This window comes from Struthio camelus, chromosome 2 (genome assembly GCF_040807025.1).
Source record: "Struthio camelus isolate bStrCam1 chromosome 2, bStrCam1.hap1, whole genome shotgun sequence".
NCBI lineage: Eukaryota > Metazoa > Chordata > Aves > Struthioniformes > Struthionidae > Struthio > Struthio camelus.
The window spans coordinates 125,309,499-125,381,587 of NC_090943.1; positions in this window are offsets into that span (position 1 = coordinate 125,309,499).

A 72,089-nucleotide genomic window follows, 5' to 3' on the forward strand; every position below is an offset into this window, starting at 1 on the left:
CATGCTTCCATCAGTACTCCCAATGTTACTATGGCTTATGTGCTACTTAAAGTGCTTCCGGCCTCTCTGTTGCTTGACCACGCTAACTTCATATACAATAACTTCATCAGTGTCTAGATGCTACACACATCATCAGCTTTAACTAATGTAGCTTAACATGTCCCGAGACACTCACTTTTCTTTCACTTCAGATAGAAACATGATTTCCTGATAAAGCTGGAAAACACAAAAACAATATGATTACATTTTCTTTTTCTCCCTTTTCTCTCTTTCAAGCAAAATTTAACCATATTTACAATTTGAGAACTGTATCAGATGTGAGTCTGTGACACAAGCAAAACATGATGTTAAATTTCAGGTCCTAAATATTTTGGAAATACTGTAAGAGGATCTGTGCCAGATGCTTGCCTTCATGAGTTTTGGCATCCTTTCCGAGTGCTGGGTAACTGATAACATCATGCCAACAAACTACTGCACATTCAGAAAGCCAGGAAAGTATCCAGTACCACAAAAGCAGTCAGTTAAAACAACAGTGAGGCCTGTATGGAATACTGATTCATTATCTCAGACAGAGAGTCTTAGCAAGGAGATCACTAGAGATTCAAATTCTAGCACAAATGTCCCTCACATTCTTCCAAATAAGCTGTTAAAGATCTGTGAAAATAGGTCCAGCCACTAGGCTCCAAGTAATGGCAAATTTAAAAAAATAAAAAAGTTAGTAAAGCAAAAAAATAAAACCACAGAGGGCTGCAGATCTTTCCAGCTCCATCTTTAATGCCCAGTGTTTAAGAGACGAGAGGGATGGTAAAGGAATGATATTAGTTACCTACCAAGATGTGTAACATCCCTGTAATTCTCAAATCCTTCAGACATTTTTAGTTAGATATCTTCTACGGTATGCAGTGCCTTAAAAGCAGGACTATACATACAGCTGATGACTACACAATAATTATCATGTTTGTTGCTAGTATACACCACGATGGGCTGGGACTAACATGGTATTGATAGTAAGTCGGAATATTCTCACAACCCCTACTGCAGCCTCCTAATGGGTCTTTACTGGTCAGGTAATCCGCACTAAGGCTGGGAAGTGCTGGACTCCATTGATCCTTAAAATGGGGTATTTGCATAAGCCCTGCTGAGCTGTCATCTTCTTCCTTTTCCTTTAGATTTTTTTACATCCTATCATGTCAGTCTGTTTTTTTCCTGATTCTTTGGTGATTTACATCTTTATTTTGAGTTATTGACAACTGGAATCAACTCAGCAATCTCACCTCTATATTGTTTCTTTGTTTGTCCTTTCTTACCTTTCGCTCCTTTGTAGCCTGGGCTCTTCCTCTCATACAGACAATGGTATAAATAGTAGGTATTGCTCATCATTAACTTTATCAAGCAAAACTTGGCCCTCAGTCCTATCAAAGTGTTCAGATTCTAATCTGCACTGAAAGTAGTGCTATTTCTCTGTTTTTTCTTGCAAGAAATGAGATGGCCTTATGAGCAAGGTGAAAAAGTGAGAACGGCTGTAGAAAGGTTAGAGGTACCAAAGATAACCTAATACTCAAAAAGGGTGGAAAAGATTTTCCTTAAGAGAAAAAAGAATACAGAGTGAATGAATCAATGTGACTGTAGGTAATACATAGAGACTGGATAATACTGAGGGAGTAAAACAAAAAACATATATATATATATATATATATATATATATATATATATGAAAAATAATAGCAGAAAAGGTGAAGTGCTAATTGCCTTGGAAATTGCTTGCATTAAGCTGCCTTCCCTCATTTAAAACTTATTATTTAAATTGAATAATTAAAAAAACCCTACCATTCTATGCAGCACAGAGCTTTTAAAATTGGTTCATATAGCTTCAGTGTTCAAGAGATTCAGTATTCAACATCCGGGACAGAAATCAACAATGTCTGTTACTAAAGTGTTTGTTGCTTTGTTTAAACTGTCACCCCACTTGTCTCTCCTTTCAGCCGTTGCCTCCAACCTAGCCTTTTTCTCTAAAGATTAAGAGCACATATAACTACACAAACAATCATCTATTCCTTGAAAAAGTTAGGCATGGAAATCCAGGAGGGATATTTCCTTCTCCCAATACCTTTCCTAGCCTCTGGTCACAGCATTGACATTTACCTAGTTAAGTTCTTCCTTTTTTTGCTTATTGGATTTGCATGGAGCAAAGCACCAGTTTGCAACTGTTTCCATTACATGGACTTTCCTGTAGTTCTATTGAGCAAAGGCGCAAAACACTAGGGAGACACGGAGTCTACAGCTGCAGAAAAAGGAGGCGACAGGCTGGTAAGCTGATCAGCTACATCACTTGGAAATGTTGCATGAATTGGTAGACACTATGATGGCTGATACAATCAATATATCTACAGTCACTACATTACCTCTTAAGATATATCGTCACTTTAGCATACCCTGATTATTAAAACAGAAGCTTTGATATTAGCTACAGACTTCTTCATCTCCTCTTTTCCCTAGGTCAATCACTACACTGTTATTACGACACCTACAGTCTTTGGAATTGGAGAGCTGTTGATTTTATTTATTTGTTAATTTATTTATTTTAAGGGATTAGGAAAAAGCATTTCTTTTAAGATAAGCATATAATAAAATAAAGTGGCAAATGAGAACATTGCTTTTGCTCAACACAGAGAGCGTCAGTGCAGAACAAATTTAAAATCACTCACTGAGAAATTTTTAATCGAATACTATGTATTTATAGATTTCTGCCCCAGTTTTGCATCTGTTAATTCACTTACTTGAAATATAGTTTATTTTTCTGCTCTTACACCAACAAAATAAATGCTATTTTCATTTCAAATAATTTATCTGTCCTTCAGCAACAATAACACTATTATGATCAAATGGCATATAGCAAAACACTGTACCTGTTAGCAGGGATCTCACTTCTGTGCTTTTTGTCTACAGCAGTGATCTGAAGTTATACAGTCCTAAAATTAACCTCCTTGAAAAGTGCTGGACATGGGATGCTCTGCTGAGATTACCCTTATGGCAAGTATCAGAATATATGGAAAAACTAACAGCAAGCTTATTTCAATCTAAAACATGTACGATGATGTGAAAATGAATCTGGAGACAAATAACTCAATTCCAGGACACTGTCACGCTATTTCAAATGTATTCTGTTGCCTAAATGTGTTTCAGTGTGTTTTCATCTTTGAAAAAACTAGCTGAAAGTTTCCAGCTGCAATCTTACATGACTACATGCGTAGATGCTTTTTCCACATCCTACCCAAAGTCCAAGTCTTCTGTAATTGGGGTATCTTACAGTGATCTAGCTTTGACATTAACAAGGGACCGTCCTGCTTTCAGGATATTTTACAGTTTAGCAAATATATGAAAGGAATATTAGCTAGAACAACTTTTTATAATGGCTTATTATAACCTCATGGAGTTTTATTTTAAAATTAATTCACTATTATCATACAAACTTTATTATTTTCATCATGATAAGAATGTTGCTGCTTATTAAATGCTGATTGAATGTGATCCTCTGCCTCTCCCCCTCCCAAAAAAAGCAAAAAAATCCACATAATTTACAGGGCATTTTTGAACTGCTTTGTTGCGTACTGTTTACAATGAACATATTCCCCTTTTTTCATAAATACTCCCAGGGCATTTAATTTTAAGATATTTTTCCCATTTTTTTTACAAAATATTCATTTACTAAAGCATTTGTGGTTTTGAATAATGATCTTTATGATTATTTCTTAATTGATATGTCAAGAAAAGGTACAGACAAAGGCAAGAATAGCAGAATTTTGGGAAAGGTTCTATACAAGAAGAGATAAAATCAATAAAGAACCTTCAGCTCAGAAATATATACCCAGGAAGGGATATTGTTGATGTCTACCGGCCATATACACCACAGGTGTAGTGCAATTCTTATGCACCATCTCCGAAAAAACTGACAGCAACCCCTATGAACAAAAATATTATAAAACAGAAAGTCCTTTCTTGAAGAAGCTTAATTCAAATATAGGACTCATTTCTATAAGGTATTATGAATACAAAAATAAGAACGAGTTAAAAAAATCTGAAAAAAATAGGAGAAATAGGTCTGTTGATATCAGTAAATCAGAAGCCCTAACCACTGATTGCCAAAATGGAGTGCTAGGGAAGATTGTTCTTTCTAGGTAGGCTATATCAAATTTCTTATATAGCACCCTAGACACTCACTTCTGGTCACTACTAGCATTATAACACTAGATTTTTGGTCTGACTCAGTAAAGCAATTCTCACATTCTTATGCAAAAAAATTTCCAGTGAAAGCAAAACTAAAAAGTGTTGCTATATTTTAGTGAAATAGAGAGATACCTTGAAATTATCAGCTATCCCAGTAGATTTTATTTTCCAAAGACTGTGTTGGGAAAAGAAGAAAAAAACAAAACAAAACAAAAACCTCATCCAGAAGTGTTCTCATAAAACAGGGATTACAGCTGCCATACTTTTGCTGGTAATATTTTAGTCTATTGAGTGGGATGAAGTTATGCCGTATTCACTTCAACTTACAATATATTATGTCACCACATAATTAATTGCAATAATGTGGAATATTGTTATCAGTCTAGCATGTTCCTGGATCTAAGACACTCAGAAGTACAAATGCATACCTTGACCAATAGTTCATCCATAGTTTATGTCTTTGAACAAAAAGAGGAAGGGAAAAAAAAGCTCTTTAAACTGAACAACACAGCATTTATGGTAAATTATAGCTCGCAATGAATTTTCATGTCTAGGCTCTAAACCAGTAACAATAGAAGGGATATTATGAAAATTCAGATGGATTCTTAGCACTAACAGTATGCCCAATGCCCTGCAATACAGTTTTTGTTTACACTTAATAAGATACACAGAAACCCTCCTCTGTTATCGCAGATAAAGTGCGATGACAGATGTTACTGATTTGCACTTCCATGCTTTGGTACACCCTGCTTTGTAGGCAGCGGGGCAATCCTCTGCATCGGTGATTTTCACCTTTCCCGTGCTCAGGGCAAAACAGAGAGTTAGAATGTCACTTTGTTCAGTTAATCTTCACCATATGCCTTGTTCTGCTTCTCCTATTAGAGTTTTCATTAACTTTTTCAAGTAACCTAAATAAGCTATCAAAGACAACAGCTGAACTGAAGTTACTGCTTAGTTCAGTTTTTTAATTAAAACCAGAAAAAAAGCAAGAGTTTAGTTTAATTCCAGAGAACTCCATAGAGAATGCAGGGAAGCTGAAGCAATTTCAAGGAAGCCAGAGCATTATTTACCAGGAAGGCAATAGAGTCAACTCAGACAGAAACAGCTTCCAAATGTGACCAGGGAGGCAAGTTAGATCTTAAAAAACAATTGTGCCTTGCTGCAGGAAGAGTTTCCAATTCCAAGTGTGACCAGTGAGACAAGTGAGACCTTAAACAACAGTTACGTCTCTCTGCTGAGATGATAAATTAATGTTTAAAGGAAACCTGTTTACAAAGCTCTGTGTGACAGAATTAATTGTGATATCATTAGCCTATAATTCTAGTGGCATTTTACAGGGAAATACTACAATGCAGTTGTAAACAGGCCTGAAGGTTTCCAAAGTTTGAAAATGGAACACCTTTTCCATCTGTTCTTGACCATAGAAAGCAAGCAATATTAGACTTCTCATCACTTTAATATTTTATTAGGAACAAGTAAATGGCAACAGGATAACTTCTTTGAAAGGGATGATTCAGAAATGATAGTCAGGACAGAAGTAAACGAGAGGTTTGGAAAGAAATCTGCCATCTGACCCCTGATCAAATTTAATGTAGGTCCTTTCCTTATTTCCTTCCTCTAGGTCCACTCAAATTTCTCAGGTTCCATATAGTTCCCATTTCATCATCTTGCTTTACCTAATGAGGAAAATCTTTTTCTTTCCATCACCTCTCGAGGGGAGGTTGGGGTTTGGAGCTGCTCACCTCACCTCAGAAATCATCAGCGCTTCTCAGAAGGTTGCCACTAGGGCTTTGTGCTACATGAACCATATGTTTGGTTTTTATTACACATTGGTTCCTAAATTTTAGAGAAATCTCCAAAGACGTGCCCAGTTTTTCATAAGTGCTTGTCTCCTCCCTTCTTTCTAGAGAATTCACTCCAGAGAATTTGAGGACTCACATTCAGCAGCCAGGACAGAGGAAACAATCTTCTCTCTCTGCCACCCACTCACTCAGCTGCCTTCTTTAATAACAAACTTGGGAACAAGCAAATTAGATTTTTCTATCACCTGTCAGAATGATACAAGTGTATTTGCACCCAAGGCAAGACAATTTAAATTACTGAAAAAATCTCACTAACATTACATTAATGTTACAAGACGCAGACGAGTACATACAAGTTGTATACAAGATGTTTAGGAAGTGAAAGTATTTCTGTGAATTCACAGAGTAATAAAAACTATGCCTGCAAAACTGCAGATTTAGCTTTTTATTCTCGTGTTAAAAAATACCATAATATGTTCTTGTCACCCAAGCTTTCAGTCAGCGTCCCAGGCTATTGTAGTAAGTACAGCACACTATACACGGTCACTGGTTTTTTTTTTTTTTATTGCAATACATTTCTGAAACAATGTTCTGCTAAGCTGAGACTTTTCTGTAAATTACTATAAGGTAATATCAAGATGGAGAAAATAGTTGGTAGAAGCAAGAATAGTTGGTAGAAGCCAAACATCAGACATTTAAAGGGGGACCTCCTCCTTCTCCTGTTCCCTCTAATTCCATATATTAAATAGCAGTGAACTCACCAAAATAATGGAAATAAACATGTTTGTACTGCATTTTTAAAAAGAAATAGCACTTTTAGAAGTTATGTCACAGTGTTGATAATAATAATTGTAATGATAACAATAAATGATGACGACGATGAAAAAATACTGTGATGTGCAGAATTCCAATAATGATACAGTGCCTGTAAGAAATCCAGTTGCAATGCACTTCAGGGTTTAAATAGTCAAGTAAAAAATTTCAGCAGACACTCTGCTAAAATTTCTAGTTATTTAGTTGTGCACATTGTAGGGATACATGCTGAAAGCCTTTTGTGTGTGTGTTTGTGTGTGTGTGTTTTCAGTAAATTGTAAAAAGTATTTAATTCCTGGACAACTACTTTTTCTTTGAAATATTTTTTAAGTATCTTTTCTGATTCACTTCCTCTGTAGAAACTCCTCTGAACTGCAAAATCTTGGAAAGAGTTTGAAGATGTTTTATTAAAATCCAAAGTTGTGGTCACATGACAAACAAACAGAAAATCTCCACAGGAAACCACGTTACTTGCACTAATTATATATAAATATTCCTCACTACACCTGCCACAGTGGCACTGCTGTAAGGAAGGTTATAAGGGCACTGCAGGTGTGTAGTCTGCCAGGAAGCATCAAGATTATCAGTAATAAAACAGAAATAAATGAAGATATCACTAACACATAAAACATTAACAAGTATAAAAATCACATTTTTGCTATGGACATAGCTCTCCAAAAAAATAGGAAACTTTTAGGAATATCATTTCAGGAATGATGCACATTTCTTCCGATGCAGAAAGCTAATAATGTTTGGAAGAAAGAAGGTTGTTTTCTGGAACTCAGAATAGCTTGAGGTTTAGCTGCTGAAAATAACACATTGCCATGCACTCATTAGGTCCAGTCACTTATTAAAATTACTTCTATATTGTCTGCTTAGTTTCTTCTCAAAAAAAAAAGGAATTAAATATGTTATTTTCAATTGACAGTAAAAACAACAAAGTGGTCTTTGATATAGCTAATCTAGGCTAATAAAAATAAATTATTTGGTGATAGTATTGTTTTTTATAGATGTTTTGTTTCACTTCGTTTTCCTACCTTCTTTTTCGTATTGCTAATAAGGTCAACTCTCTTGAGTATTACTCCGCCATACAAGAATCCTTAAAGCCAAATGTGACAAAATAGTCATATACTTTTTTTCTTTTGTTTACTCAGAAGAACAAGCCTGATAGTATAATACACCATAGTAGAGAATGAAATTCTTACTTTTTACTGCTTTTATACTCAACTGGAAATAAAAAGAACTTGTCAAAGCAAAAGAGAGTAGCCACTCTTGCTTTCCCTTCTCTAAATACTAATGATATTGGTTTATCCATGTATATTTTAAAAGACCCCTTATGAATGCAACATCTAATTTGCACTTTCAATGTATTCCTTCTTACTGAAACAGTCAAACAAGAAAATAACACGACAGGACCGCAGGCAAAGCACAGATGAGGTATACCTTTGCTTGCTTTTCCACCCCTGAGTACATTTTTGCTACTTTGCCAGAGAACAGAGAGAGCGGAATATCTTTTACCTTTCTTTCGCTTATCTCTCTTTTCAGTTTGAACCTTTACCTAGTTCAGAAAAGCTGATTGTACAGAGAAGATCTAACACGACTTCCTCCCCTCTTTCCCCCTTCCCTCCCTCTCTGCAAAATCTTGCTGCTGGGCACGGCTAGCTCCAGCTGGAACTGGTGGGAGAGTCGTGGTGGGGAAGATCAGCCCTTACCGGGAAGTTGCCTCTGAGGAGAAGCGAGTGGTGGGATAAAGCTAGCTCATTCGGAGAGCGCCGTAGGAAATGGGTTAGGAAGTCATTGCTCTGAAAGAGACTGGCAAGTAAATGTGTTGTTTGGCCTTTAGGGAAACTGAACGCTTCTCCGAGGGAATTTGTGTCTTGTAGTTTGGGTTGTGTTTCCCCCCTCCCACCTCCGACTTTGAATTACTGTTTTCTCTGCATGCTTCTGCTGCTTATTTCCTGACTTGAACAGCTTTATGATACCAGGCACTGAGAACAAAGTGAAATAAGATTTATATTTTATAACTTAATGATAATCTTACATCAACTCTGCGTTTCTCACTTGTATCTAAGAAAACATTTTTCCTCTGTCTTTGAAAATGAGGGCTAATGGCCTGGTTATTTTATCCCACACGAGCTGAGGATGTTAGGATTATTGATTACCTAACAAATTCAGCTGTGGCTAAATTCTAGTGCTAATACCGCAAAATCTGTTTATACTTAACATGATAATAGTGCACACTGCCTTACAAACAGTGGCTAAGTAATGATTGGCTAAGTAATGATTATCTCCAGCTAAAGCAGTGACAGTTCTTTTTCCTTAGGAAGATGAAAAGCCATACAGACTAGCTACAGTTATGCTGTTTTCTTATTTCTGTTCCATGGTGAGGTCCCTCATGTTTTCCTGCAGTGAGCTACAGTACCAATGGTTGGTTTATCTGCATTCTGCATTATCATATGTAATGATCTTTCTGTAAAAAACATCTATTTTTTTCACTGTAGTTGTCTATATATCTATGTATATCAGTGAGAGAACTAGAAATTACTATGAGGGAATATTTTGAAGACTGCTAAATCGGGACAGTGTTATACTTTAAAACAAAAACTTTACTTGATTGATATACATTAATAACACATTTCATGCTAATGGTCAGATATTTCACATTATCAGTCATTATGACTGCATATTCATTGCAGTTAGTCCTTAACAATCATATCCTAATTAACTAGAATTTCACGTCTTTGACTGAAAGAATTAACTTCCATGATGGGACTGAGTTTGTTCAAATAGGACTTCTATTCCAACTGTTCTCATCCTGCACAATCTCGCTGATCTACTGACTGACCTTTCCGGCAACAAAACTGAACGTTTGGTCTGGCATGATTAGCTGACCAGAATAAGCCTAAGCTTTCCACTGTAGTCAATGAACTGAAGTGCTTGACAGCTAGGCACTGCGTACCATAGCAAGCAAGGCACTTCGTGAGGGTGCGCGGACTACCTCAGAAAAGCAACTTGTCCACAAAATGGGTTGGATCTTGGATATCCCTCCATTTTAGGAGATGCTGTCAGGAAATAGATCACATACATTGATATAGAAACAAAGGAGCATGTAGCATTCTTTGTAGCAAAGAACAGTTAGTGAACAATGCAGACGGCAACTCTAAAGAAAGCATTAGCTCTCTGTGATGAAATCTTTCAAGAAAGATGAGAAAGGTTCCGATATTGTAATTTGTTAAGCCAAATAAATTCATTTTCATAACTAACACTCTTGAATTACCATTTTACAATATGTAGTTGTATAACTTCTCTCTTAAACAAGTTATTCTTGTCAGGATAAATACATATAATTGACCACTTTCAAAACAGATGTTTGAGCAATAGACATCTCATGCAAAGTTTTCTTGAAGAATGTAATAAAATTATAGCAATAATAACAATTTGCCTTGCATGTTAAAATATGTCTTTAATTGGCAGTTTAGTGCAGATGGCTTGTCATGTATTTACACACTACATCATCTTACTGAGTTGGCATATGGTGAATAAATTCTAACTGGTGTATGCCCAAGGAATATACACAGCTGTTGCAAAGATCATCAGCTATGAGAAAGGCACACAGAAATGAAGATATGGCTAAAATAAATGTCCAAACAGATTTTAAAACTGGATAGTGAGCATTTTTTTCTCTTTTTGTATACTACACTTCTCACATACCTTAAGGCTGGCTCTGAAGTATCTACACCTTTTTCAATAGAAAGAAAAGAAACTTGTTATACATGGAATAGCTCTAAATGATCAAAAGCATACAGAAGATTCTTCTTGAGTAAAATTAAAACTCAATTGTTTTTCCATTAAAAATGAAATTTTACTATTGTATATTTGCTTTAAAAATTAAAATTAAAACTTTTTCAATAACTTCAGTTTTTGAGGGAGTTTTAGTTTCTAAGACAAAAATAGTTGCCTTAAAACCACAGAAGCTTTGGACAGCACGAAGTATCTGCTGTTCAGAGTCTTCATGTCTAGCTGGGGCACGGTGTGATAAACTTGAAATTGACAACTTGACATCTTGTCTTGAACTTTTCTCTGCACAGTGAAACTAGTTAAAAATCAGGTCAAAAAATACTTTACAGCAGTTAAAGAAGTAATGTTATTGGTGTCACTATGGTTTCATAACATCATTGTGCTAGTTCAGATGGCAGCTTATGTTGTTCAGTGTACAATGATACTCTATTATAAACCTATTTCTCATTCATGTGAGTAAGACGCTTGTATAGATGGCATTGGTTCTCACAGTTACTCTGACAAATATTTGAATGGTAAATCTGCTATTCCTCATTTTCATCATTTGCCTTAAAATATTGTTCTGCTGAGGCAAGAGGGCTTTAAACAACACCTAGCACCAAGCACAGTGAAAGCAGGTCAGCAGCAAACCAGAGGTCTTGAAATCTTTCTTTTCTCCTAGCTCCATTAGGAAAACTCCCTATATTCTTCCTTGAAAAATTCTTTCTTGAATTTTTGCAAAGAAACCAAGACTTCACGGAGAAGACTGTGGATCCTCTTAAGGCTAGCCAATAACCTGTAGTTATTCTGCTCTATGAGGTGTGGAATATCAAGGGCCAAATGCTTGATATAAAGAAGGGAGCTAAACTCAGGTGCTCCACAACCCAAATGAGTGTAATTAGCTTGTTAAACATCTCTTATGAGGAAGGAGACTGGTTTTGTGACTGGGGGTATTCACCAAAGGGTGTTAAAATAAGGCGCCAAGGTGAAAAGAAGAACAGCAGAGACTTGAACCTACTCATTCTAAAATCATTATGAATGTCCTTACCAGAAAGAAATGAGAATAGAGTATTTCTCCGCCATTTCTCAAAGTTTCTGTAAGAAATTAGATTCAACTTGTAAGGATTTACCAGAAAAAAAAATAGAAAATTTTCTTGGGATAGGAAAGCTGTTTCACATACTATTCTATGTCTAATATGCCACAATTCTTTACTCATGGACATCATGTTATGTCATTTCTTCAGTGTAGTGAGTCATATCAAACATTATGTAATGATTAATTCATAATGAACAGTAGGACCATCCTTCATGTCCAGCAAAACAAAAGATATATCTGGCCTGAAAGACTGAACTGGGACTGTTGTATTGTCTTTTTTCAATGCCCTAGAAAACCATGGAGACTCAGAAATCATTCTTCTCTCTTCTACCATCATACATCATCCATGCCTTAAGGTTTAATTTTTGAGTTTAATGTACTTGTATTTCATATATTGCTTAGCCTGATTATTATGCAAAAATGTACCCTCTAGTTCTTTGCCAAAATATTTTTTCTATGCATGGATCTTCTCCACAGAAAAGTAATTACCCTAATAATTAAATAATATCTTTCTAAATGTAGCTGATGATAGTTTACAGTGAGGGAAACTCACTAAAAGCTGCTAAGATTATTTTTATACAATGTTCAACTTTGTGTGATTTGCCTGGGAATATTTCTACCATTATCCTCACCTCTTTCTGCATTTCTTCAGTATAAAAATCAAGAGATAAGAAAGAGTGGCCCAAACACAAACTCCAGAGGGCATTGTTTCATCTTTTGTAAACCACAGTTTCTGTATTCATCTCTTGAAAAAAAGAAAGGAGAGAACACAGGTGATCTTCTGAACTTCTGAACTTGAACTTCATTATGTTGTTCAGCTTTTGCAATGAAAGGTACTGCATTACATAATTTTTGAAAATAAAGCTGTGGTCATACTGTGAATAGAAATAAATTCTGATTTATTTCCTTTCTTTCAAATGTATTAATGTTTCTAAAACCCCAACAAAATTTCCCTTCTTCTGTAGCTATCTTATATACCTGTCATAGGAATCTCTCCACACTCCTCAAGAGCTAACACTGAATCAATAAATAACAGTAAAAAAATCCATTTTCCTTTATCTTCATTTTTTTAACTTACTGTTTCACGTCATATAGTACAAATGAAATTCAGGTTCTTTGTCACAAAAACCCTACTGGTAGGAGGAAGTAAGGATTTTTGGACTGTTTTTTTCATAACACTTTTCAGTTATGTTTTACTTAATATTAAAATCTTCAGGAATTTTCATCTACATTTTGAAAACTGCTAAAATTGCTGGCTCTTCACAGTATCTAAGTCTCTCCAAAAGCTATACTGTTATTTTATAGATTATCATAGAGATGGAAATTCTTAATAAAACCTTCTGGTATATCTTGACATGAAGGTCCTGTGCAAGAAAACTGAACCCAACATTTGAATTTGTATGATTTTTGATGGTCACCACATCTTTCAGGTCATGAACATATGGGATAAGTTAGAAAAATGCATATATTTTAACCTTTTAAAACAATCCATTTGACCAAATGAGAGTGCCATTAGCTTTTCTTTTTAACTAATGCAGTGAATTTCCTGTCTCCTTGTCCTACTTTCCATTCCCTTACATTCTAGTAATGGCTTGATTTGGAGTTAATGTCAATATTAGAGTCATATCTCTATTATGACATAAAATATTTGAGAAACTGGAAACATTAAATCCACTGCACTGAAACTGGACCTGGAATCCTGAACAAAAATAACTGACATTATTTTAAATTTAAGTTAAAGTAGATTGGTTTTAGGAATGCAAATACTGAGAAATTAAATAATCCAATTCAGCGTTTACTCACCACAGTGCAAACCCTTCATTTGGGATTTGAAATTGGAAACATTAAGCATTTATGCAATAGCAACCTGTATATTCCCTTTGAGCTAGACCAAATGCTTTGTGGATGTCATTGTCTGTGGGGTTTGGGTTTGGTTTTTTTTTTCTCCTAGTGAATTCAGAGTTTTGCAAAAGTCCCCTACTCATAGCAAAGTCTTCTTTTCCCATGTGTTCTCTGACTAATTCTCTCTCTTCATTGTAACTCAGGACAGAACAGCATTGTTGTTCTGTTGGTGTTTTCTTCTTTGTCTGTTCATTTCCTCCTTCTTCTAAGGACAAAATGCCTATTTACTGTAACTCCATCTCAAATAGATTTGTGCCAAAAGCAATTCAGGAACAATGCTGACCAGAATGTGGACATTTTCTTAGACTTTTATCTACTTTCCTGTATGAATCATGTTCTCTTTGAGCATATGGCTTTTACGGTACATGTTAACTGCGTGCTGTGTTCCCTAAATTAGTCAAATATAAATCTAGAGAAAGGTTCTTAATTGCATTTAACTTCTGTACAGTTCCCCAAAGTTACAATAAAATGATTTTTGGTATTAAACTCAAACTATATACATATATATATAGAGAGAGAGAGAAATATTCATTATGTTATGCAATCACAGAAGTGATAAGTTATAAAATAAGTTACAAGTTTCAAAATATGTATTTTACTATTTCGTTAAGAACTGGGGTCCTTTATATTAGATTTCTATCCTGAAAAAATAAATACAATAAAAATACTAAACAATGACAAAAATGAGTCCTTTAAGACTAAGGTGAAAACTGTGGTAAAATAGAGCAAAGATAACAACCACCTTTATGGGAATCTAAATAATAAAATGATATTTTATATGTTAATATGGAGTTACTTTTATTGCTATAGAAACTAGAGACCTTAGACAAATAATTAGAGCTAATATGTCAACAAAAATTAATTTCCAATATCAAATGACTTGAGGAATCAATGCACAAAAATGTGACTCTCAATTATGTATCAGAGAATGCCAGTTCTTCTTTTGAGACATGTTAAGAAAATTAAGTCTTCTGAGAGAAGTGAAAGTCTTCAAGGTGCTCTATGAATATTTCTCTTTAACCTCTAAGAGGTTCTATTCCATTATTGACATCTGGTTGAGGAATTTGATCTTTCTCTGAGTAGGTTTCTCCTGGGCAGGAAGAGAGCAGGGTTATATTTAGAGAAAAAACTTCAAGGTATACAAACTTGAGCAGAATACTTGACATTCGTAATTCAGCCGAGTAACACTCTGATCACTTTGATGCTAGCAAAGGCGTAATGACAGGAGAGTACTGTTACTTGTTTCACCATGTACTTATAGTAACTTCTATTTGCTTTTCTTATTCTCTCCCAGTCATAAACTATTCATATTGAAAAGTAGTGTGCTACATTTGTAAGAATTATCCAGTCCTACGTTATTCTATTATTTGTCTATCCATCAGAAATAATTAGAGTGGACATTTAAATTACTCTGCAGTTATCTTACTATATAAAAATTTCCCAAGTTGACACAAACTGATCACTAAAGTTTATGCAAAAGCAGAAGCTAAAATTTGTACAGAGTTTAAAACTGAAAATCTAGCTTCATTTGAGGTTCAAAATTATCATCAGGACACATTCTGAAAAGTATCATTTCAGGCTGAAATTTCATTTTGAAAAAAATAGTTTTCTGAATTCTTATTTTTTTCCTCATGGATTATGTCATGCAATACAGTAAATTTAAAAATCTTGAAATGAAGTCATTTTAAAATTAGATTTTTTTATACTGGGAACACTAAAATAAAATTTACCAGAATGTTGCAGTTTTGCTATTTTTATGACAAAATAAGTAATGTTCTTAAATGAAAATCCAATGAAAAACTATATTTTAACAATTGTTTCATTTTCCAAGTAATTGTTCCTTTTACTGGCATATGTCTCAGCTGAAGTTTATTCAACAAGCTCTGCTGAAAATAGACCTGTTATATTACTATTTTACTGCTGTCCATACCGGTGCAGCATTAAGTCACCAGAGAAGAAAGGCCTAATTTACAGAGAATAAGCCATTTCTTCATTGTGCTAAATGGAGTGAATCATTAGTAGCAGTGAACCCTGAGGAGATTCAAAGCTGGATCAAGATTGACTAATGAGAAAATGAGGGGAATATGGCTCCCATCCTGAGTAATTAATCAATGAAAACCCCATGCCAGAGTTTTGAACAACAGGGGAAGGCTACTGCATGTGCAAAGTCTTGTTTTCTAGTTCTTGTTTTTTATGCATTGCTCTTTATTTAATCACTCATGTGTTGCCAATTCATTCATGCTATTGCCTTCCTCTCTACAGTATGCTAAAAATTCCCTTGTAAAAACTTTTTTTTTAAATTTATACTGTATTATTTATAATATTTCATAATTTCAGACCCACTGGTCATAACGAGTCCCTGTACATCATTATTCCATATGCAGGCTTCAACCTTCAGCATTGTTACCTCAAATACTTTTGCCACATATGCACCAAATTCAGATTTACATGGTTTCTTTAGCTTGTTATGCTGCTATGTTACTACTTTTCTGAACACTCGATAAGTCTTGACAAACAGTGCACAAAGATCGAACGTCCCTACACTGTACTCACAGTCAATCTGCTGCATCCAAAATGTACTGGAATTATTGAAAGTGTAATGTACAGTCAACCTGCAGACTGTGAGAATTTGCAGCCTATAGAGTACATCAGATTTTCTGGGTATGCACAGATCACTGCAAATATGCACACACTGTAGGTCTGAGATGAGTTATCCTGATGGCGCTTGCTTATGTTAGCTGCTCTTATAATACCCTTCTTTCTGATTTTCCATTTAAAGCATCGTTCAGACTAGAAGATAGCCATCGAACTGTGAGAAAACAGGATGATGGATGTTGTGTCCAAGAAGTAGCATCAGAACTATCAGAACTATATAAGAATCCAGTCCCACCTCAAGTTTTGAACTGACGTACCATATAGTGAGTACAGGTTTATGAGTTAAACAAGTAAGAATTTTACTTTCTATATGATATTACATTGTCTCCATTTCATTTTCAAAACAACTGGAGAGGATGGGAGTAGATAAAGAATCCATTGTATTTTCTTTCAATGACTGCATTCTTGAAATAAACCAAAGGGCTCTCCAGACATTTCTTTCAAGCGGATAGTTACTAAACAGCAGTGTTCAGCACCAGGAAGCATCAACATACACGAAGAGAAAAGCAAGTAACCCAGGTTGAGTTGTTGAAAAGTAGTACTTGCCATTTTATTCACTCTGCACTTGGGGTAACTTTCACACTGTATTCATCTTCAACAGTATGCAATACATTCTTACTTTGCTTGAAGTTATCTTGTGGGCAAACTTTGATTTACCAAATAATAAATCTCAAAATCTCAACTGCAAGCTCTACTAGCTCCATATGCAGAATACTTATGCAGGAAGTAGTATAAATTTCCTGTAGTGTGATCATCTCAGTAGAGATATTCACTTATTGTAACATGATTTCATAGCATTAATGAGGTTTGCATTCATTTTCTACACAGAAGCAACTAATAGAATGCTTAAGCACGAGTCATCTACTTCCCATGCAATTATCTCTGGATAAGAATTCTGCAGTGTATTTATGATTCATTTTCCTGTTACCTTACCACCTTGCATAATTCACAGCATATCAGTTATTTATAATCCGAAATAAGTTATCAAGATAAAAGAAAAAACAAACGGAAACATGAATTTCTGGAAAAGTCTATAGGCAAGCAAAACGTCATTCTTATTTATTTTTTTAACTAGATTTTAACTATATTCAAATATACAAACTGCTGACAAGTTCCTATCATGAAAGAACTATTTAAAGTGTTAGCATTGTTTTGAATCTAAACTGGGAGTAAATTCTCTTCATTTCGTTTTATAAACTTCTGTTTCTTATTCTAATAGCTATCGTAAATGCAGTAGATGCTTCATACAGCACATGAATTCAATCACCCTGGTTATCTTAATGTCCACTCTGTTGACACCAGTAATAATAAACTGGAAATAAGTGTTAGTTCAGTACATATTGACTGAGTGCATCTAACTGGAACAAAGGGCTTTCTAGCAGATTACTAAGGGTTATAAAGGTGAATGCTGCAGCAAACCATGTTGTAATGTGTTATTTCACCTGACATTCCACAACAATGTGCAGAAAACTGTCAGAGGATTTCTGCAGGTAATTATCATCCATTACACCCCAGAGAAAGAGATAATTTGTATTAAGTGCAAATACTTTAGAATAAACAGCTGAAGGACATTCACATGCCACGTATTTGTAATAATCGTAGGCATCCTGTCTATGAGAAGTAATAAACACTTTAACAATAAACACAGGGTAGTCCTCTATTACATTTCAAACCTGTCTACTTCACAGAAAGTTTATCCACTGGTTTAACATTTTTCTCTTTCACCAGTTTTGTAAAAGTTAATATGAGAGGCAAGTACAGTAAAAAGTTGCAGAGATTGCTGTATCTTGTCATGAGCAAGCTTATCACGTTGTGTAATAATATAGTGTAATGCCTACATGTCAGCCTGAGCTTTTTCTCCTCCATCAAACAAAAGTGCATTCTGGGCTCCTTGGGGAATTCTTCTGTTTGCTGTTATGCTTCCAGATCAACACATCATTGTAGGTCAGGTTTGCTGTCAGCTGGAAGTACAATACAGAAATACCCTGAGGACTTTCTCCCTTATGCAATGAACTTGAATGATCAAACGCTTTGCAATAAGCATAGTATAAGCGCCCTGATGTGTCTGCCAAGAAAGTATCTTAAGGGTAAATTCAAAGCTTTTCCGCCCCTAAACCTCATGCTTGCACTAAAGGTATCATTAGAGCAAATGCAGTATCAGAGTATTTTTTGCTCGAGGTCAGAGGCAATTCTGTATGTTTATTTAGTGCTGGGTTTTTTAATGTATGTATTTTGTTCTATTATCAAAGGAATTGCATTTTTAAGTATACATACAACCCCAAGGGATTATAATGTTATAATCTTATATATAAGATAAGATTTATATCTTATTGTAGCTATAAGAGAAATTACAATTTAATTGTTGTATCAGAGAATGAGTGGCATTATTTACATGTTGAGAGGGTAGCCAAAACATTGGCATCTATAGAGAAAAAGCATATTAACCAAGATATAATTCACATTTTTTGCCTTGAACATAGATATTTGCATATCAAAATACTGTAACTGATGACAGGGTATAAGCATTTTGTAAGTTTGTTGCACCAGTAACTGGTTATAGTACGACCAACAACAAGCATAGCTTGTTTACAACAGGACTAAATATAAATTTACAAACAGTATATAACAAGAAAGGGCCAATGGAGACTTTTGGGACAGTTGCACAAATGGGTTACAGAAAAATATGTGCAAGCAGTAAAATTTGGAAAATAAGAATTGAGAACAGGCAGGAGAGATGTCCAAGTTTATTTCAGCATTGCATTTTTTTTCAGTTTTTGTATTGAAGAAATGCACTGTACAAAAGGTAAAGATAATCCTTCAGAATAAGCAAGAAAGATGCCTTGCAAAGCCAGAACAAGTCCTGGTCCCAAAAATAAGATGAACTGTGTTGGTAGCAGATGAGTTTGCCCTCTTTTCTTTTGGGGAGGGGTATGCAAAATGTCAAAAAACAGCAGTGAGAAGGGAAAGAAGAGGAAGACAGAAGACACTCATGTTGTTTCCAGCTCTGAATCTGATCACCTGAACGCTGGGCTAAGAATGTCAAAAGCTGTAGCCATCAGCATTAATCACAGAGTATCAGATCCCTGGTGTTGAATGCTCTCAACTAATCTAGACTATTATAGATTGTGTGAACTGATAATGTACTGATAATACCTGATAATGAGTAAGAATATACTGATAATGAGTAAGAACTTAGCATTGGTAAGGTGTGTTCTGAATGACTGTCAATCTAATAAAGTGGTTTTTGAAGCTTGAAACTGGCATGATTAATCAATCTTTAATGCTCTGCCCTAACAACAGTCTCTAATTCCCTAGCTGATATAGATATATAAAAATAATATATGTATATTTTTTTTTCCATTGCAATGTGGTCGTTAATTTAAAAGCTTTACAAAGGAGACTCATCATTTTACTGTATAGGTGTTCACAGTGAAGATTTCTCAATGTTAGCATTTCACAGTAGGTTCCCCTTAAGGTCAGTGGAGATTAGCCAGGAGGGCCAGTGAAGTCTAAGGAAAGTATGTGTTTCACCCTCATCTTCAAGGATACATTGACAATATGATTCGATGAGTTACATTACAAACTGTGTAACTGGATAGCCACTGCGTAGATGGGAGTTTCACAATTAGGTAGGTGTAGATAAAATAAACACCTAACTCTAAATCCCACTTCTGCTGGAAAATAAATTCGTAAGAAAGAATAATCCAGTAAGATCTTGAAACGCTTTTTGATACAGGTAGAGAAAGCCATATGAAGGAAGACTTCTAGATTTGCTTTTAAACACAAGGGAGCAACTGGCTGAGAATGTAAAGTCTGAAGGAGGTCTTGTTGAGGGTCAACATGAACGACCACATCCAGAGAAGACTGCTAATCATTAGAAATGGAAGGAAGGAGAGTGACAAACTAAAAATGATGGACTTCAAAAAAGGCAGACTTAATGAACCCGGAGAACTGTTAGGTTTGTCCTCCTGGGAAAAATTAAGAATGACAGATAAAAGGGTAACATGGAATTCTATAACTATCTTCATACATTCAGCAGAATTAAAAGCTACTAAAAATGATACAATGAAGACCAAAGTTTTTAATACTTTTTGACTTTAATCTTTACTAAAAAAAGTAAACTTGTCTAATTACCAGGGTAACACTATTATAAAAAAAAAAAGAAAAAAGATCTCAGACTACATTAAAGGAATCAATTAAAAATATTGGAAAATGCAGATATTTTCCAGATCATCGAAGGCTGATGAAATACATGTTTCGGTTTCAAGGATACCGGCTGAAAGAGCATCAGCGTTACCAGCTCCTTATGAGAAGTCACAGAGGCAGGTTGCAGGAGAGCAGTCTATTTTTAAAAAGCAAGACATTAGAAGCCAGGACATTATAGAACAGTCTAATTAACTTCAATTTCTGTAATTCTATAAGAATAAATAACTTTGTAATGCACCAGTACAGGTTGGGGGTTGACCTGCTGGAAAGCAGCTCTGCCGAGAAGGACCTGGGAGTCCTGGTGGAAAATAAGTTAAGCATGAGCCAGCAGTGTGCCCTGGTGGCCAAGAAGGCCAATGGTCTCCTGGGGTGCATTAGGCAGAGTGCTGCCAGCAGGCCGAGGGAGGTGATCCTGCCCCTCTCCTCAGCCCTGGGGAGGCCACATCTGGAGTGCTTTGTCCAATCCTGGGCTCCCCAGGACAAGAGAGACATGGCACTGCTGGAGAGAGTCCAGCGGAGGGCTACAAAGATGATGAGGGGACGGGAGCATCTCTCCTCTGAAGAAAAGCTGAGAGAGCTGGGCCTCTTCAGCCTGGAGAAGAGAAGACTGTGGGGGGAATGTGATCAATGTGTGTCTGAAGGGAGGCTGTCAAGAGGATGGAGTCAGACTCTTCTCCGTGGTGCCCAGTGACAGGACAAGAGGCAACGGGCACAGACTGAAACACGGGAAGTTCCGTCTGAATCTAAGGAAAAACTTATTTCCTGTGCAGGTGAGTGAGCCCAGAGAGGCTGTGGAGCCTCCTTCGCTGGAGATGTTCGAAACCCGCCTGGACGTGATCCCGGGCAATGTGTTCTAGAGGACCCTACTTGAGCAGGGGGGTTGGACTAGATGATCTCCAGAGGTCCCTTCCAACCTTGGCCATTCTGTTATTTTGTGAGTCTCTAAATAATTGTAAAAATATACCAAAAAATGATTAATTCTAGTAACATAAGATGGAATGCTGCTTAATAAGGAGAAGCTCAAGCTTCTATGCTTAGGCAAGAATACTCAGCTTTACAAATCCAGCTTAGGAAGTGAAGAGCTAAACAGTATTTCTGAATTAAAAATGGAGGCTTATGTAGCATCACTTTTACAGAGGAAAATAAATGATGTCTAACTAGCAGCATACTCTTAAGATATGCTACTTAATAGGCAAGATCTCACCCGCAGTCCTGGGTTTTAGTTTGAGACACTGACCTTCACGAAATTTTAGATGAAAAAAAGGAAAACGCTTACAGGTCTGTTCAAGGATATGGAGGAAATGAAAAGAATAGGGGTTACTCAGTGGTGAGAAGGGTGAGGTGTTATATTATAATAATCTTCAGAAATCTTCAGATAAACCCTACTGCAAAAATAATTTCTTCTATAATTGATAGCCCAAAAAGTAATGGATGCAAATTTAAGCAAGAGAGCTTAAAAACACATATAAAATACTGTAATACTATCCTGGGGTATGAAGCTGAACTACGTGACCATTTAAGGTCCCTCCAGCTCTATTTTTCTCTGATTATTTCTAGAAATAAACAAAATTTTCATTGTGTTACTTAAAGTATGAAAATAGTTGGAATTGAAATTTAAATGCTTAATATGTGGATTAATTCTCACAGACAATTGTTACAGTGAATGGAGGAAATGCAGAGTACTTAGGATGATCATGTAAATAATTTTGCACATGCTTATGTACGTACAAAATAAGTTACTCGTCTGTATGAGATCCGAACTTTTGTTATGCACTAGAAACTGTTTATTGGAAAATGGTCTCAGATGACTAACTCATATCTAGGATAAATGCCACAAATATGATTGGTAACAAATTTTCAAAGCAAACTGCTAAATATGAAAAGACACAACTACTGTAAGACTTGCAAGTATATGTGTAAAAAATGCAGAAATACAAACTACTTCCCTGTCAGACTGAGATATTAATGTGGGATGACAAGAATGGATTACAGTTGGGTCTCATACTGGGTTTTTGAAAGAAGTGTCAGAGGTCAGAAAGTAAGTCAAAAATAACTGCCTTTTTATTGTACAGTCATCCCTCAGGTAATTATTTATCATTTTTTCCACTTTGAATATATTTTATTAGAAAAAATGGTTTTCCACCTGAAAAAGATTTATTATACTATTAATCTTTTTTTCTGAAATGACAAAAGTATAGTAGATGCTTCATGAACAATTAGAAAAAGTGATTCATCCAGTGAGAAAGGCTTCACTTCAGAGCCAGAAGGAGTTGGAAGAAGTTACATGTCTCATTCATTACTGTACAAATTCTGGAAGGAGGTTTACAAGCCCTGAAAGAACAGTGTATGAAGAAATGAGAGGCCACAACTGCACAGGGTTACCAAAAGTAATGTTACTGCTTTTCAGTGATTTTAGTGTTCATTGTTGATTTATTTATGGCACGTATGTGATTGAGCTTTCATTAAAAAATGCTCTTGGAATTCATTAGAATATTTTTTTAGGTATATTTTCATGCAAACATTTTAATATCGCTGGAGTGTAGAGGCAAATGTTCTATTCCTTCTTCAAATCTGCCTACAAAATCCGGGGAGGTTTATATACATATGAAAGAAAAGTAAGTACTCTTTGCTGAAAGATGTATGCTCTGTGATGTTATATGTACCTTACAATGAATGTGCCTCAAATCAATATGTTCTTTTGATGAAAAAGGTAATTTTTTATAAAGTCCTGTCACCCTCCCATGTAATGGATACCACTTTAGACAGTACCTCAGCGAAGGAAGTATGGGCCTTTGAGGTAAGTGCTGGAGCACCTGTTACATGAGATGAAGAACCAATGACCTTTTACTGAACCGAAAACACTAAAGCATTTCTGGAATAAATATTTTATATGTGGTATTTTCAGACATTTATGCAACCTTTTTTCCATTTAATATTTGTAGGCATGTATTAATACTGTACATGCTTGTACATATGGACGTGAGTTCGAAAGAACTGAATGCTACTTCTAACAAGGCCATACTCCAGTAAAACAGAAAAACAAACAAAAAAAGTCTGTAAAACAGTTTAAGCATTGCTTAATACAAAAGGACATTGCCAAAATATTTTTGCAGAATGATAAGTGACTCCTAACACAGAGATTAGGAAATGATGAGACTACATTCAAATGTAATCACATCAAAATATTAGGGCAGAAGACTCAAAAACAGGAATCCAAGATTAATAGAACCTCGTGAGGTAGAGCATACCTGACAGTTGCTGACCTTTTAACTAGATTCAAGTAGCAGTGCTCAGGGATTAAGCGTGTATCTAACAAATCACCTTGCACAAAAAGAATTCCTTTTTAAATTGAAAGATCACATAGTTGCCAGCCAAAGACCTACTCCTCTGTGCTTTCAAATCTTTTCAAATGCATTACAGGATAGAAAAAAATAATCTTTACTATTTTTTCAATTAAAAATAGTTAAAATAAATGTGATCTATTAAAAAGCAACCCATGCACAGATCATTTTATTGCATACATACTTGGGAGTCTCTGTGTGGATTCCAGGATGTTAAAAACCTCAAAGATACAACCCGATCTCAGAGGAAGCATTGTGTTATTCTCTCTGTTGCTCAGTCTGTTTCCAGCACTGCAATATTTGTTGTTGTTGTACTCGTTTACTAAAGATGAGCAAGCAATAAAATGCTGTCCTTTTATTACTGTAATACATAAGCTGCGGGATGCAGGTTCAAGTTGAATGAGGATAAGAAGAACATGAAATACAAAATTTAAGTAAGAGCTCTTGGTGTCTTTTTTTCCACAGTTATAACTAAATTGGTAAAACCTAGTTCTCTTCGGTGAGAAAACTAAAGCAAGGAAAATTGCAAAGGAAAAATTGTGAAAAATGGCAATTTATTAAACTATCTTGGCTATTAATACCACTGCCACACTAACAGTCTTAATCCATTCAAACAAAGAAACTATTCAAGCTAAAAAATAAGCATATACTTGATAAGTCCTTGAAAAGCAGTTGTTAAATCTAAAAATTTTTTTTCGTTATTTTCCCAAGTTTGCATATTTGGCAGTTTCTCTAGGTCATTATTTATCTTTTTGAAGATGTATGATTAACTTGCATTTTTTAGGTATTTCTGAAATATTTTGCAAATAAATAATGTACAGAAACATCACTTAAACATGGATAAGGAAGGAAAAAGATTACGTTAATACATGCTAGAGAAAACTGTGCATAAATACAGAGTGCACTATCACGTCAATCTCAAGATATTCTTAAAGTTACGATGCTTAGGGAGAAGCAGTCCTACCTAGTGTTCCTCTGAGACACTTCAGTGGAGGTGCAATTTTCAACTCTCTTGGGGATTTCACTATTCTTCTGTTGTGGTAGAAGCCATTTCCTTGCCTAACACACAAGTTCCTAGTCAGCTTATCCTAAGGGAGAAACATCTCTGTTGCACATGTTTCATTCCCAGAAGCTTGGATTTTTACTCAGAAAGCTTTAAAATGGGCTATTCAGGTCTGAGATGTGTATTACCTGCTATGTGCCAGTGGAACCACACAGATCTAAAGCATAATTTAACTCTTACATTTTAAGTTGCCCTATTTTCTGTGCTTTTGGGAACAGTCATATTACTCTGAAAGAATATAACTCTAGTTTATTTGGTTTTTCTGTTTGTTTGCTTGTTTTGCTATTTAACTCCAAGGAAGGGGAAAGGGTGATTTCTTTTTATATATATAATGACCTTAACAAAGGAAAAAATATTTTTAAAAAGGTTGGTTACTATATATAAATGACATCAGAGAAGCACGGTCTCTGGAATTTTGTTGTAATCTCTAAAGAATATATGTTATTTGTTATTTATCATCATATTTTGCTTCGCACAGTATTTGGGGATATCAGCCAGATTAGGCCCCATACCAAGCATTGTACAAAGAACGTACTTTAAAAAAATCTTGCAAGCTAACTGAGAAGATGCAGTAGATAGATAAGACAAATATGGAAAATGAGAGGCACAACAGAAATAAATTTCCTGTAATTTTATATGCACATTACTGTAGAATTTCGCATTGTTTTCAATAGGTTCTTTTGTTTGTTTTCCTTTCAGATTTCTATTTTGAAGCCCTTCTGTTACAGTTAGGTGCCAAATGAGTTGTAAGAGTATCTTACAGCTATGTACAGAATATCAATATCTTTTGAGAATCAGGAACAGCAGTCATAATGAGTGATGCACTTAAGGGTGGGCTGGCTCTAAGTGAGATAGCACAGATTCCTCAGAGCTTATCCTTCTTTGTTTCTTCATCTCTTGCTAGTCTATATATTTCTGGAACATCAACCACCAGAGCATCTTCTACCAACAGTCTCTGAGAATCACAATTTTCGTGGACATTAGCAGGGTTTTTGTGTAGCTGGTCCCTCCTAGAAGTGTTCATATTGTCTAATTTAATCTGCTGTTTTCATCACAATTCCCTAGTGAATGTGGTATTTTTCAACATTCACCAGGGGAGAGAAACAACTCATGGACTGAGTTGGTACACTCTGTCAGGAACTACAGCAGGGCCCATTAGAAAGATACTTGTGTATTATATAGATGCTCTGATCATGCCAAAGCCTCGTTCCCAGTAATGATCCATTCAGATTAAAAGTCTAGTGACAATCTGCCCAGAGTAAAGAGTGTTCTGCCAGACTACAACATTTGTCATAGAATGAACTGTATTTCAAGATCATTCCTGAACAATTTTGTCTCCTTTACCTTCTCTCGTTTGAAGTGTCAATCCAAAATCATACTGCCTTTATCACAAAAAGCAGGCAAGGTTCTTGCTTTCCTCCTGTTAGGGTCTGTGAAACTTCTACCAGACATCTTTTAAGTTAAAAAATGAAAACAAAATCATAGAAAGTGGCATCACAGAGTTGATTCAAAACTAAACTTTTGTGCTGTTTTTATGCTCATTATTGTTTGCATTAACATTGAGAACAGAAAAACTGAGAACAAGCCTCACCATTTTCAGCTTGCATTGGGAAAAACTTCTGCATGGTGTCAGCTGCCAGGGCTGGAAGCTTCTCTCCCTCTCCCCCCCCCCCCCTTTTTTTTTTTTTTTTTAGCTTTGTGAAGAGGCACTTGTCTTTTTAAAGTAACACAATATGGAAGATCATTATAAAATGAAGCATTCAAGTTTTGATGATCTGTTTCCTCTTAATTGACAACTGTGAAAAGCTATGGTAATGCAGCTGTCATATTCTTACTCTGCAGTTACCTTCCAGAAAAAGAAGTCATTTCATGATTTTCTCCATGCTTGCTAAGTAGTTTTCTGGGGATACAACTGGGGAAAAGGCTGCAGTCACAGCTTCTTTCAACTTTCTCTAAATAACTTTTTGAATCAAGGGGAAAAATGGATAATAGATGATTCATGAAGTTGAGAATTTCAGCTGATGATTGGCAGCTTCCATACTGCAGATGGAGCAGTTTTGTTGGAAAGTAGCATTTCTTATTGCAATATTAATAGATAACTGATTATTTTAATTAAATAATGTCTATCCATCTATTAGAAAAATTAATAGCTGAGTGACTCCTGAAAAGTATGTTCAAACTATGTTCGTGTTGGTTTGCATCAGTGTTCTGTTTAATTTGTACATACGACTTTCCAGCATTTAATTAGATTTTAGAGACCATGTGTGATGTACTTATTTGAGCCAACTCATTTATTTTTTAATTTTTTAAAAGGAAGTAATTCCTACATCCTTATCTTGCAAATCAGGTGGCAAATTGGTTCTGTTGCTGTTTGGTGAAGAATAATGAAAACTAAATGCAGCTCTTGAATGAATAAGTATACTCAAGCAATCTGACAGAGCAGAATTTATCAGCTAGAGTCTGAATAAAGGTTCATATTTTGAGTTCATGAAAAAAAATCATGGGAAACCCCATAAGCTAGGTGTTCCAAACACAAAGCTTTATCCAGCGCACATAATGTATTATGTCCTTTTTGCCCTCTCAGGTTCTGCAACTTTTTTTTTTTTTAATTTCTAAAAGGGCCTATCCATAGAAGCAAATTTTCCAGACGTGAACTGAGTACAAACAGATGTTAGTATGACTGTGGAAGTCTGTAGAAAGTCTCATAGAAGAGTGTAATCCCCCTTCTACACCCTGCTACTTTGAACCAGTGTCAAATTTACAGGCCACAGGAGGCACATCTATAAAATCATAAACTATTCAATAGCTGATTATTTTAGGAGGTAAAGTAGAAAAAAAGGAAGGAAAAATTTCCTTGAGAAGTGAAACCTGAGAGTAGCAGAATGAAAAATGTGGAAAAGAAGAGGGTCACAATAGCTGAGAGAAGAAAGGTGTACTGAATGTAAGAAAAAAAAAGGAAAGAAAACCAAAAATGTGGCACTGTAGGGATTAGGATTTCCTTACTGGAAGTCTCCGTGTAAGCAAACGAGCAAATAATAAATACAGACATACATTTTCTGGCAGAAAGATATCTGTATTTTGTTCTGTTATTACTGTGCAAACCTATCAGCTACTTTACTAGAAGTCCTGTTGTGGAATAGGGAGAGTTTTATTTTGTTTTGTTTTAAGATATGTTCTGGCTCATGGAACTCAATTAAAAGTGAATTCTGTATGATGGATGAATGCTTCACAATATGAGAAGAGCTAAACTTCCTCAAGCCATTGCGTGATAAAATAAATCAGAAAAGATTTGTCAACCACAGCAACAGCATGGTTTGGAATCAGCCATCTCTTCATTCAACAGAATGGGTCTCTGTTTGAAAATGAGGCTTGATACTAAGTAGGGGAGACAGAGGGAAACTAGTTTCTTCCCCTCTTTGTGAGGGGAAGCCCATCTATTAGGTCGTAAATTTCTGAATATAAGAATCTAAATGGAGCTAATGCACTGTGTCAAAATACTTTCCAATTAAATAGAATGAATAGGTAAGGTAATAATGATAATATAAAATGGAAAAATCAAATAAAGACAATATGTAATATACATATAATGGCCACGATTTTTTACATTTTCATGAGCTGCACTATTCTAAGCACCCATCATTTTAAGAGGTGTAAGGAGAAGTAATTTAGGCTTTCAGTTCCCACTGACAACTTTTCAGTCCTCGAGACACATTGAACCACATTTAAATAAGGAGTAAAAGTTGAAAAGATAATTAAGCATCTACAATTTACGTGAAAGCTAGCAGACAGCAGGAGAGTGACTGCAGAAAAGGAAACACAATTCATTAATAATATAGTCTGAAATGAGGTGGCCAGCCAGTCAAGCCAGCCCTAGGAAGCTCTTTTTCTTGTTGCACTGGGGCATCAGAAAGACCCAAGGCAGCTGTGTTTAATTAGGTGGGAGGTAAGGGACAGAGAATTTGAATCTGTTGGTAACCTGACTTAATTAACTTCCACTATTTACCAAACAATGTGCCCTTCTATGACAGAAGAATCTTGTGGTGTCTCAGAACAGACTGTTTTTGCATCTCTGAGTTTATGCTGAAAATCAGCTTTATCTTCTATGCTATGAGCTGAGAGGAGATCAGAGGGGCCTAACCATAAGTTTGACCTTCACATCCCATCTGGAGACACTATGACTGCTAACTTCTGCAGCACAGAAGAACAATCCTGACCCCTCTGTGCCTGGTTGATGAGTATTTGATGTGTATTCATTCTTCCTTCCTCTGTAGGTGGTAAATTCAGCCATTACGTAGGTCAGACAACAATGGAGAGGTCTAGAAATATTCTTTTATACTGCAAAAGAATGGAGAGATGCCCAAAAAATGGAGAAAGTGCCATACATATTAATGAAAGTAGCTTTCTGGTGTCCCCTTAGTTTAGGATCTACAGTTTGATTTGAAGTTTGCTGAAAACAGGTGCAAAACTTATTTGAACTTCAGTGTGCTTTAGAGCAACCCTGTGCTCTTTTTCATCCCACATAATGTGTTTCTGGTTCCTGGATCTTTAGCAAAGAACAGCTTCCTGTTTCCCTTGCAAAGGTACCCATCACATTGGGAAACGTTTATTTACTGATCAATGCCTTTTTCATCTAAGAGTATTCTATTTATTTTCTGCAGTTACAACAAAAGGTTTATTGAAAATGTATGATTTGTATCTGGTAGCACATTTCTTTGAATAGTTTGAAAATACAAGTACTTATTTATAGTTTGAAAGTCCGCTTGTATAATATAAAATTATGTATGTATGTATTGTATTATGACGTGACATAGACAGAGATTCACCTTGACACACGTTAAAGGGAAGAAATGCAAACCCCTTAGCACTAAATTGTTATAGATTTATGTCTTATTTTTGGTTCCTCTGAGACCACCATCTTAAATCTTAATCCACCATAATATCTATCTTTCCATGTTATTCTTCTAGATTTTAACTGTCCTTTTGATAATGGTGTCCTTTAGAGAAGAACCTTGTTAGATGCTCCTTTTATAAAAAAAGTTTAAATGGATTTTTACCTTTTAACTAGGTTAATTTTACTGACAGATTCACTCTGAAAGGCTCTGGTGCAGTATGCAAAATCACAGTAGAGCAATATAACCGCAATACTAATTTAACCATACTCTTAAATAGTAGCAATAATGAATAATTCTTTGTACTGATAACCAGACCTATATGTTGGCACACTCACATTCCTGCAGAGCAGTATTAGCAATCCCATTTCTGACATTTTTTTTCTGCTTAATAGCTTCTGCCATTCATTCCTTCTGGGAGCAGATACCATATGGCTTAGCTACTCACTGATTCAACACTTAACTAGACAATTTAACAAAACCTCCCAGGTACAAACTGATGAGAAGAAACTATGTGGAAATAAAATCTGAATGTAAGCCCCTCAAAGCAAATTAAAAAAAAAATGGAGAGGCTAGAAAATAACAACTAACAACAAAATGATTGAGCTCTTGAATTTTTATTGTGGCTAATCTGGGAAAAAAACTCTCAAAAATTTTAATCAAAAAGTAAAAAAAAAAGAGGCTCATACTCTTCATAAAAGTGAAAAGATTGGAGGGTAGACGGCCAAAGATGCAGTTTCATATAGGTGTCATCATTTCCATTTTTCATTGCCTATCTGATGTTTCTGTCTTTTGAAAATCCCTGATAAACCTGAAAATAATATTTTCATGGAAACATAGCTATTTATTTGTTTAAAGGAAATATCATCTTTGGTAGAAAAATAGTTTATGTATGTGCAAAAGAGAAGAATGCAAACACAACAAGAGTCTGCAATAACTGATGTACAATAACTAATCTAAACAAACAGCACAGACTACATGTCCTTTGGTATAATGCTAATTTTCCATTCCAATTCCTGCTTAAAATGATTTTAAAATGTTTATGGAGGTCTTAATTGTGGTCCGCATGGATTCACAATGAGACAATCATGCTTAACAAATCTGATAGTCTTCTAGGATGGAACGACTGGGTGGGTAGATGAGGGAAGAGCAGTGGTTGTTGTCTTCCTGGACTTCAGCAAGGCTTTTCATGCTGCCTCCCATCACATCCTCCTAGGCAAGCTCAGGAAGTGTGAGTTAGATGAGTGGACAGTGAGGTGGATTGAGAACTGGCTGGATGGAAGAGCTCAGAGGGTTATGATCAGCAACACAAAGTCTAGTTGGAGGCCTGCAGCTAGCAGTGTCCCCCTGGGGTCAGTACTGGGTCCAATCTTGTTCAATATATTCGTCAATGACCTGGAGGAAGGCACAGAGTGCACCCTCAGCAAGTTTGCTGATGATACTAAACTGGGGGGAGTGGCTGATGCATCAGAGGGCTGTGCTGCCATTCAGAAGGATCTCGACAGGCTGGAGAGCTGGGCGGAGAGGAACCTCCTGAAGTTCAACAGAGGCAAGTGCAGGGTCCTGCACCTTGGGAGGAATAACCCCCTGCACCAGTACAGGTTGGGGGTTGACCTGCTGGAAAGCAGCTCTGCCGAGAAGGACCTGGGAGTCCTGGTGGAAAATAAGTTAAGCATGAGCCAGCAGTGTGCCCTGGTGGCCAAGAAGGCCAATGGTCTCCTGGGGTGCATTAGGCAGAGTGTTGCCAGCAGGCCGAGGGAGGTGATCCTGCCCCTCTCCTCAGCCCTGGGGAGGCCTCACCTGGAATACTGTGTCCAATCCTGGGCTCCCCAGGACAAGAGAGACATGGCACTGCTGGAGAGAGTCCAGCGGAGGGCTACAAAGATGATGAGGGGACGGGAGCATCTCTCCTCTGAAGAAAAGCTGAGAGAGCTGGGCCTCTTCAGCCTGGAGAAGAGAAGACTGTGGGGGGAATGTGATCAATGTGTGTCTGAAGGGAGGCTGTCAAGAGGATGGAGTCAGACTCTTCTCCGTGGTGCCCAGTGACAGGACAAGAGGCAACGGGCACAGACTGAAACACGGGAAGTTCCGTCTGAATCTAAGGAAAAACTTATTTCCTGTGCAGGTGAGTGAGCCCAGAGAGGCTGTGGAGCCTCCTTCGCTGGAGATGTTCGAAACCCGCCTGGACGTGATCCCGGGCAATGTGTTCTAGAGGACCCTGCTTGAGCAGGGGGGTTGGACTAGATGATCTCCAGAGGTCCCTTCCAACCTTGGCCATTCTGTTATTTTGTGATTCTGTGATTACAGATGGACAAAGATTGGTAATGATTATTAATTCATTATTATTATTAGAGTGTGTTACATTTACCCATATTTATAATGGAATGCTCTAGAAAGCATTTACATTTATTCTGTACATTGTCTTCAGTTCATTCATTTGTAATCTTAAAATAATATTTTGAATTATCCAGAAAATATATCTGCCATGTTTTTATTTTTTACGTGAATAAATTATTTTTTTACCTACAAGAATGCAGTCCTTCCTGATTAGGGGTAATTTTAATAAACAAGTCTTTTGTCAAGGAAAATCAACAAACAACAATTAAATGTGGTCAACTGCTCTCTTCTCTTGCTGTTATAATTTTCCTAGTAATAATATTTATAGTAATTCACTCATTACTCTAATCTGACAAGATGTCAAGGCATCTCTTGAACGTTTTAAAAGTTCTCGTGTCAAACATTCACTGTCAGAAAATAGGATAATTAAATTTTCCTGAGTAACCTAGACTGAACCTTCTCTATGTGTTTGCAAAAAAATCCGGAAAGTTGGATGATGCTCAAAGAACAGGTTGCATGCCCATATACTGAACAAAGGAGAGAAACCTAAAACTGAATTATTATCTAAGAGGCAAATGCCATGCATTCTCTACTGATGTTGAGTCAAAGTTTCTGTGAAAAAAAACACAGTATAACTGCAATTAAATGTAGTACGAGGAGCCAAAGTAGTACAAATTCAGTCAATGTAACTATTATCTAAGCAAGTACTTCAGCACGTGCCTAATTTTGGGTGATTGTAATGGGCCACTGTATGCCATTAAAGTGCCTCTGTAAGCAAAAGTATCTTATAGTTTGGGGACTTTCATAGAGAGGAAATCACATAACTAGCTTATCTGTGTGAGATCAAACATTCCTGTTCAAAATGTTACCCTAACCTACCCAGTTGAAACAGATACCTTTTTATCTCTTCTCAGTTCGTTTTCCCCTGTTCTTGCCCTTTTCCCTGCCTTCCAAAACTGTACCGTTAGTTTACTAAAAATAAAAGAGAAAGCATCAAGAATGAAGACTTTTTATGTGATATGGCTACAATTTTGCATATATGTAGTGTATATATATGTCTATATCTTTATATGCATATATCTTTAAGTTAACAGAAGAAGACGAATTATTAGTATGCCACTGTGTGGCTATCTAATTGATAATATTACAACAGTAATTTAAGCATGCGAAAACTGACCAGAAACAGCAGTGATTTATGTCTGTGTCTGACCACAGGCATCCTTGAAGGTAGAAAATCTGCAGAAGGAAGTTGCAGTAGTGATGTCCACTGACACACAAAAAACTATTTTTAGCATATATATACAGTGACACTTTCATCTCTATCATATATTTGTGTTAAGGCTGAAAGGTCTCTTGAGTGAGGTATTTATTCACAAGAAAGTATTTTAAAAATTCTTATTTATGTTACAGTTAAAACTTATTTTTGATGCATTTTTTATGAAGCCTTTTGTTCAAGGTTAAGTGGATAACTTTATAAGTTAGTAGTTTATAATTTATGGAAGCCTCTAATAATGATAGTGTCATAACACTACCAGTTTACTAGATCTAAATCAACATTACTCAATCGAGGTCGATCATAAGTTAAAATTTTAAAAGAAATATTTTTAATATTTTAATATTTTTAAGAGAAATATTCATGTTAGGAAATTTTTTAAAAGTACTATTTAAGATTACAAATACAATTTATCTTTTCAAAATGAAAGGCTATATTTTAAACAATACAAAAGGGGGTGCACATAGAATTTGATTCTGCTATTATCGTTTGTGTGGATCAGGAAGAACAGCTGAAGACAAGGAAATTATACTAGACTTTCCAGGCTTCAGAGATCTAATATTTTAGCTTGATTTTCTTTCAATATGGAACTCAAAGGGTTTAAGCAGACATACATGGCCAAGCGTATCTCCAAAAAAAGTTCATATTTTTGTATAAAATTAATTAATAATCCATTTTTAATTATAGTTAATCAATTATTACAAAATAATAAGGATTGTAATTAATTATAAGGAAATCATAAAGAAAAACTTGCTAATAAGGAAAGACTTCTTTTACTGTAAGGGGAACTGAGCACTGGAACAGGTTGCCCAGAGAGACTGTGGAATCTCCATCCTTGGAGATATTCAAAACTGATATGGACACAAACCTGGGCAACGTGCTCTAGATGACCCTGCTGGAGCAGGGGGATGAACTGGATGATCTCTAAAGGTTCCTTTTAACCCCAACCATTCTGTGATTCTATGATATTCTCCAGGGACAGAATGAGTAAAAATATGGTTGTACACTTCCAAAAATATTTTAGGAAAGTGTTTAGAAGAAAATAGAATTAAGCAGTAAAAATTCTACATCTCTAATTTAAGCTTTAAGCATCATCATAATTTGCAAAAATATAAATAATCTCCCTTGAGGAAGATAAAACAAATCAATTTGGAATTTCTGGCTATGGCATAATATTTATGTTCCGAAAAGGGAAATAGTATAGTTACAACTGAACCTAGAGCCTTATTAGGTTAATGACAATAAAAAGCATACCATTGGCTACAAGAAAAAAAAGCATTAAAGTTAAAAATTACTTTCTAAAACTTAAGGTTTTTTGATGGCAGGTTTTTTAGAGTGGGGCTGTTGTGTTAGCTTTGCTTTTTTTTTGAGGGGATGGTTTTAATTCTAGTCTTCAAAAGACATCTGAGTTTTACATAATTTAGATTTACTATCATTCTAGGCAGTGTTAATGTTAGGGGTTTCTTTATATGAGTATAGTATGCAAATTGATCAAATATCCAATTTAATATACCGTTCACTGTAAATCTAAACCACCTCACTATATATATATTTTCTTCTTTCTTTCTTTCTTTCCTTTCTTTGACTGCTTTCATCTCTGCTGGAATGAAAGACTGCAAAACAGAGCAGCAGAGATTACAAGAGCAAGTGCAGGGCAATCAGCAAGCTATTTCCCTGTAAGGATGTCCCCCTGAAATAAAAAAGAAAACTCTATGTCAGAGAAAACTGGAGGAAGATCATTATGTCATCCTTCACTTTTTAGTCTGAGACAGTGAAGTGAGAAATAAGCTAACTGGAAATACAGGCAGAAGATAAATAGATGTTAAATATAAATGACCATCCACTGAAAGAGAAGAAAAGTGGATAAAAAAAGAAAAACATGCAAAACTCACATACCTATGGAAACAGTAAAGATTTATAGTTCAAGATTTGTCTTGATATCATAAGATTTTTCAAATAACTTTCACAAAATTTACTGAAATATTTGAAAGTCAGAAGGAGAAGAAAGACAGTAGACTTAATGATAAATAGCGTTACGCATATTTTGTCCTTTTCCTTCATCCTCTTGAACCTAGGGAAAAGAGAAAAAAAATGGTAGGAAAGCATGGACTGTATATTACTACAGCAGAAACTACACTTAATCTCTATATTTATTTATTTTTCAGACTAACATTTTTATGGAGCATGAGTTAATGAATTTTCATAGTTTCAAGTAACAATTCTGTACAATGTCTGTAACATAGGAACTTTGCCAAAATAATAGCAATGAGAATGCATGAAATGGCAATGTCAGTCTGCTGAGGAAAGAAAATAAAAGGAGTTCAAGAACTTATCAAGGTGACAGCAAGTCAGAACTCTCTTTCTTCCTGCTAATAGAGAACCTGTTTTCTGAAACTCCATGAAGAATTTACGTGAGCCGTTCACTGCTGGATTTTTTGTAATATATAATGAGTTTTGTTTTGCTGACTCTGTTGACTGAGCCCTCAGCATAATTAGAGAGTTTTTCTGCTGACTGAGTACAGGAAAGCAGTATCTGCAATCATATAGCTCTAAAGCAGAAGTCTAATCTGTACTCATGCAGAGACCAACTACAAAACTGATGAAGTATATGGTTACTAAGTGCTAGAGGTTTACAGACACAACCTTTATAATGTTGTGTTATAAGTTTACCAACACAAAAAGCTGTATCAAACAGATACCTGGGGAAAACTTAAACCTTTTCTATTCCCCTTCAGCCTAGCAAGAAAGTCTTGCTGAGATGAGCATCAATATACAGCAATTAACTTGTCAGTGTGAAGCTGAGGAATTCCAGAATTGTAGTGAGGGTCTGGTGCAGTAAATTCCAGATGCAGTGAAATGTCAATATGATAAAAAGCTGAAGAGTAAGTATAAACATGAGAACCTGCTGAAAGTTGATCTACTGTTCATACATTTGGGCGTGCAAATGTACAAACTTACATAGAGCACGCTGGGCTGTGCTACATCTCCAAATCACGTCCTAATGCATATCAGCACCTACGTCATAACAGGAGAAAGAATTTAGCATATCTTTATCTTTTTTCTGTGAATTTTACTTGCTATTAAATTCATATAATGAGTATAACATAATATCTGTTCTTATCAAATTAATCTTTTCATTTGGATCAAAGTAAGCAGATAGGGAAACCAGTTTTACTAAATGTGAGGAATATGAAGTTCACCTAAGCACTTGCTTCACAGACAGCCATAATGAAAAGATTCCATTTCACCAAATATGCACAATAGAGAGCAATTATCAAAATTCCCCTTCTCCTTTTTTTTTTTTTTTTTTCAAATTCTAGAATCACAAGAGAAAAAAAACCCTCCTGGGCTATATAGGTCTGAGATAAATGTACAGTCAAAGGGCATTCTCAAGGGCAAAGTATATTTGAAGGTTCTTTCTTCTCTAAGTTAAGCCATCCATTTCCCCCTAAATCTGGCTCTGTGCACACACTGGAGCATGTGGAAAACCACTGAATTTTACCTAAAGCCTGGTCTCAGTTAGACTCTGAAAATAGAGTATTGATTTTGCCATTCCCGTTTCTACTGCACTTTGTTTATCATAACTGCCATTTTTATATCTTGTTCATTTACCATTGCTTTACTTCTCTTTGCCTTGTTCTGCCCATAACAAAAGGATTATCCTTCCTTCTGTCTATTCTTTCTTTCTGTTTTGTAGCCGCACATGACCCTCTCTTTCAGTTCATGTATGTCCATCCATGGGTAGAATTCAGTTCTAGACCAAAGATACCTAAACCTAGATGTTAGTGTACGAACCAAGTATTTGCTCTCTCAACATAGCAAATGGAGACCACGCTAATCAACTGAACCTAAGGAGATATTCAGTCAACTGTCAGGACCTGTCTCCTGACCAAGTAACTCTCTAGATTCTGTTGACAGTATTGACTAGATTTCTGTTAGGTAAAATGGGAGGTTAGGTGGACACCTAGTGCACGTGTAAGCATCTTCATAGGGACATCTAAAATTGGATACCTTAGTATGAAGTGAAAACCTACTCCATTTGTATGTTTTTTTATTACGTATTACTCCTTGCCATCCAATTAAAACAAAAGCAAAAATAAAATGGTGTAATCTAATGGTGATATTCCATGGCATTCCAGTGCTGAACTCCTGCCTATGAATAATTTTACCAAAGTATGTGAGTGGAGATCCTGTGTTTTTTATAATTTTTGGCCCCTAAGGGTTTACCTGAGTGGCCTCATTTTAGAAATGGCAGACCTTGGTAAAATTATGTCATGGGCGACACAAATACTACACACCTTTGGCATGTATTTTCTATTTCTGAATGTCTATAATTTTCCAGTGCTGCATGGCAGAAACACTTTTGCTTTGTTACTTACAAAAAATCCCCTAGTTAGCAAATCATATTTGAAGTCTGGAATACTTCCATTGTCAGCTAAAGGCCTAATCCATCTCCCAGTGAGTCTGGTTAACAACTTGTCTTTGGACTTCAGCGGCAGCAGAGTCAGGTTCTGAAATTATTTACTCTGATGATAAAATGTAGCTATAACCATACACTGCAAGGGAACTGAAACGCACCTGAAATTAATTTCCTTTCTGAACTGTTTTAACATTTTAACAATTTGTTATTTATTTTTTAACAATGGCAGCTCCAGTGTTCAGAAAACAGCTTGTACTTTGTGAACTGATTGTAAACTACTGCTCCAAGATAATAAAACAAATGTGTAAGCAAAATAGTACTCTTTAAAAAGCAAGATAAGGTGACATTCTGCTTTCAAACATTCAAGTTTTGATCAGCTGAGAGAGAATAACATTCTGCAATGTGTGAGCATAGGAACAATATCCTGGATACCAATGATATAAAAGGTCAAAATGTTTTCTTCCTATTACAGCACTGGTCACACTGCTATAAAGTCATGGACAAACCTGATAACTCCATCTCAGACATCCCAAGAATTTCTATTAAAAAGTCATTTATTTCCAAGTGTAAACAATCCATTCAACTCTGGCTACCTGAAGAGCTTGATACAGCATATAAAGCAATTCAAAGCAATCAGAATGCAAGCTGATTATAAGTAAAATCAAAAGTGCTGGTGAGATAATCATTTCTAAATAATATCTAGATGAGAAAAATGTCCAGATTTGGAAGAAAAAGACTTAAAGCTTCTTTTGACTCCTGTGTGTTATGGGGTCTTCATTGCGCAGTCGGAGCTAAACTCAAAGCTACATTTAAAGGAGAATTTTACATTAGTTTAAAAAGTAAAAGTAGTAATTTCCTGTTAATTTTCTGCTCTTCATATCTTAGCCTGTGACTCCTTAACCTACATGGATTCTCCCCATATGATATATAACCTAGTGTCATTTAAATTATACCACTGCATTACTGAATATATCTATTCTCTAAATTAGCCTTTAGGATGAGACTGAAGGATGAACTAGATGAGTTACTGGGAAATCATACTTCCTATTTTTACCAATTTGAGGATTTTGGAGAAAGTGAAAATAGTTTTAGTTTCACAATCAGAAACTTTGCGCACAGGTTTTATACATTTCTGCTCAGTATTAGGATTGTATTTAAAACGAAATGAACATAACATGGCCCAGACTCTGTGGCTTGCTGAACTTTAAGTGGACATTTGTTACTCTTGGGAAATTACGTTTCTGTAAAATATGTCAAAGAACTGGAAGCAGATAGGCAGATAACAGCTGAATCATGTTTAATGCTTAAGATCCTGTGAGAAGCTCATTGTATTCTTTAAAACTTCATGCCTGTGTAATGAAGGACTAGAGAGTTATCAGCTACTCCATTTCATTCTTCCCCCACTTCACAGAGCACACGAAAAGCTAAACTGGTTCAATACACAGAAACAAAGAACAAGCCTACTTATCTTCAAGAAATAAATAATTTCTTTCATTTGCTTCGTCTAGCATTGTCAGAATCTTCCCTTTAACTGCTAAAAAACTGTATAAACAAACTTCTTCCATGAACAGCAAGAGCTCTGAATGTATCTCTGATTTTGCTTTCCTAAATGGTCATTGCTTGGAATACAGATTTGCATGCGGCATTTTGCATGGCTTGATAGAGGCACACTGCTGAAAAGTGAATTATATTGTGTCTGTCTTAACTTCAGATTTCTATGCTTTAGTTAAACTTTGCAAAAACCTTCATGCTGCTTAAGTGTAGTTTTTTTTTTTCTGATAAAGCAGAAAAAAACAAATGATGTGTCACTTGATTTTGGAGACAAAGCTTCCATTTTGATTTACTTTTTTTTTTTGAAGCCACATTTGGTTAAGCACACAGAACACTTAAAAAAATGTCATAACTAACCTTCCAGAAAAGTAGCATAAGATTCAGATAAGAATGTATAATTTTGCAGTTGCTTGTGAGCAATGTGTCACATGCTGCATGATTTGAATACTATTTTTTGCCTTTTGTCGATGAAAATTAAATATCAGTGAATAGTTAATAGAGGAGTTTATTCTCTTCAGAATGTGTATAGAGTTATGTGAATAATTCCCATTTATTTAGATGACAGCCCTCATAGTTTCCTAAGGAAAAGTATACAGTGCTGTCAAATATAATTTATCGGAGATTTCAAGATAGTCTGAAAGTGGCTAAGCACCTTGTTAGAGCTTCAGATGATTGACTAGGCAGTTGATTAGGCTCTGGCCTGAGGTTTGGCTATCAGAGAAGACCATTACAAATTACTGGATATGTTCTGTGAAACTGCTGGACATGATAAATAGCAGTGTGAGAAGCACACAAAAGTTACAGATAGCGCCATGAGGGAAGGCTGCGTTTCACATGTGGTTAATAGGGAGTTATGTGAGAAATATCTGAATCTCTGAATCTCACAGATAATTAGAGAGAAATACTGGGGACCTTTTGAGGAGTACAATTTTGCAAGGCCACCTCTACCTAGGAAATTATAATCAGTAAGTTATTGTGGTAGCCTTTGGTAACCACACCCTATAAGGCTGAGATTAATGAGGTAACGGTACCAGCAATACCAAATTTAGGTATGGATGTTGCAAAACTTGGACCAAGGGGGAAAAGTAATTAGAACTGTTCATTTGTAACAAGACCGAGGCAGGGACAAGGAGCTACAAAGGCACTAAAAGGACGATCGATCAAGAAATGGGAAAAGGTATGCAAATATAGTATGCAAAATAAAGTATGCAAAAGTTGTCAGGGTTCTCCAGGGATACCTGTCATGCTGCTCTGCACTTGGTCCCCACAGCTGGAGCAGGGTGCTAACCTAAACCTGTTATTCTGACCCCACCTTAAAAGCCAAACCTGCTTGCATGATCAGGAGGCGTACAGCAGGGTGGGCAGTGACTGGTAAGGGAACACTCAGAATGGTCATATGAATAGGTTCAGTATCCTGATATTAGTGGGTTAGTGCCCATTTCCAGCCCAGCAGCATCGACAGCTGCCCACTGCTTTGTAACATCCGCAGCATCTGCTTCATAACCCACCAGATTCATAACATGACACAGCATCCACTTCATTCACAGAAGACTCATTTCGGTTTTCCTGAGAAGCACATCATCAGTAGCCCTAAGAAATAGGCACCTTGGAGATAGTCTCGACTGTGAAGTCTCCTCATGGCTGACTATCAGCTATTTGAAGTCCAGGATTTTTACAGTGCTACGTATGTGATGAGGAGTCCTCCTGCTTTGATCATCCTTCAACTGGTCACATTAACAGACCTCAGTGCAGAGCTGGCATCACGTAAATGTTGCACTGATTCTTCTTCATCAGAGTTTGTAGGTACATTGAGTGTTTTTGGTCCTGAGATACTAAGTATAATTAGCTGCTTTGTGTTCCATCTTGTCTGATGCTTAATTATGTTCTCACTGGCTTAGACTACTTAACTCCCATTGTCTTCAGTTCCCTTTGGTACCTAGAAGGATTCAGATCTCTGAGATCTGGCCCCTTTGGTAATAATAAAAAGAAAATTCTGGAAGTGGCAAACAAAATGCAGATAATTATTCCAAGAAGTAACAATACAAGGTAACATGTTTCTCCACATCATATACTGGAAGACGTAATTTGTATCCTCATACTGTATCAACAGACTACAGCAAAACCCTATATTGCTGAATGAATGAGTAACAAACTGTTAAAATAAAGATGACACAGGCATTGAATAGAAGTACTTTGAGAGTTGCTATCTAGGGCTTTGCCATCAAGTTCTGAATCTGAGTCAGTGAAAAGGAATCCCAGGATTAACCATCAGTAGGAGAGCACTTAGCAGCATGGGCTTCCCATTACAGATACGGCATATGAAGACTTTTCCCAAAGTCTGGGGTATGAAGAAACCTACCACTAGGGATGGATATCTTGCTACTTCTACACAGGAGGTGAGCAGCCCTGAAATTCAACCCGAAGAGCTCTTGAAAATTAAAATTTAAATTTAAAAAAAGGGAAAATAGGGAGAGGAAGAAGGTTAAGGGTTATTTCTCTCTTGAATAAAATGAGTTTCTAAAAATACTAATATCAAAATTAGTTTAATTCAGTCTAACACTTCAGTGAATATTTACTTTGAAATTGGAATCTGGATTTAGCTAATGACATTTGCAGAGGTTTTATCAAGCATTTTATCTTCTTACAGGCTGCCTGCCATGTTTTATATTTCCCCTTAGAACTTGAACTGTTTTGCTTCAAAGGAGGCAAGCTGAATAAATGACCTTCAAGTATCTTTTCTTTTTCATTTAAATGATATTTTAATATTGTATAAAATGTCCAATGCAATAATTAAAATCCATCAAGATGTTGTTTAAAGTACTATCAAGCACTATTTGCCAAGAAAATTGTGTGGACGGGGGTGTATGTGGGTGGACAAAGGAGTTCACATTTATTTCACATATCCACAGGCCTAGGGCTCAGACATTTCAGGTACAACTTTAAGGTGGTTTGATCCAAAATTTACATCTTCAAAATATCATTGAATATTGGGAGGCTGTGGGGAGTAGATCATACATACATACATGTACCTAAATTACAGTTTAGGCAGAATGTGAATCCACAGAACCTTCACCAGTTTCTTGATGAAGCTATGAACACCTATTTGTTTACCGGGAATGTTACCTAGGAGCTTTCCATTCTGCTGCTGAATATGGTTTAGACCATCTAAATCATAATCAGCCATCATGGCAGAGCTGAGGATTTTGGTAATGTATTTCACCTTGTTTATTAGCATCCTCTGTGCGACATTTTAATTCCTATTGACTAAGAATGAACTCAGTTCCTTTGGCCAATGTGCTAGCACTGGTATGCAAAATGTAGCAATGATTATTTTCTCCAGCAAAAACCCCATCAGTCAATTTTGGGTATTTTCAGATTATACCAAATGGATTAGGTCTCTTGGGAACATTTATGGTTTATATCTGCTTCTTGGGCACCTTTGACTTGCGTCTGAGCTTTGGCGGCTTAGGTCTGATGCCACGAGAAGGTGCAAGAAGCTGCACGTGCATGACAATTTTTTCACTTATGTACATTTAGGCATTTCTCACATCTAACAGTCCTCATTATCAGATTGTGAGAATTTCTCATCTCAACTAAACATTGCAAAATGCAAGCTGTCTGAACAAAGTCTGTACTATTTACATATCTGAAATGGGATCAGGTACCCACTGGTATAGAGGTAGTATAAGCAACTCTGACTAAAAAGTTAAAATTATTCATGGACTTCTTCAGCCTTGTTTAGCAAATGGAAGGGTATAGCCTTAAATAGATCAGGGCATTTCTAAAGCTAAATAACTGTTATTTCCTAAAATACAGTTGCTGACAGCATGAAGTATCTTCTCAGATGCTATTAACAGGAAATATCTTCCTCAACCTTAACATTTGAAAAAGTTATGTAAAGAAGAATGTGAATCAGATACTAGTAACGTTACTCAAACTGAATACTATCTTTGACAATAAGTCCTCTCCTTTGTTTCATGGAATGACCAAAACACAGAGGGAGCCTCAGCCTAGGGTCTCTGTGCCAGTAGGGAACTCTGGAAGCAAAAGATGATTTACAGTTACTCTGGATGTGAATGAGGCATTAGTTTATGAAAATATGTGCAACATTTTCCAAGCTAGCAAACAGCTATCAGTGAAAGTGATAGTTTTAAAGGAAGAAATGGTTTGTATTGCATCACAGGGAAGCTAGATTAATTTTACAGAATCACTGAACCATTGAGGTTGAGTTTTCATTTCACTATATCACTTGAATCCATGTAGAAACCAAGTTACCTCCACCTGAATCCAGCCTGTTTGTAAAAGAGTAAAATATTATACATTTTCAGGCTATACAGTTTGCAGCATTTCGTTGGAAAATTGTTTGAAAGAATCAAGCCATTTCTCTGCCTCCAGCCGAAAAATAATTGTATAGCTGTATGGTAATTAAGCATGTTCTTCGAAGTGATGTTAGAGACAGTATAGCAGGTGAGCAGTTACATAAAAAAACTTCAAAAGGATTTTGAAGTTCCAAGAGTCTTTTTTCCTGTTTTTAACTCCTTTTAGATATTGGCTATTTTTAACAATGCTTATCTGAAACTTTATTTTCTTCTTTTAACCAAAAAAATGATGCAGTGGTAGTAGGTCTCCTGTTGAAATAGTTCAATAGATATTTCTTCCTTTGAAACATTCTAAAAACAATCTTCATGCATGTAAGGCCGCTCTGGCAGATGTTGAAAGGACTTTTTGCTTTTCCCTTCCTTGTTCCACTCTATCGTATCTGTTGCCCTGTCAAGTGTCAAGCATGTTTGTAACCCATGGTTTGAGAATGGCGGGCACTGGCAGAAGTAACCTGAAGTAACAAATGAAAGAGCGCTGTGCTGTGCCCTCAGTCCTACCTCCAGCACGCTTCTAGGCCAGCACAGCTGTCAGCCACTCTATAAGAATAATATACTATGGAAAGATAAATTTCACTACTCTAAACTCTTTCTAAGTTATGAAATTATGTGGAAAAGTTATAAAACCTTAAGATGGAGCAGGAAGTAGAAGCGTAAATGTGCAGGAGACCCCAAGGATTTTCTTTTTCTCTCCCTCTTCTAAGATGGCTGTCTGTAATCTTGTTGGGTTCCTACTGTGTTATTGTCTTTTTGATTTTTCTTCCTCCTTTGTGTCCCACTCCTGATTCCTGCTGCTGGACAGGCTATTCTGCTCAGACTAATATACTTCGAAGATTAAGCCACACGATTATGCATGCTATTGCATTATAAGTGTGCCAGCTGACAAGAAGAGAAAGAATAGAAACTGATTTTTTTTTTCTTCTGGGGAACAAAATTACACGAATAAAAATATATTAATAATCCTTTTACATTATATTGAAAAAGAAAGGAGTTCATTTCCTTTGACTCAAATGAAGGAAAGTGAGTTTTGTTGGGTTTTGTTTTTGTTTTTGTTTTTTAATTTCAGGAAATTGACCAAATTGTGACATATCTCTTACTTTATCAATTGTGGTATCATCAGTACAATTTATGAGCGAATGTGTCCATGTGCAAAATGTATGGGAAATCTGATACAGTTGATGTATAATCTATTTTTTTCATTTTGCATTGTTCTAAATAAGATAGGTTTCAATAAGTAAATTTTTGAGATATGTCAATGAGCTTCAATTCTCTTTCAAAGCTCTTCATTAAGCACAATGGAAGAATTCATTGACAGATAAAGTTTTTCTAGCTTTAGGTTCTAGCAACCTAAAAAATACAGCTTTTCTTAATTCTTGTATTCAATTGGAACAGTTGAAGTGAAGTCTTACACCACAAGAACAAAAGATTTCCTCTCTCTGAATCAAATCAGTGGAATTCATTGGGGTCAGAAGAAAGACCAATCAAAGATCCATCTTAATACTTTTTTCTGTACCTCACACTGCTTTGTAAAAGTGGTACAATATTTACTAATGGTAACTGTGTGTCAAAAAAAAATACAGAATATAATTATCTATCTTGCAAACAGGATGGTATGACAAAAGAGTCAAATGTTGTATTCACATAGAGGCATTCAGGAAAAGTTACATGCTTATTTCTAAGAACTTAAAAGCCAAAAAAGAAAACTGGGATAAATCTGGTGTATTATTTCAATGTTAAGATCCATCCCTAAGCATTTCTTATTTTGTTCATACAATTATATTCTATTTTTAAGAGAGAAACATGCACTTTACTATACAATTATTCTAACAGTTTAAAGATGACAAAATGTAAGTATTCCAAAAATTTAGAGTATTAAGATAAGATAATTTATATTCTTGGTATTTGGCATATAACAAACCTCATCATTACTGAGTAAATCTAAAATGGTTTTCTAATAGTCTGCATTGCCTTTTTTGGCATTCACAAGTACTGTAATTTGAAAGAGTTCTCTGTTTACTTAACATACCAAATGTAAATTGCTGTTGATTGTTCTCTGGGACCATTCTGCTTCCATAACATTCACAGAATTCTGTGTGTTTTTTTTTTTTTTTTTTTGAGTCAGGTGGTACACAATTAATGTAGTGCCGTTAGGAAAAAGAAAGGAAAAAAATGTTAAAAGGAGGATGAAGAGCTGATCTTTTCTGCTGATAACAGGAGCAGCAGACATTTTTCTTTGAAATTTACAGCTTTGAGTTAGTTAAGTATTAGAAGGAGCTACTGGATACTCGGTTTATGATACCTCTGCCTTTGGAGTCAAAGAATATATTTGACAACCATCTTTCAGAGATGGTTTAGGTATGTTTGGTCTGGCTTAGAGCAAAAGAGCAGACCACTCGAAATCCCTACCCTTCAATGAAATATATCAGTTACAAAAGTTCGCTTAAAACTCTTCTGCAATACCTTTCAGCCCAGACTCACTGAATGCTGCACTTGTGTAGACAAGTTCTATTTATTCAGCTAATTCATTTCCTAAAGATAACATAACACCAGCCTGCCGAAAAGCACGCTAAAGAATCAGGCATATGAATCCAGCAGATATTCAGAAATCCAAAATTTAAAAATCTCTAACTAATAGTTACACAGTGTCTTTAAAGCCTTCACCAGAAATAATGAATGCTGTCAGTTGAGAGTAGACCTTTGTCATTATCTAGATAACATTCTGACTCTGGAAAAACTCCCCTGCTTGGGCAGCTACTCTGTACAGAGGCCTGGGCCCAAGTTAACATCTACCTGTTGTGGAAAAGATGGGAGAAAATAGAGGAGCAGATTCCTTACTACAAGTTCCAGATCCTGAATGTTTGCTGTACTCTCCGAGCAAGATCTTGACTTTGTATGTATTTTAAGCAGAGTAAGGTCCTTTGAGATCTTAATAACTTTATCATAAGCCTCTTTCCAGAGTACACCTGGAGAGTACACTTTAGGACACTTATCGGCGGAGCAATAGGAATGGAGAAGTGAACTATTTGCAATGTGTACAATAGCAAAATGGTAATGGAGTGCAACAGTCCACGATGGGTTTGGCCAGTAGCTGGCCAAACTGTCAGTGAGAGCAACTACTAATCCATGATCCTGAAGAAAAAAAGAAAAAAAAGGCCCTGAAAGAAGTGGGAGGTCTCTGCTGCAGCTGGGAGCCAGAATGGCTGGACCTTGCACAATTTGTCCCTTTCTAGGCTTGCGCAGAGATCTTACAGGCATCCCAAATAAATCCTACTCCCTAAAGATTCATTTTGAATTGCACATCAAGATGACAATTTGTTTTGTTTTAAAACTAAGCTGGTAAGCCATTCCTGCTTATTTAGTTTGCTATTCTGATGTGTACTTAAGCACTGATATATCTATAGACCATAATATTCAGTCACTTTATTGCCTCCTGCAGAGACCCCACTGCTAATGTGCTAAAGCCTTAGGATATGGTTTACTCAGAATAGTCCTATTCTAGAAATTTTGGAAAATGCATCCCTCCCTTTTCCTGTTCTCCCCTACCAATGGGTAAGGGAAGAAGAGAATGAAACACCCCAGTTGCTTAGGTTAGCTCTCAGTCTTTTAACTTTGAGAAAGCTGGAGATGAAGATGTTATGATATAAAGATTAACTACAAAGATCGATTCACTTAAAAATAAGCCTGACAATAATAAATTTGTGTGGAAAATAGGAGAAGATGAAGTAGAGGCTGATAGATAGATCCTCATTTATTAGCATAGGAATCTAGTAAAACTCTCCTAATGCTAGTGTATATAAACACTGCAAATAAGCTTTTAATTCAGCAGTAGTGAAAACACAATTTAGTTAACTAGTTATTGTTAAGATATACTAAATTATTTTGAGAGACTGGCTCAGAATGAAAAGATCAGAGGGTATAACACTTCACCAATTTATGTTAGTGTCTCATTTTTATCAAAATAATTTATTTGTTCTAGTCCGTGACCACACAATACAAAACTTTCATTTTCTCTCTATATTTATCTGAGTAGCTTATTTTAAACAGTTGTTTTTTTTACTCTCTAACTCCTTCTTTCATATTTTTATTTAGTTATTTTCTCATATTGCTCTATTCGTCTGGTCTTTATTCCTTTCTTCGTATTTCCGTTACTTCAACTTTGCTAACTTGTAATACTCTTATGCATAAAGTTTCATTTTCTGCTTCTATTTCTTCTGTCTTTCCTCTTATTTTGCCTTTCTCATTTTACATGTCATATGTGAAAGGATTATAGAAACTTTTCTGCTTCCTAGTTAGAAACATTTCTTCTATATATTTTGGGTTAAATTCCTTTATTTCAAACTTTTCTTCTACCTCATCACTTCCTCCAACTTCCTCATCCCAATGCATCTCTTTTTTAATTCCTCTATCACATATTATTAGAATTAAATGAGATAAAAGGTTCACGTTTGTAGATTCTTTAAATTCATTCATCTGACAGTTACTTCAACTAATATGTTTTCAAGTGCTTTATCCACTCTGACTTAGAATTTCTCAAGTGGTAGAGTCTCTATCACGCTCTTTGGGACAATAATCATGATAAATGTCCATGTTATGGGCCTTTATTTTTGAATTAATTATTTTCACAGTCAGCTTTGTTTTTTTCAGTCTTTTACTGACATTGGAGTAAAAGCTTTACAGAGTTTTTCTGAGTGACCTTTTCTCTTGAAAACTTTACTTTGCTCATATTTGCTAAGCACACTCTTTAATTTAGTGTACCTCGTGGGTAAACTTGATGTCCAAGCCGTAAGGATGTTCAAATAATGATAGACTCTGCAAAATAGCTTCCCTTGAGGTTAACATCCTCTTCTAAAGATAACAGAGTGCAGTCAAACCTGCGCTTTTCAGTGTATCTTCCATGCAAAGGAGACCCATCAGAAGCTGTGGTTTCTCTGGTTACGTTGTACTGCCCAGCCCAAGGCCTACACACAGGAACTGCCTTGTCTTGTAATTTGATGTGCTTTGGCACTTCTTCATCAGGTAATCGCACATGCCATTCCTACCATTCTCCTGCCATTCAGCACTCTCCTGCCATCACGTATCAAAAAATTTTAAAAGTTTAATGGCTGAGGCAAAAATATTTGGAAGAAATATGGGTTATGAAGGAAAGCAAGAACTTGTCTTCCTACACGTGTTCCTGTTTACATAGACTTCTGTGTTATAAGTTAACGCTAGGACATAGCTCATGATTATGACTTTTCTCATTAGCTAAATTATTATAAACTTCATTTCAAAACAGTAATAACAAATCCACCATGAAAAAGTATTTAGGAAAGAATGGGAAGAGAAAGCTGCAGGAATCCCAGCACATTGCATTTACTTCACATTTCTCCCAAAACTGCCTACAAAGTTATGACAAAATACTCACTGACTCTTAGAAATTATTCTTTTAAAGATAAAATAAAAACAACATAAAACAAAACTGCAGTGATTAAATGGCTGAGAAATTGAATAAATTCCTTTAAAAAAGACTGATGATGATACTATCTGTCCTTTCCTACTGCCATGCTCACCAAAACTACGAATTCTGAAGACTAGGAAGTGCCTGTACTTAACCTATGACTTAATGCTTGACCTACCTATTACAAAGAACAGCATATCTAACAAATTTGACAGCTCAGCACTTTATGGATGCTATTCTGTATGCTAGAAACACATCTCCCTTCTTTGACGTCACAGATCCACTTTTATGTCTTCTAACTGCTGAGCATTCCTATGGCAAGCAAATCCCCATGACACTGTTGACACAAACTACCCCATACAGTTGAAGTGAGGTATCCTGGATTTTTTTCAAGTGCACATTCTTCTTTTCACTTCAACTATAAATATGATTTTCAGTTCCCATTAGTTCATATTTTTTTCTCAGCTTACATCACAACACAGTCACGGCTCTACCAAAAAGTTTCAACTCATTTTAAGATCTTTCAGCATACTTATCCAGGCCACTCTGCTACAGGTTGAGTGCCTACAGATAACTCTTGCAAGCTAAGAGCTACCCAGCAACAGACCTCTGAATTTCTGGGTGTAAGGAAAGATATTTGAATTTTAGTGAACAATTTAGAAGAATCTAGGATAACCCAGTACAATAACCACTGCAACTAGAAAGAGTGATAAAATATATCACTGCCCCCTTCTCAAAAATATGTTTTTCAAAGAAGACTTACTTAGATGTTTTATGCAGCAGAACCACAGTTTAGTTTTATAATGAGGAGGAGAATAAAGAGATGGAATAAGTAGTTTCCTTAAACTATAGAAGTCTTGCATACATAGGAGACAGCAAGTTTAAATAGACTGGAATTTTGTATTTTTACTTTTTCATCATCAGTTCCTAAGAAAGAAGCCTTATGCCTATACCTCAGCTTATTCCTAAATCACAAAGACATTGCCATGTTTCCCTAAACAGGAACTGCCTTTCTGTTTTCATTAGGGTGTGCTGTAGATATAAACCATGGGCTTTTGATACGGGATTATAGTCAGTGTTTCTGCCACTGTGCAAATCCATTAGCAACACCTACCAGCAGCGGACAAACGTAACCTGACATGGTAGTTTTGACTAATTCTGATTTATTAGAACTTATTAATCAGCTTGTGATCCTGTTTTTCTTTCATATTCTTTTTATGTCCCCAAAGGCGTATCTTCTAATACTGCTTCTAGCATCTCTTCCTTTACAGCCTTTTGTGAATTTTAAATGAATAAAAAAAAAAATATTATTTTTAAAAGAAACGTCTACTCATGCTGGCAGTTAATTTCTCTTTTTAAAATATTTTTAGACACTGCTACTTTCTTAGTAATCTTTCAATTCTTATACAATTGGTAAAAATACGTATTATTTATCTAGAGCTCTAATGTACTTTATTTTATTTACTATATATATTTCTCTCAACACTCTGTTACATTTAACTTTATTCTTTAATTTTTCCTTATATACCAGATGAACTATATCCCCCCACACTTGATTACCTCTGATTGTAGTTTGTTCTTCAGTTTCTTTAAACCTCTCTTGACCTTTTTTTAATCCACTTACTTACATTTATTATTTGATGACATGCAGGATTTTCTAGGTGCACATTAACTTGAAGTTTTTCATCTCCTTTCTGGCATGAATATATATAATTTATTTTAACTCATCAGCTAGTCCCTGCATGCTTTACAAACTCACTCTGTTTAAATAGGGTGTAGGGGGAGTGAAGCAAGTGTTGAAAGTTTGGGATAAAATCAGGTATGATAAATGAAGGAAGGGAATGCGCAGTATTATGCTTTGTGCAAATCAGATCAAAGTCAAATATTATTTATTGTATAATTCCCTCTTGTACACATTGTACCAGGAAGCAACTGTGTGCTGTGTCAACAAATCTACTGATTAATTTATTCCTGAGACTAGATGTGACCCTGTTTATTTCTAGGTAGCTGAAACCTTCTCTTTTGCCTCATGATAACTAATCTCTAAAGGCTCAGCTTCAGCCTATCATTCTTACCCTCATCAGTCTCTCCCTGCCTTTCCCACTGTGTTTTCTGAGAAAAAGCATCCCTTTATCCATAAAGGCATACGTAGGGGAAAACTGTGTAATTATAGAACCTCTGATCTAGGTGGAATCCCTCTCTCCCTTCAAGAGGACAGTTTAAGGCCTAACAAATTATCTTTCAATATCAGTTTTTGGACGAGAAACCGTGTGGCACACCTTCATTACGTCATTGGGAATGTTTTTGAAGGAGGCAGCTTTCACTTTCATGAGATCTCCACACATTGGGAGCATCATGCACTTGCATAATTTTCAAGCTCACTTCAAATTTTCACGGACTGATGTTTTATGGGCCAACGGTTCCCACTTTCTTGAACAAATAACTACTTTATCGGCCAGCAATATGCTCAGCTCTACCAATAGTGCAATCTGCCAGGAGTAGTTCATGAATTCATTCAGTGTGTGGCTTTCTGAACCAAACATAAGCCGTAGTTTGTCCTAGGTTATTGATTGTTTATATAATTATAAAGCACTGAAGAAAAACAAAATCAGTATTGAGTAAAAAAAAAAAAAGGCTTTAAGTCTTCCAGTTTTAATAGCTTATATTCATCTGACAACTGTATAAATCATTTAGAGATAATACATCACCGTAATCAATGACTGGTTTATAGGTACCTCTATGCTTCAAATCTGCTTTCCTGAGACTATAAAAGATGTAGTTCTGTAGGAGGACTCTGTATCTACACTTAGCGAACAGTCTGCCACATGGCATGTGGCTCACAAAATGTGTCAGTGTAGGATGACTGTGGAAAAGATGTGTTACAATACTTGCTACTATCTAACTTCAACAAGCAAGTGAATTATGCTGGAATTGTTACTGCTGAGAAACACTGCTATGACCATATTGTGCAATTTAAAATCAACAGTATTTACATTTCTGTGATGACATAATATCACAAGGATGCACACATAAGCTGTGAGTCAAAGAGTATCACCAACAAAGTGCTAGCACCTTTTTCAAAACAAAAAATCTTCCAAATGTTTTCCAGCAGAATCTTGAATGCTAAACCCTGAAAAGGAGTCATTTTCTGGAAATACTCCAATACCTTCACCAACTAACTGACAAACCTGAGACTTCAGTTTCTTCTTTGTCTCTGTGGTAATGCCGTAAACTTTTGGCCATTATGTGCTAAAGAAATGTTTTATGTCAGTTCAGGAGTAGAGGTTTGAGGGAGTTTCCCTATATTGTAAGCCTCACTGACTTTCTGAAACTTCTTAAAGTTGATGTGCTCCGGATGCTAGCTGAAGTGTTTGCCATGAGGCATATATTCTCATAACAATCCTACCTAATAACTCTTCAAAATTCTTTGCAGGTCTCAAGAGAAATCTCTAGATTGATTCTGTGGCCTCAATCTGTTCTGAATGAAAGGGCTCTTCTGTGTTGATGCCTAAGCACATACAGAAAAAAATTCTGCACAATAGTCTTTTCTCTAAAGCATACCTTTTCCATTCTTTTATCAGCTATAGATGAAAGGTCCTACACTAAGCAGAGGCCATATTTCTGCCTTAAGGTAAATACTTTTCAAGCACTCAAAGCAAGCCCACAGGTCAGATTTATAGAAATCTATTTGGAGGCCACAGGAGATCTGAGCCACTTTACTCTCCGTAGTATATATCTATGACAGGTGTAGATTCATGCATACCCCGAAGAACTACTTTTTAACTTACTTAAATTGTATCCAAACTTAAAAAACCAAAAACAAGCAAAAAAAAAAAGGTAAAAAAAATTTCCACGTGATGTTATGGACATTATAAGCAGAGAAAAAATGACCATGTCTGAGAAAAATGAGATCAGTAATTCACTAAATGGCAAAAGGAAGACAAAGAGGCAGAGGAAGAGGGAAAGGAAAGGGAACCAGAAGGAGAAAGGAAAAGGGGAAGAGAATAGGAATGAGAAAGGGAGCAAATGGAAAAAGATAGTTTGACATGGACCTCTGCAGGGCAAAAAAAAAAAAAAGATCAGCACTACCACCACCACCAACAACAACAAAATAAGAACTAACCCTTCCTTACATGGAGGATATAAGTTATTCAAGCAAAAGCATTAGAGTAAGACAATAGAATGCACAGACCTATTCCAGACAGGAGAGGAAAATAAAATAAAACAAAACAAAAGTCATCTAAGACAAAGACAAGCCCTTTATAGGTAAAAGAGATTGGAATTGATGGCAGTAGCTTCAGCAGTTATGGAAGAAGCACTATCTGTTGCCATGTACAATTACATGATTTGTTATGGATGGGAGCACTGAGGCACTAGGATTTAATTTAACTATTGATGTCTGAAAAACACAAAAATCTTTGAGAGCTGTGGTAAGCTGTTTTGCAGTATATCCACCTGAGATCTTGACTGCAGGTATCTATTCAATTCAACCTTAAAAAAAAAAAAAAAGAGGAATCTCTGATCAATAGTGAAAATAGAGTCATTATCCAAAATGGAATTTTTGCAGGGTTTTTTTCCTCTCTGTACTGGCAGAAGATAGATCTAGAGGGGAGCAATCTGAACTTTAGCTTTACATCTCAAAAGAGAGGAGACACTCTAAGTAGTGACTGTAGGGTCAGTTATTTTCATGAAAGTTGCTAATTTCTAAACAAGCAAAGTTATGTTCTCAGCAACATATGCCTTTTCTTTAAGATTTCTTATGTAATGAACAGACAATTCATTTCTGTTATAAACACAGAGCTGATAACAACTTGAGCTTTTATATCCACAAACAGGAAGGTCTTATGTTAAGAGCAAATAAAATCTTAGTTACAAGGTAATAAACTGGTAACTCATGGCATATAAAGGATAAATTTATGATATCCAACTTGCATCACTTTTTTCAAAAACAATTTTAGTTATATAACTTTGCAAGAGCCCACATCTAAGAGTAATAAAAGTATAGACATATTTCTTCTGTGAATATTTTAAATTAGCTGTTAAATCACTTAAAAATTAAATTTTGGTCATCTAGGATTTATTTTTATAATGTGCTGTACGTAGGTACAATTCTATCTCCAGATACATAGACATAGAAAGCTTAAAAGAGAGATTCCACATCTCCTTGTAAGTATCCATCCCATAATGCAGTAGTATCCATCCCTTTCATCTATAAAATAAACAGAAGTCATCGTTTTTGTATTTATAATTAACACAGAATTCTGATTATATCTTCTGTGAAAATGCATGGCCAATTATTTCAGATCAGCTCACGTTTGCAGACTTTACAGGGGTAATCACGTATGTGCAAAAGGATAGTTCACATCCCAGGGGACTACGAAGTTTTTCCTTTTTCATTAATTTACCTCTTAAAAACCACCTCTTAAAAAATGAAATTTCAGTCATGTCAAGCACTCTCTGTTATCATGGTTCCCCAACAGAAATAGGAGCTTTTGCTCATTTGAAATCTGATTATACCAGTAGCACAGCAGGGAATCCAAATTAGCATCTCTACCTTCATGGCTGTGCGGATGCTATTGTCGCACAGGTTAATGCATCCACGTATGGAGGTTGAGCCCTTCCTTTCTGTCGTTTCTTCACAGCCCTGTGAGCAAAAGATGGTGTCTGAGTGGGCACACTTAGCAGTTTTCATGTGGCCCGAAGATGAGAGGCCTGCACTTTCACTCTTAGCCCTCATCTGCAGAGCTGAAAGGGTGACGGACCCTTTCAAGGAAAGGAAGAAAATGAGTCGTGATAGCTGCTGGCGGGATGTTCAGGTGCAATACTCTGCACTGCGGCAAAAGCCAGGCAGCCAGTTCCCACGTTTCCAACTGTCCTTTGATTCTGCAAATGAATGGTGCCGTGGGGCCTGCTCTATTTACTAAGACAGAACTCCTGAAATAGTGACACAGTAGCAGGTTATTGACAACTTTAAAGGGATCAGTAAGCAGTCAAAAAAAAAAAAAATTGAGATGGGTTAAGGACATTTTTCTTAATGTTTTTTGTTCCTAAGAGACTGCATTTCTAAGAAAGGGCATGGTGAGTTATTTCCAGAATTGACACGACTACGTTACATGTCAATTATTAGCGGCTGTAGGATTAATGGCTATCCACTAAAAATATTGTGTTCGCGCTTTGGTTATTCAAAGATGATGAGGATTGCACTTGGAATGAAATTGTTAAGGTATCTGAAAAGTTAATTTGAAATGGGAGGAGGTATCAGGCAGCAGATCTTATTTGAAGATCTTATTTTAAGCAAGCATCTGAAGCCTTTCCCAGTTTTACTGATGCTCTAATGCATGATTAATCAAAGCTGGAAATGGATAAAGAAGAAGGGATACCCTAGAGCTGGAAAAAGAGCTTAATTAGGCTGTCTGCTGTAGCAAGAGTGGTTTCGAGGCCTCTTAACACTTCTGCAAAAGGGGGCAAGGAGCAGGGAGTGAGTAAAAGAAATATGAATAGGAATTTGGAGTAAGAGAGGAAGGATGGCCGATGTTATACCTCCAGTATTTGAAAAAAATTAAGGAAGGCGTCTTGTACAATTTATTGGCAGAGGGTTCCCGCAAGAGCTGAGTTAATAAATTTGTGCCCTAATTAAGCTACAGCCCTTTTATCTTATTTTTCATCCTATATACACAGAAAAGAATTTCTGAGGGACAACAACAAACTTGATATTTGAATCCTTTTTGTAGGTCCAATTGTTCCAATAGAATGATTCGGTCAGTTTATCCAGCCTTCCTTTGTGCACATTCTCTCCTTGTATTCGGCACAACATCCCCATGGAATTCATATGATGATGGTGATTCAGTAATTTTCCTACAACTACATTATAGCTTCTATTTCCTATCTTCTTAATTTTTTGTCCTCTTAAATTTTGTTTTCTGAGCCAGATAATCACCTGCTTTCCTCATAATTTCATTACCACCTCTGTTCTTATTTTTGTGTCCCCCTACTCTATTTACCCAAAAAAGTCTCCATTTTCTTGGTGTCCTTGAGTGGGTTTGTCATGATTATACAATAACAGTTATACTTCAAATGCTTGGATAGATATGTAAGGGATCTTAAAGTCATAAGCATATTAAAAGTGTGAAGTATTTTTAAAGAAAAGATCATGTGTCTCACTTTTTTTATTATTTAGGTATTATGAGTAACACTTTTGCACTTTATGTCTGCAGGGTGGAATTTGATAGCTGTGTCCTGATTTAGTAGGATTTTAATTTAGTATTTCCAGTGAAAATAGAGTGTCCTCAAAGAGTGCTGTATTCAGAGTGAGTGAGGATATCTAAATCTGTTTCCAAGTTTTCTTTTTTAATTACACCATGTTAACGTGGAACAGTTCCACGGAACTATTAAAATAATGAACTCCGCAGCACTAAAAAAAGGAAATCACTGTTCAAACTGGACAAAAGAAAAAAAGCAATTTATATTTCATAATTTGTGCCACTCTCACTTTAGAAAGTAAAAAAAAAAAAAGGTAACATAGAGACTATCCAGTTATATTCTGAAAATGTTTTCGCGTCAGCAGTAAAGAAGTTTATGAGTTTCATGCTGCAGAAAGCTTTGGAGGATTTTGTGGTAGTGGTTTTCTTTATTTTTAATAACATATTTAAGTAGATAGTACCTTTTAAAAAGCAAGATATGGTAGAATGCTATGAATCAAAACATCATTCAAGTAGCATGAAGCTGCACTTCTAGTTTGATTTATGTTGGTCGATAGAAGATAACTATCTCATGTCCGCTTTTATAGGATGCACTTGATATACCTGATGAATTTTACTAAAGCTTAAATTCCCACTTTGGACAGTGGCACATTGTTTCTGTTCTATTACTTGTAATATATTACAGCAGAATAACATCCTTCCAGTGTCCATCCACCTGAATCATTTCACTTCTCATCCATTATGCACCTAGAGAAATGAAACAAGCACCTTTCTCTCTACACAGTCTGTAAATTATGAAACATTGTACAGCCAGCCAATGCGAATGATTAACCAAGATCAAGAGATATTTCACAAAAATGACTCATTCTTCTCAATCAGAACCACAACTTGGTATAACAGATCAGAAAATGATGTCAAATGCGACCATTCTTATTCTGACCCCTTGTAAAAGGTCTTGTCATTTCCCTTCTACTAACTTGCAATTGTTAGATCATAAAAATAAAGCTATTATAATGGATAGTTTAATCTATATAAAAGGCATTTCATTTAAACAGGATTATGTTCTTTTTTATAAGTATATATAATATGACTGAAAATCTGTAACAAGAAGCTTTCATAAAGGAATTAGAACATTTGTCACTATTTGAATCTTCTGGCAAACTTAAACCTCATGTTGCTTACTAAATTTTTAATATCTTACTTGATCATTGAACTTATTAATATCTAGCTTGATCAAATTTTTTCAATATCATAATCTTGAAAATAGTGATATGTAAGTCAAGAAACACTTAACAGTTTTCACTTCGCATTTTATTCTTCGCTATCCTGAGTAAAAATACATTTTCAAACGGTTCTTCTCTGCCTTGTTTACTGCCTTTATTACTTCTCCAGTTTATGGTGTGCATGAATAACAAAATGCTATTTTTTCCTTTGTTAACAGTACCTACTGAACTTTTTTTTGAGTCTAAGAGTCAGAGTCCAGTACTCTCTGACCAGATTCTTTTAGATATTCCATGGATACAGAGTGCAACATTTCATATAAAAGTTTATTTTTGAGGGAATTTGATGTTACATAGGATTTTGATTTAGCAGAGTGATTCAGCAATATACTGAAATCACAATTCAAGTCACAACACAAGTATATACACTTAGCAAAATCTAGCTACACACTTCAATCACAATACCAGTGTGATTGCCCTTACTGGCCTCAAATATGCTCACTGTCATGATGCTGGGAGTCCCCAGTCACTGAGAAGGAATACGTGGGTTGATACCAGCTCCAGCCTGTTGCTCTCTTTGAGATTTCTTTGTTAGCTGTTGAAGTTTTATACACTCCGTTGGGCTGAGCCACAGATACGCTTCCCCCATGCTGGTCTGGCTAATCTCAGGGAGACATTCTCGTCCTCTTGGTCAGCTTAGGAAAAATAAAATATTTACATCAGGTCCAGGTAATGGATATGGCTGCTTATCTAAGACAAAGGCCACCCTTTGCTCCCCTTTGTCCTGAGATAGCATCAGTTCTCTGTGCAACAGCTGCAGTTAGCAAGCTACATCCTACACTGTCCTTGAGATTTATGGGGCACCTTGCCCTCTGAGCCTTCTCCCATTGTAGGGGTCATTGGTTGGTCACAGATAGATACAATTTGGTACATTCTAATTTTATCTGAATCAGTAGATCCTAGGGTTCTTAATTGGCCTGGTAGTCTAGAGGATCAATACTACTGTTACAAGGAACAACCTTGTTATGTATGTACTAGACATTTTACAAGAACTTTCAGGTATAATTTGGAGGTGTACCATTTCCTCTATTAGAGCAGAGCATATCATTTCACATACTATCCACCATTCTCTGATCCATATTAGCCAGTGATTTGGACAGAAATTATTGATTTTTTTTGAAGTTTCCCTCTCTAAGATATATGTCTAGTATGTTACATCTTACATTAACATGACCTTCATACTGTGAAACCAACCTTAATTTTACTAACAGGAATTGTGTCACTGAATTCGGTAAAATTGTTCAAGTTTTAGAAGTAACTCACCTTTCTCACTTTTTTTTATTCATGACCTAACGTAATAAACTCACTGGAGCTGGAGCTGTCTCTTCATGAGATGATTTTGTGTAGCACCTGCCACTTAGTGGTCTTGATCCCTGATTAGGTTCTTGTATTCTGCTGGACATTTTTTGAGATGTTATTCTCACTCAGAATTCAATGTTTAGAGCACTGCATAACCTATCCTTGATTATGAGGGTCTTACAATCATTCAAACAAATAATTTATGCAAATACATACATGAAGACTTTTCTTATCAGTGTAGTTGCTTTTTGCTCTTATGCTGAGTTGCGTTTCATCACCTGTATATTAAATATACACCTAAAAGTGATGGATCTCTTAACAAATATCAGCTTTTCTAGTCTGACCAATTTACATATTCTAAAAAATTTAGTCTTATCTTAGGAGAAATGATTCTTACGTTAGAAAATATTTAAGTCAAACTATTTTGGAATGCTTGTCTTTGGCTTTGTTAGCAATTGAATGTTATTTCATTTTATTTCCAAAAAAAATCTGTGAATTCCCATGACTAAGATTTCCAGGTAGTTGTAGTGGTTGTCTCCTAGTGGGATTCAATGGTGAACTAGTTCAAAAGGTTTTGCTTTGGTCAGTTACACTGATTTTTAAAGGATTTAAACCCTAACTTTCTTTCCTGGTCACAGTTTTTAATGCTCAAATTAGAGGAGGTAACAACTGTTAGCAAAAACAAGCCATAAAGATTTATCAAACAAGAACTGGTCGTTAATTCCCATCAGCTTTTGAAAGACGGAAGGTAAAGGACAGGAGCTGAGAAAAAGGCATGATATAAGTTTGTAAGATATATATATGGCAGATTAAATTAGAGCAAATCATATGACTTGTGAGCAACAGATCAGGCAATGCCATGAGTATCTCATGCATGATTTCCCTTAGGGAATAAAAATGAGTGGCACATTACATGGCTCATCATGCTTTATTATATTTACACCTTTTAGATTGTTTCCCCATTTGAACAGTCAACCTCAATAGCACTGCAGAGATGAAATTCTGAAGGAAAAACAACCCTCATACTAATTACTTTCCCAACCGCAATATATCCCTGTCAAATCTGTCCATTTATCTAACTGTATATGAGACAGTTGGCTAGGCACAGATGGTCTGAGCACATGCTTTTATTTATCATATTCATGTATTACTTAGAAGATATTTCTATATGTATTTTTATTCATATGTACTACTGCATTGTTCAAAAGTAGTTTGTTTTAATTTTAGCACTCAAAAAAACCCACCACATTCCTGAAAAAAAGAAATAGGAAAAAATACACTTCTTTACTTCATAACTGAAGAATGACCTTACAAAAAAGTTCTTTCCCTGAGGAGCATGATTACTTTGAGATTCCCGAAACCTAGGCGTATCTACTCATCTATCATTTGAAACAACCTTTCTGTAGCATTTTTCCTTAAAATAACTCAGACACTTATTAGGTAGTAGCTCTGTTCAGAAAGAGGGCTTTATGAGCCACAGATATTTAGTAGCTCAACTGCAACTGATCTGCCTGATGAATAGGGCTTTTAACTACATTATGATTTTTGGAAGACCGTTAAGTGGTAGGGAACTAATTTAATTGGCTTTTGAATTGACTGGAGGCTTGCTGATGTTTGACATATAATGAAAACAATTTAAATCACCTTTAATAGGAGAATTTCTTTGACTCTGGGAATATCACCATGAATTCACATACTATTCCCTGCCACACTAATACTATTCCCTGACACATATCATTCCCTAAACCACACTTTTAATTGCCAGTGTTACACATATGTGAATCATACTGTCAGCAGCGTACGTAGCAACTACATGGTTTGAATAGTACTGTAAAAGGTAAGCTGTTAAATTGGGAATGTCTTTGTGCCAGACTAGAAGAAACAGCTAGACTTTGGCAAAGAAAAAAATATTCATAATTCATCTTAACTAAAATAAAAACTTTTTCAGGTGCATTGAATAAAATTTGGTGATCTCTAGGGCAATCTTCCATTTAAACGTCTCACTATCTGAAATTCATGAATTCCTTGCCCAGCATATATGCTGTCTAAGGCGCTTTTCCTATTTTTCACATTGCCTAAGAATAAATCTTATTTAGAAACCCAGCTTGAAACAATTAATTCCACTACCGAGTTTGGCAGAAGATAAGTCATTAAAAACCAGATTGACTAAATTGCAATTGCATCCATCCTTCCGGCTTTTTATGATGTTCTCGTCATCATATCTGCATATCAATGGATTTTATAAGTAGACATTTAAGGGATCTCTTTCTCTGTTAAGATTTTTCCACTGTCCTTTTCCTTCCGGTAATTTAATGATTGCTTAAAAAAATCTTTATTTTTCTTCATGGTACTTCCACTCACTGTTATTACATTTGCACTGTCTTTTGTAATACTTCAAAAATAGCATATCTTCACAATAGTATCTATATTGTCTGCCCTATATAAAACTCCTATGCAATCACATAGAGAAATATCATCTGCATACCAATTTTATTCTTAATAACCATATATTTATATATGCTTCTTATAATATTTAAGGTTAGAGTTCTCTTTCAGGCAAACTACGACGTGTATTTCAAAAGCTTTTCCCCTACAACACTGGACTCCTAGATAAAGAAATTGTGTGGGCCCTTTTACACTTTACACTCCTGCTGTACTTCTCAAATGCAGGCCTCAAGCCAGGAAAGGAAAGAAAAAAAAAAAGTGAGATCTTCTGAGATCTTCCTGTTAATTGTAATGGCATTTTCTGGAAAATAAGAAAGTGAAAAAACCAAGATGTTAATTTTTTCGTACTTTTTGTTTGTAATACAACATGATAGCTAGCAAAAAAAAAAAGCAAAAAAAAATCCAAAAGTTTAATCTCAGCATGATTTGACTGCATCTGATCAGCAATGTCTTTCTTGGCTATTCTTAATGCTGTCACGCATACATTAAATAGAACTCCATGTGCAAAAAACATCCAGTAGAATACTAAATGTGAGAAACTCAAATGGCATGCAGAGATATGAAAATGCACTATCAGATGACAAACGAGGAAATTAGAACATAAAAATAGGTGAAAATAGTTTTTAAGTAGGGTTCTCAAAAGCACTGTAGAGGAAATAAGTCGAACGTTCAACCTTTTCCCTCACCAGTGACTTTAGTGGATACTCTCCACCTGGCTTATTTACATAATGTTCAGACACACAGACACTATCTTTATCTATAAAATAGACAAAAGAAGAGCTAGAGTATGCTATAAGTGTATAAGTGGATAGTATTTTGTTTACAAGTCAAACGTAGACATTGTTACACATGTACCCTGGACCAGGCAGACTAATTGATTTACTTTAAAACTCTGCTTAAAACATCACACTATATTAAAAGTGGGAACCATCAATTCTGAAAAAGTGAAATGGAAATTCTGCAATTTTTAGATGTTTCGATAACTCTGAAAGGATGATTTTGTTACACACATAGAAAGTGGTCTTAACCCACTCTGATGCACCTTATTTTTTTTTCCCTCAGAAACTTGAGGCTTCCCCTCCCGTTTCTAGCACTGCTGTGTTTCTCTTCTTAACCTCTGCTGGGAAAAGCAGCTGTGATAGAGGTGGCTTACTGCAAATTCTTGTGCTAGATTTGAGTTTTTGATTATTCATACAGTCAAGCTATAACTACTTAGCATAAATCCAAGTACTCCACATTTTAATTAGTTCCCTGGAACCTTCAGAAATCTGCTTCATAAATCAGTGCACTATACTCAAAAAAATACATCCAGGTTTCTAGAACATGGCAGCTCATGGAGAAAATAAAGATTTTAGTTTGACTTTTGACTTTATTTGGCTGCCTGGCTGAAAGAGAATCAATCTCAAAAGTAATTTCCAGGCTGTTATAGGTGTTTTTTTATTTAAACAATAAACCCTTTCTAGTGTTAGTGTAGTGTCTCAGTGGAAACCATGACCACATGTTCATAGAGCCCTGCAAAATTAATGCAGAAGGATCTCTATAAATTAAAGCCAGAAGTTCAGATGCTGCTATCTACAAAAAACAGCTCCAGAAATAGTTACTTTAAGCTATGCCCAATTAGATTACCTGAAGGTTAAGTCCTGTGCATTTAGTACAAGGCTTGTAACTGAAAAACTAGCCAGAAGCAGGCAGCCCAACTGTGTCTGACCAGATGGGGTTACAGGTTGGAGTTATCATTCTGTCTCTTTTCCTTTTCCCTGAAGAAGCAAAAACATACTGTACTATCAGGAAACACTTTAACATACATTTATCTCTTCCTAAAAGAACGGAACGAGAGAGACAAGCGCCCTCCTGGTCTGAAGAAAAATGTCTATCATCTGCTGAAAATTTTATCACAGCAATATGTGACATAACTTATAAGCTTGGAGCTGGTGAAAAAGGCAAGAACGCCTTCACAGAGCATGTTCAAGGACATTATTTGCCTTATTGAAATTTAATCCAGAAAATAGGATTTTGCTATTATTAGTAAAACCCATAGGCTTTGTGTTGACATCACAAAGTTTCAGGACTTACCTACGGCTGGATTGGCTTAATCTGATTTTAGCTGTGATAGCAACTATCCAGTGCTCAGACGTTATTGCCTAAATTTGTTTTTACTTTAGTTTAACTTTGTGCAGTTTTAGATTATAACATCCGTAGTTAATTAGTAAACTAATAACAAGTAGTTATACTGTCTAGAGTAAACTGTTTATGATCCTAGAACGAAAATGTAGTAAAAGATTGCAGGCTCGGACAATAAACACAAAACAACACAGTTATTCACTGGTCTCTACAGGAATGCAACCTTGTGAATCGGATGAAAGCACTTTTAGCGATAATAAAAAGAACTGCAAAAAGTACAGCTTTGAACTGGGAACAAGTCAAGAGAAAAGAAAGAAGCAGATAGTCCTAGCGAATCCAAGACTGTGAAAGAAAACAGTGCCACCATGAATGTCATATTCTTCCCGATGAAGACGTCAGTGTTCCAGGTTCATTGCAATGCCCTTAGCTTCCCGTTTTTCTAGGATTCACAAGGACATTGAAAGAATGAAGATAATACCAGAGAAAAGGTGTAGATACTCAGAAGTTCATGTGTAGCAATTTTTACTGTGTTATTAACAAGGCTTTTCCGTAATAATTAGATAATTTGCACTATAAGTGTTAGTATTATTGTGACTAGACTGATAAAAACTATTTGTTATATTTTGATTAGACTGTTAAAACATTAATCAATCTAATGATCCATTTTTGGCTCCTCATATAAAATATGTCTTCTTTTAGCCTGTAAAAAGTTTTTGAGCATAATAAAAATTTTACCAATCCAAGCAAACTTAATGAATTCAGTTTCTTGGAAAAGTATTTTCTCATTGTTTCTTCATTCGTTTCAGGAAATAAATGGCAGAAACATCAATGATTTAGAATATACCATGTATCTAATCTTTCAGAATAAGATAAGTCTATCTGTAAGGAAAAGAAAAAGTTTTTTTCTGTCTTGATGATGCTTATGGTCCTTGACAATTAAGAATCATCATTACCATTCATGAAAAATTCTGTATCCTAAATGTAAGAAGATTTAGGTTTGGGGAAGGCTGTTCCCACTTCCTGGAGTGCATCAATATTGGCATCCCCATGGAAGCAAGGCAGAGAGTCTTCCTCAAAACCACTGAACCTGAAAATGTCAACGAATATTGTCTGATTCTAATCCAATTTTTTTCCTACACATTTGTACCTAGCATGTCTGTCTCATTACTGCTGTATGATTTACTGTGCTTGAATTTGAAAAAGTAACCACGAAACCCAACATAGAAAAAAATTAAGATCAAAAAGATCCTTTGCACTGTTGCATATCGATCTGAAGAAATACGCATTCTCTCATTTATCTCAGACTGTAGTTCAGATGGGCTAACATTGACAGAGGCAAGACAGAAGACAGTTCTGTAGGATAGTTTTTCTGTGTAGCTGTTAACTACATGCTGATTTCAACTTTGACTTTAAGTTTTGCTGCTCCTGCTGCACTTTTGCCAGTGATTGAACTCCTCCTTTTCCAATCATAGCTTGAACCGTGAATTAACACCTGGTAAAATATCCACTGAGTCTAGAGCTGTAAAGAAATATCATACCTCAAATGTCATTTTGTCATTTCAGAGGATGAGATGTGTGAAGAGAAGATGAAAGCAGTAGTCCAGTTAAACAAAGAGGTCAAAGGGTAGTTTGAGAAATTTTTCTCTGCTATTCAGGAGCTTCTTGACCTCCTGGTTAGCAGTAGGCTAATCAGATTAACATGTTGCATCATTTGGAGGATGGTAGGTAGTTTTATTTAAACAGTATCTTTACAGAATCCAGCTCACCCACTTTCAAAAAAAAAAAAAAAATGTAGGGGACTATATGTGACAGAAAGTAAATATGTAAGTACTGCGGAGGAAGGACACGAAAGTCCCTTTTATCCCTCCCCTGTTTCTACAGAGCTGTAGAATTACTTTGAGTTGTGGTTACAGTTCTGTGTCATTGAATTACTGAGAGAATTACTTTGAGTTGTGGTTACAGTTCTGTGTCAAGGTCAGACTTGTACTCTGAAATCTCCTCCTAAGCGCAGGGAAAGGCAAGCCCATTTCCAAATGTGTTTAGGTGAAGATAAATGATAACTAATTAAATCCAAGCTCTGATGAAAGAATCATAAGTTCAACATCAGCTATTTGTATCACTATGACACTTCTGTGTTTTCACAGATCATGTCCTTTGGGTGAAAAGAATAGGAATGTGGTACCTATTGCCTTTTCAGGCTCTCCTTCAGAAGTTGCTTTCACAGTGGCTTTGTCTTCTTACGATAATGCACAGTGTCTTCTTACGATAATGCACTGTAACGTAGTAAGAAATCTTCATGCTTCCATGCTATTATGTTACTTCTTATATTCCTTGCAAAATATGTAGGGAACTGGTAGAATTTGTTAGCATAGTTTTTTTCTGGTCTGTTCAATACACTACATAGATAAATTCAGCTGTACCAGCTTCCATATTTTGCAATGGCACAGATATTTCAACTGTTGAAGAAGTCCTGCATCCTAAATATAAAAACTTTTTTTGGAATTATGTTTCTAGGCATATATTTAATGGACAAAGTCACATTTCTAGACATTGATCACTTAACTGAGAAAGGCATTTTAGTATTTATTAAGATTCATTGTGAGAAAAATTAATTCCCAGTGTAATGAAACCCGCAATTTTTCTACAAAACTCTGAAAACTATCTAAAAGGCAGGTCACTGTTCTTTTCATGTCATAAATGTAGATGCATAGCTACTTATATAGCTAAGCATGAAGTCTACTATAGATTTTTTAGACAGTCTTTAAGATGTAAAAATAGATGCTGGTGAGGATGGAGGGATTGCAATATCATAAGTAAAGCTTTCCCGATTTACCAATAATGGCAGTTCTGATATACTGGCAGAGAAGCAGTTTTACAGACTTTAATCTTGGAAGAATGGTTGAATGAAATATGATTTTCATTACAAAATGGAAAATATTTGGCTCAGAAAAGCACAAATATATTCTCACAGTATGTTTAAAAATGCCATATTTCAGCACTTTTATTAAACTAGTTTCTATATTCTTTATTATCACACTTTTTGCTATACTCTCATAAATTACTGAGGGATCTTCCTCTTTTGCATTTCTGTAGGTCATTTAGTAGTCAATACAGCCACCCATGAGAAATATCTTTTTGGATTTTTTAGAAAAAGCTTCTATATTAAAGGGCTTTTTAAAGTAGTTGATCATATATTTTCTTGTGCGTTAAGACAAACACACTCAACAAGGTGTTATAATGCAATCACAAGAGATATGTCAACTCATTCTATTTTGTATCTACCTGTGTTTAAAATCAGCTTCCACATGAAGAAAGTCATAGATAATGGTATGTTCTTTCTCCTGGTTCCTGTACTGAGACATGTTTCAGGGCTGAGTTACCCATCCTCATTCTAAAAATGTAACATATCCTGTGAAAGTTGAATGCATAGCAGAGATGCAATGTGAGAAAAAGAAAGAATCTGAGAATACACAAGAAGTGATGTGAACACTTCAGTGACTATCAGGTATCTAGATGTTCATGTTAGTAGACCTACAAGAGCAAATGAGGCAATTTAAGAAGTAAATATTTTGGGAGGCAATTTGTTAAGAAGTACAACTGTCTGCAAAAACGGGAATTTTGCAAATATGTAAAACTATAGGTATGCCTTTTGATTCATTTATATCTTGTATGAAGGTAAGATGGCCGAATAACCAAAGTCATATTGGTGGGATATGTGTATTTCTCAGGAGAAGACAATAAAGGGGACTGTATTCAAATTACTAGAAACTCATTCATAAACTTTCTTTACTTCTGTGTCACTTTCTCTTGTCTTGTATCCTCCTCTTTTATGGCCAGATTTTTGATTTTTTATATGGTACCTAGTCACCCTCCATCTTGGTGATTCTTAACTCCTCATCTTCCAGTCTTTTTTATGTCAGCACTGTCTTTAAAAAAAAAAAAAAAAACTATCAATCTCTAAAATAATATCAATAAAAGTTTTCCACATTGATTCTAAGAGGGCATTTTCCAGCTATTTAGCTGATATATTTTTATTTCACATATACTTATTTGATTTTCTGCCTTTCCTTAACATCCCTATACAGACATGATAAGAAAAAGAACTATTCTATTTTTGAAAAATATTAATTTTTGAGATACTTTGTTCCAAGGCAAAAAAAGGAAAATTGTAAAAGCACCCATGCTCCATGGCAAAATATAAAAGAGGATTAGCTAAAAACAGCCTACAGCTCATTTTCAAAATGACACCCCCAGGGATGTATCTGAGAGAGATTTAAATATGCATTTCCCACAGCCCAAATTCCTCAACTCCTGCCTGATCTAGGGATTATCACTGGTTACTTCCTTTTTCAACTTTAAAAACAAACAAACCAACCCTCTAATGCAGGGGTTTTGTTTCAATAGCTTCTTTTTATAAGGCCAGATCCAAAATCAAGTGAGTCAGTAGGAAGACTACAGGTGACCTCAAAGATCTTTAGCTCAGGTTCTTTGACCAAAAGATCTTCAAAGCATAGTCTATCAGCATATATTTTCCCATTGCAGTTGGTGTAATACAACTCTGATCCTGACTGAGAAACTTGCATACTCCAACAATGTAAGAAATGAATAGTAATAATAATGCAATCACAAGCAGGATGCACAAAAGGAGCTTAAACACGAGCACTAGATATAAAGATACTAGAACTGATAGATTTATTTGAAGTCAACCAGCAAGAAATATCCTGAGAACTTAAAGACAGCACTGAAATGCAAGTCACATTATGCTAATAAAACTATATAAAGGAAATCTGAGTTCTGCTTTCCATATGGCTGGTTCTGAGGCTTCAGTCTGGAAATCTTGGCCTGCTTTCCAAACAGCTATCTTTACAAGCTTAGTTACATGCAACTCATATCCAAAGTATTTTTATTTTTAGAAAGAATAGAAGAATAGTCCAGCTTTGGCAATGATGCCAAAGCTAGTCGTATATAATGAGCTAAGCATATATATATATGTATGTATATAAAAAAAATGTGTAGTGCTAAAACATTTTTAGTCCAAGCACAAAGTGTACTTTGGCTTAAAGCAAGCTATTTCCTAAGCAATATTTGGCATGTGTAACCCTAATTCTAAGCAAGCCAAAGCTAGGACTATTTTCTTTCTCCTTTCATTACACAAACTTCCTCCAAAGTTATTCTGGTCCTTAGGTTAGAATATTAAGTTTTGATGTCTCTTCTATATCTACGACTATCTACTGATGTCTACTTCTCTATCTATATATACACATATAGATGACTTCTATATATTAGTAAGTGCAAAAAGAAACATAAGGAGTTAAACGTAAGCAGTCAACCATGAATTTACTTTTTTACGAGTATATCTTATAACATATAGGGATTGGAGAGATCTCTGAACTTCCCAGGACCAGTTATTTTGAAAAAACAAAACATAATATATGGTCACTTCTTATGTAACTTTGTTTGATACAGAAATGGTGAAGTGAAAGAAGGGTCCCTTCAGCAATTCTGTAAGTTGTACATAGATTTCTATAAGGTAGGTTTACTGATAATAGTATTTACCTTCTAAAATTTACTTCTTCATCATAATACATTTGAAAAGGTCTTATAGTATATCTTTCTAATTTTTAATTTTGTTATAACAGAAGCTAGGGGATGCAGAAGGTCCGAGCAGTCTTCTCAATATCCCTCTTCATGCAAATATTCTTTACCTGATGCTGGAGATCAGAACACATTTCTTTCACTTTGATACTATTTAAATCTCCTTAGAAATTTGCACCAGGTAGTTGATCAATATATTGGAATGGAATATTTTAATGTTTTCTAGTTGCCCTTGGATCTATGCCTAACACAGGCCCAGATTAAAGTAGCAATAAAGCAGAATTTATGTACCCAGTCCAAGTATAGACAGTATAGTTACAAACATGATAAAGACAGGTGCAGGGAAAAAAAAAAAAAAAGAAAAACAGCTTAGATAATTGAAGGAGATCCCTTTTCTCAGGTCCTCTAGCTCTCAGACTGTTTTACACAGTTAAAGTGTGACTGGATGCTGATTAAAGTAAGCATTAGATGCTTCACCTCCCAAACAGGTATCCAGTTCCTGTGTAAGACCTACAGCCTTAGTTTGCTTTCGGAGAAGACAATGGAATTTCTGAGCCATCTGCGATGTCCTTATCAAACCTTCCAGTGGTCCCATTCACACTGAAATTCTCCTACCAGTGATTTCTAATAGAGCTTAACAGGGCATTGATCTCACTCTTCTCCCAAAGACTTACTTCCAAACGTTGTCTGACTTTTAGAAATATTGCTTCTTCTTCATTATGGCTGGACAGATTCAGCTTTTGTCCAAGCAGAAAACAGAACTTCCTAGATAGAAACTGGGGCTTAAGTAACCACAGTCACATTAGTAACCTACTGGAAGGAAGCATAAGTTCTATCTGTCGAGATTACAACTTCGATATATTATTTTTTTAATATGAAGAAGATTATATTAATAGTCATTATTCAAATACATGCAGTGAAATTATTGATACATTTCCTCACTAATGCATAACTGATACCACACAATGCTATAATGAAATTATGAAATTTTACTGATGAGATCTTGGGCAATTGATCTGTCCTCCTTCCCTCCCTCCCTCCTTTCTTCTATTTTTAAGGGATGGAGTGATACGTTTTAACTAAAAAAGAAAAAAAATAACTTCTAGTGATTTTTTTTTCCATTTCACTTTCTTTCAGCTTCATTAGAAAGTCAGTAAAAGTGGTCAAAAGGGCCAAAAACTATTCACTAGAAAAAATGGTATGATGTTGAAAACTCTTTGTCTTTAAATCTTCTGTATGCTTTCCTAGATTTAAAGGTTCTATAATGTCTTTGACCTTGCTTTTGAATAGCCACTTAACAGAGTGAACAGGGAGTAGGTACTATTTCTCTGCTTTTGGAGAACTACCACAGCTACAACAGACACATGATAGCACACTGTGTTTTTTTTGAAATGTGGGAATCTTCCCTTTTTAGAATTCTGGAAGATTGCTTATGATTCTTCAAGATGATTAACTTGCATACGAGACTTTATAACACAAAAATATCGATATGGGAAGAAGATAATAATTGTCACAATAAGAAAATATGTAAACATAGAGAAATTTACATAAGAGAAAAGAGTAAGTTAATTGGGAAATTGCAATCAGTCTTCTTGTCATCAGCCAGGAATAATTAGCACAGCACAGTACCATTCAACTGTTGATTAAAGGCATTTGCTTAATATATTAGAAATAATTACTCTTGTTCATAAGGCTCTGTCAGCACTTCTATTAGAAACTAAGTCCCCATGAGTTTCTTACCTTTAAAATTTGCTCAGGGATGCATGCAAAATTTCCGTAATTTGAATTACAACAGTTTTTTAGTTAGATTTGATCAAAATCATATATGTATGCCCTATGGTATCCCTAAAAATAACAAAGCTCTTCTTTTGCATTCTTTGCACATTCTTAATCCCCAGTGAAGTAAAAAGAAATTCTGGAAGCACAAGAGAATGCAAGAGTGCTCAGAAAAAGCACACAGGGAGTGGTATATATGCAGCATTTAAAATGTCTAAAGGCCTCTGCACACAATTTATACTTGTGTACTTGGTTGGCCACGAATTCCTACTGGGCTTTAAAGTGTTAGTTTTTGATCTATAAAGTCCAAATGAAAATATTGGCACCAACTTTTTGCACGGAAGTATGATTAACTGATCTAAGCAAAAGTCACATTCTTCATGAGGAAGGCAAAATTAGCTAGGTCTTCTTTTGATTCTGAGTTGGTGTTTCATGATATTCAATTTCATGATGCAAAAACTATTAAGTTGTCACTGGGTTGTTTTCAGAAGGGCTAGATAGATTTTTATTTAGTTACGATTGTACTGAAGACTATCTGAACACAGAATCCCTATCTACCGAAAAGCTATGTTTAGGAGAAATTCTATTTTTCTTCACTGGACCAAAATACATGGTTGTTGTAATTATAGTCAGCATGCAGTTTAAGTATAGAAAAATATATTTTTTATTAGTAAATAATGGGTTATAATTCCCATATACTGAACACAAGGAATGAATAAGATTTCCACTGACTTGTTAAGATTTTTTTAGGTTGGGAGGAGGAGGCTTAAAGCATCTATCTCGATTATTCCTTGTACTACATTTCATTGCCAATGGGACCATTAGTTTTCTTCCATTACTGATGATATTAACACTTTATTGCTTTATCACCATTACAATAATAAAGTTCAATATGAATGCATGTTCAGAAATCTGAAATTTAACCTTGATGTCATATGTTTATCATATTATAGTGTAGAAAAAATGTATAATGATAATCTTGCAGTTGTATTCTGGCCTCTTCAGCTGAAGGGCAACTGATACTGGCATTTTAGCTGTCTTTTATGTAGAACAACTGCAGGCAAATATACTTGTATCATTTCAGGATTTCTGAGCTGTACCAGCTACTCATCATATAGAAGTACAGGGTGAGGATTTAACAATGCCCTCATATCGGTTGAATCAACTATCCTATCATCACAGATCAAGATGCTCAGTCACCTTTGTACTTAA